At 31.0% G+C, this 72,089-nt stretch overlaps 3 protein-coding genes across 5 annotated transcripts; 1 reads left to right on the forward strand and 2 right to left on the reverse strand.

The window, feature by feature from the left end:
- Positions 1-16,028: 16,028 nt before the first annotated feature.
- Positions 16,029-20,871, forward strand: LOC8279563 (protein ALTERED PHOSPHATE STARVATION RESPONSE 1). Of its 3 annotated transcripts, none has more exons than XM_015724505.2 (5): positions 16,029-16,575; positions 17,309-18,522; positions 18,938-19,110; positions 19,341-19,567; positions 20,033-20,871. In XM_015724505.2, the coding sequence occupies exons 2-5, from the start codon at positions 17,391-17,393 to the stop codon at positions 20,760-20,762; spliced, it is 2,262 nt and encodes a 753-aa protein (XP_015579991.1). In that variant the 5' UTR covers positions 16,029-16,575; positions 17,309-17,390; the 3' UTR covers positions 20,763-20,871. The 3 variants fall into 3 exon arrangements, with proteins under 3 accessions (XP_015579991.1, XP_015579990.1, XP_002527719.1); XM_015724504.2 differs by having other exon boundaries at positions 16,034-16,575; positions 18,899-19,110; XM_002527673.3 differs by having other exon boundaries at positions 16,038-16,575; positions 18,899-19,110; positions 19,344-19,567.
- Positions 20,872-21,219: 348 nt separating this feature from the next.
- On the reverse strand, positions 21,220-30,901 carry LOC8279561 (mitochondrial outer membrane import complex protein METAXIN). The gene is made up of 6 exons (XM_015724503.3): positions 30,539-30,901; positions 27,415-27,749; positions 27,137-27,213; positions 26,963-27,023; positions 21,901-22,060; positions 21,220-21,662 (listed from the first exon to the last, which is right to left on the reverse strand). Exons 1-6 carry the CDS (start codon positions 30,696-30,698, stop codon positions 21,478-21,480), a joined length of 978 nt encoding a protein of 325 aa, XP_015579989.1. The 5' UTR covers positions 30,699-30,901; the 3' UTR covers positions 21,220-21,477.
- Positions 30,902-49,272: 18,371 nt separating this feature from the next.
- Positions 49,273-53,438, reverse strand: LOC8279560 (18S rRNA (guanine-N(7))-methyltransferase RID2). Its single transcript, XM_002527670.4, has 9 exons — positions 53,073-53,438; positions 52,711-52,786; positions 52,098-52,181; positions 51,951-52,006; positions 51,372-51,428; positions 50,902-50,951; positions 50,620-50,772; positions 49,857-49,992; positions 49,273-49,755 (listed from the first exon to the last, which is right to left on the reverse strand). Exons 1-9 carry the CDS (start codon positions 53,169-53,171, stop codon positions 49,591-49,593), a joined length of 876 nt encoding a protein of 291 aa, XP_002527716.1. The 5' UTR covers positions 53,172-53,438; the 3' UTR covers positions 49,273-49,590.
- Positions 53,439-72,089: the final 18,651 nt, after the last annotated feature.

The raw sequence follows: 72,089 nt of genomic DNA on the forward strand, positions 1-72,089 counted from the left end.
TGGTATGGAAGGCTTATTTCCCTTTTACTTGAAAATGGATTTTTAAAAAGAAAGGCTAATACTACACTATTCGTAAAGAAACACATACATAATACTTTAATTGTTCAAATTTATGTTGATGACATTGTATTTAGTGATACTATTAATTTCTTTGTGAGGATTTTGCTAAGTGTATGACTAGAGAATTTGAAATGAGCATGATGCGAGAGCTCAAATTCTTTCTTGGTCTTCACATCAAGCGAAGCAAGGATGGAATATTTATCTACCAATCCAAGTACGCAAGAGAACTCTTAAAGAAACTTGAGATGGATGGTTGTAAAGTAGCCAAGATTTCCATGAGTGTCACAATAAATGATATGAATCAAGCTGCCATGAGATTACATTGCAAAGGCATGAACCAAAAGGTCCAAAATGGAAATGCAACTCATGCATGAAAATAAGAATCCAACCTTATAATGAAGCATTCAGTCCATTTTGAAGAATAAAAGCTATTCGGCTATGATAAGGCCTTTGGGCTTAATTCATATTTATATGGATTCTTATCTTTTAGGTTTTAGCTTAAGTAATTATTTTAGTTTATTTTTATTTAATTAAGGATTATTTTATTAGGTGTGAGTTATATGTGTATTGTGTGGAGTTATAAATGAGTGCACATGTTTAGTTGTCATTTGGGAGTTACAAAATAAGGGCCATCAATGTAAAAATAGTCATTTTTAATGAGTTTTAAGGGGAATTAAAGGGAAAACATAGGAAAGCTCAAAAGACATCTATTTAAGTTTCTTTGTCTTGTTTTGGCTATAAATATCAAAGACAAATTTATTTGTAAAGAATAGAATTTTGAATGATAATCTTTGTTTGCTCTTTGTGAGTGTTTTTGCTTAAGTTATTACATGAACTTTGAACTTATCATGCTATTTTTAGTTTGTGGCATTCTCTAACCAAAATCTTGTGTTTGATTCATAACTTATCAAATCATACTTGGTTTCTGGCGTTTGGAGTTGAATTCAAGTGCTAGTTTCATTATTGGAACTAGTTTTTCCTAACTTCACTTGAGGAGATCCTTGGGTTTTGGAATCATCTTGATTGGAGGGTGTTTTCTTGCATTCCATATGTATCATAACTCATTAGTTATTGGGGTGTGTGGTTGCTAAGATGATTATTTCCTATCATTTGGTATCAGAGCTTGCTTCAAGTTGAGGTTTGCTTATCTTTGTGTTTTTTTGTGTTATTAAAAGTTTCTCATCTTCTCTACTTTTTTTTTAGTGTCGAAATCTTTGTTATCAATCTTATGATAAGATGTAGGGTCAAAGAAATGATTGTTATGAAGACTGTAGATAAAATTTTTATTCTTCTAAATCTAAACCTAAGAGGTTAGATAGACAACCAAGTCTAGTTTTTGTTGATGAATTGTCTAAGGAGAACAAAGCTTTAAGAATCAGTCTTGTCTTATTTAAGCATGAGCTTGAAGCATTCAAGATGTTGACTAATAGCTTTCTTAAGCATCTTAAAGATAAAGCCGATTCTAAGCCATCATTGAAGACTAACATCGATGATGTAAAGAAGGTAAATTGCTCTACTGAAGTCAATATAGATTTTGAAGACTTGATAACTGAAGATGGTAAGAAAGACAATGACTTGTTACCTTTGAATGAATTCAATAATGAAGAGTTTGTCGCTGATGGAGAGGCAATGGTTCAGTTAGTGAAGAATGAAAGAGTTTTGTTTGATAAAACCGAGACTTTTGAGCATGTTGAATTTATTGGTACTAAAAATATTATTTGTTCTAAAGTTCCTCTAATCACTATTGTGAAGGAATTGCAGGTTGATGATGGCATTCCAGTATCGTTTGAGATTATATGTTTATTTCTTTGGCAATATTTGGGCAAAATTCGAGGACGAATTTTATTTCAAGAAAGGGGGAATGATATGAATCAAGGCTGCCATAAGATTACATTGCAAAGGCATGAACCAAAAGGTCCAAAATGGAAATGCAACTCATGCATGAAAATAAGAGTCCAACCTTATAATGAAACATTCAGTCCATTTTGAAGAATAAAAGCCATTCGGCTATGATTAGGCCTTTGGGCTTAATTCATATTTATATGGGTTCTTATCTTTTGGGTTTTAGCTTAAGTAATTGTTTTAGTTTATTTTATTTTATTAAGGATTATTTTATTAGGTGTGAGTTATATGTGTGTTGTGTGGAGTTATAAATGAGTGCACATGTTTAGTTGTCATTTGGGAGTTACAAAATGAGGGCCATCAATGTAAAAAACAATCATTTTTAATGAGTTTTAAGGGGAATTAAAGGGAAAACATGGGAAAGCTCAAAAGACATCTATTTAGGTTTCTTTGTCTTGTTTTGGCTATAAATATCAAAGCCAAATTCATTTGTAAAGAATAGAATTTTGAATGATAATCTTTGTTTGCTCTTTGTGAGTGTTTTTGCTTATGTTCTTGCATGAACTTTGAACTTAGCAAACTATTTTTAGTTTGTGGCGTTCTCTAACCAAAATCTTGTGTTTGATTCATAACTTATCAAATCATACTTGGTTTGTGGCGTTTGGAGTTGAATTCAAGTGCTAGTTTCATTGTTGGAACTAGTTTTTCCTAACTTCACTTGAGGAGATCCTTGGGTTTTGGAATCATCTTGATTGGAGGGTGTTTTCTTGCATTCCATATGTATCATAACTCATTAGTTATTAGGGTGTGTGGTTGCTAAGATGATGATTTCCTATCAATAAAATTGGACAAAGATGAGAATAGTAAGAGTGTAAGTGGAAAGCTTTATAGAGGTAATGATCAGCTCCCTCTTATACTTAATCGCCTCTAGATCCAATATTATATATAGTATATGTCTATGTGCTAGATCTCAATCTTGTCCTAAAAAATCTCATTTGAATGCCATAAAAAGGATTTTGAAATATTTGCATAGTACATTGCATTTAGGTCTTTGATATTCTAGAGAAACATCTTTTGAAATAATAGGCTATTCGGATGTCGATTATGCGAGAAGTCTTTTAGATAGAAATACCACTTTTGGAACTTGTCACGTTCTAGGTGAGTGCTTAGTATCTTGGTTTAGCAAGAATAAATTTTGGTTGCTCTCTCCACCGCAGAAGCCGAATATGTGGCGGCGGGTTGTTATTGGACACAAGTCCTTTGGATGAAACAACAATTAAGAGATTTTGAAAAAGAGATTGATCACATTTTCATTAAATATGACAACACTAGTACTATAAATCTCACTAAGAACCCCATTCAACACTCTAGAAGTAAACATATAGATATTAGACATCATTTTTTGACAGATCATGTATAAAGTGGTGTTGTAGCATTAGAATTTGTTGATACTACTAACCAATTAGCTGATATCTTCACAAAACTCCTAAATGAGGAGAGTTTAAACTTAATCAAAAGAGAACTAGGAATGATTGATGAAAATACTCTAACATAATTTCTTCTTGGCAATATCTTGATGAATGGTTTTATCATGTTGTATCAATGCATTTTTATTGTAATATTTATATCGATGTAATCATTTTGCATCTCTATTTTGAGCATATAGAGTATTGAAATTCTATTTGGCACAAGAGATTAACTTTAAATCTTTGTACATTTTAATACTCTTAAATCAAATTAAGTGATCAAATTATGTCTTGCATATTTCTCTCCTCTCAAAAATTCTCCTTTTTTTAAAAACTTTTGCAAAAAACCCACTCGCAATTTAGAAGGGCATCTGTGCTTTATGGGTCTCTATGATAACTCGAAACTGACCCTAAAAGTGAGTTCATGTTTCTAAAACGTGACCTCGGTTCCTAAAAAATATAGTAGTTATGGCTGATTTTTCAATACCGTGATCGCACTTCTCCTCGTTTTCTAAAAAAAGCCATTACAACTTATTTCAAAATGACTTTTAAATGCAAAACTAGCCATTTTCCCTTAAGGCTATATAAGACTCATTCTATATAGTTCATCATTTTCTTTACATACATTACCATTCAAGCTTCAAAACTCTTCCTTTCTCTACTTCAAACCTACAAAACTCTTCTTCAAATTCTTCTTTTTCAATCACGAGGTCAAGAAAATCTGTTGGGAGAAGCTATTCTTCTTCTGAATCCATTCAAGAGAGGATGAAAGAGGTTGATGATGAAGCTAGAATAAAATTCATGAAAATAGAAAGAAAGGAGAATCAAGCAAATCAATTTTTTATGAGGAAGCACTTATCAAACTTGAAATTTCTAAAGAGGTACATTCATTCCTAGAAAATATAAGTCTAAAGGAGTTCTTCCTACTCCAATCCTTAGAGTTCAGGTATGAGAACCTCAAAGCATATAAACTTTAAATTTTTAAATGAATTTCTTAAATTTTATAGATTTTAATCAAACATAATATAATAAAAATTGCATATGAAGTAAATTATTTTGTAAAATATTATATTTATAAGAATTTTACTTTGTAAATTAACAAGCTAATCATATTCTTAAAAAATGAGAAGGAAAGTATTATGGAAAAAAATCCAGTAATACTATTGATGTGTCTAAGTTAGTATTCACAAGTGCATGAACCGTTCTTATAGTATAGCGGTAAATTCACCTCGAGGTCAATCTCTCAAGGAACAATGAGGCCACTTATTATATAGACTAATTATCAATACAAAACAATAAAAGTAAATCTAAACACTCTAAACCAGTATTTCGGAGAATAATATTCATAAAATAAAGTAACCAAACAATAAATAAATATGCAATGCAAATGAAAATATTTATGATCTAAAACTATATGCTAAAGATGGTATTTAGCATAGCCAATTACTTAGTTGTCTCTTTATTTTACTTTAAGCCTAGATTTAATGAATGAGATTGATGAGTATTTTTCTTTAGCCACTTAACTTAATGATGCAACTAAAGTTTCTTCTATCAACATAAATTAAAGCAAAAATGATGTCTCTAATACATTCAACCTAAATATTTTTATAACAATTACTCTTATTAAATTAATATGATGATTAACTAATAATAATAACTGAAATTAATAAAATTATGAAAGTAAAAAAATCACTCATTGAATAAATAAATAAGAAAGTTCATATAAAGTAAAAAGGCTAAACTAAACACTTATTAAAACTAACCTAACATATTTAATCAAATGATCATGGTATTAAATAGAAAGGCATAAAACAAAACCGAAAATAAAAGCTCTACTTATTGAAAAGCTTCTTAGATCTTAAAAGAACAATAAAAACTAAAATTAAGGTGTTTATGGAAGATAAACAATAGAGAAAATAATGGTTGATAAATTAGATGGAAAATATAGTAGAGAGCAGATAGAAGAAACCTCTCCTCCTTCGTCAGAACTAGGTTTGTAGAGATATATATAGAGTAGAGTTCTTTAAGTACAAGACTCCTAAGAACTATCTTCTATAACTCTTAACTATTCTAAATAAAATAAATAATTATTAATGGTCTATAATCACAAAAGACTAATTAATTCCTCTTGGGCCTTGTATAATTCGGCTAAGCCTATGCTTAGTCAGTCCAAGTGTCTTAATCTTGGGACTTCATACAAACATGTCCAATTAAGCTTATTTTTGAGTATTTTTCTTCATATTTTTCTTTCTTGGCTAATATTACCTGAAATTAGACAATGAAACTTAAGTGAAGTAAAAATATATATTTCCATTATGTTATATATATATATAAAATATACTATTAAAGCACTAAAATATCCAAAATATATATACATAATATGGACCTATCAAATACCCTCACAATTAAATCTTTAATAGCAACTTAGGAATTAACTTTTGCAAAAATCATGAAGAACATTCATACTCAGCTTCAAGATATTACTCAAAAGAATCTCGCTAATGCAAAGATTATGTCAATCCAAGAACAACTTGAGTCTTCATATTTTTCTTAAAAATATAAACTCAATCATTGTTAATCAAAAGACTCAAGCATCTAATCCTTCACACATGTTTCACAATAAATAGTTTAACTTATATTCAAGGGATATAAATATGGTGCATAGTCCAAATTATCATAATCCTATTAAAAAGCAAAACCTTCATTCATAAACAAGAGATCAATAGGCATTTATTTTTTATAAAACTTATTTTTCAAGCTCTTTTACTTTTATTTTCTTTTTTTCTTTGCACTCTTTGGATTTAAACTTAATACTTGGAAAATCTCTTTCTTTTTTGAGATGTTATATCTTTTTACGCAAATACAAACATATGGATAATGAATGTAGTTGGTTACTCAACAAAACATATATCAAGATGCTTTGCATAATCATAATCTTAATTGTCTTTTTACGCGAAATCAACATTGGTCATGAAGATTTTCGGTTACTAAACAACTAAAATAAGCGGAGTAGATCATTAAACTTAGAGCTTTTACTTGCCTACATCATATCTCACAAACTTAGGCAAGCTAATTTAATAATAAGAAAATAATAATCTAAATTATACACTTTTAATTATATCCAACTCAAACTTGCCAAACTACTTATCATGTCCATATGTAAGGATTAAACAATTGATCATTCAAGCGCAAATAAATTCACGAGTTCACATATACATATTAAAAACTAACTTAAGAGTTTAAGAAACTTGGCATAATAGCATTCTTTTATTGACTCTTATATAGAATAATAGCAAAAAATGGAGTAAAAAATTTAAAACTTTACAAAAATCAACCAAAGTTGCTAATTCACATGGTATATTAATTAAATAAAGAAGATATTCTATTTCCCTCTCCCATACTTAAATTTGACATTATCCTCAATGTCATTGCATATATAAAATAAAGAACAAGAAGGGAGAAAAAAGATAGAACACTCTCCTGGATATTAGGATGCATAGAAAGCCATGAATTTGAATTCCAATCTCCACTATCCATAACTTAAAAGCACACTTGTACACACATCATTGATAATTATAAAGAAACAATAAATTTCTAAAAAATAAATCTTAGAAATAAATTCTAAAATAAAGTCCTAGATAAATGGCATGGCTATGTATGTTAAAGAGATGTGTGTTTTTTAGAGGCAAAAAGGAAAATAAAAATTATATTTAGGTATATTTAGGGTCTAAAGATAATGGATTTTAACTTTAAAAAAAATAACTCTATTATTACTAAGATTAATCTCTCTAATTTTTATATATTTAATTAATTTAATTTTGCTCAAAAATCAACCTTTTTTACTTAAAAATCGCACTTTTCACGCATACCTCATGGCCTTCTCCGCATCTAGTGGATTATCATCTAGTTGTGCATCTCCTGTGCCTCGCGGCTCGTGGTGCTCCTCAATTGTTGTCACACACGTGGCATTCTCTGCGCCTCGCGGATGGCTGCCTATTGTTGGCCCATCTACTTGCATGTTGTTGTTGCTACGAACCCATGCAACTTTGGGTTGCGGCAACTTGGCTCGCGTGAAAGTTTTTTTAAAGATAAATACTTGTAACTAACTTTTATATACTTCTAAGGGCAAATAATCAAATAAAAACATAAATTTGAAGGAAAACAGAAAAAATTAACTAGGAAAATCACTAAGACTAAGAATAACTAATATCAACTACATAAAATTTAAGTAAGTCCCAACTAATGACAAGCATATAAACAACTAACTTCTAATCCTACAAGAAAATGACACATGCCTAAATTTAAATAATTTCCAATTACTATTTTCTCAATAATCAAAGAATGTTCAACACATTAAGCACAAAATATCCATATAATAACATAAGTTTAATTAAACATGAAAGCCTAAAAAAAATTGACATGTTGCCACATGGAGAGATATTATCTTTTATAAATCAAAGAAGGTAGGTATATTGACATTTTCTTTGTAGGCCTACAAAGTATACATAAAACACTAAATTAAAAATAAAAGAAAAATAACAAAATGAAAATAATATAAATGCATAAAAATAAAATATAATTACTAAGTTTATTGTCTATAGCTAAACATTCCCCATTATGCTTATGGCAGATGTTCATTCATACACTCCATCTCTTGGTCATAAGCTATTCCTTTCAAGTATATGGCTTCATACTTTTAATACGAACATCTAAAGTATCACGAAAGCTCTTATCAATTAAGAATGAAATATCATCATATAATTGTCCATAAACAAGAGAATCTAAATAATTATACAAACACTTATCAATAGTAAATTTAGGAGATAAAGTTAGAGAATTAAACACTTTAAATTCCATAGTTTTTCCTAAACTGTCATGGTGAGCCTTCCATTATGCACATCAATAACTATTCTACTAGTTGCTATGAAAGGTCTATCAAGGAGTATGGTTTACTCATTATCTCTTGTTGATGTATTTTCCATATCAAATGCTACAAAATCAATAGGAATTATTAACTTACCTACTTAAACTAGCAAGTCTTCCATTATACCTTTAGGATGTTTTATTGATTTATCTACAAGTTATAGAGACACGGTGGTGGGATTCAATTCTCTTAAGCCAAGTTGTTCATATATCAAATAAGGCATCAAGTTGATGCTTGCTCCCAAATCCAACATGGCTTTTGTAACATGCTTAATCACCCATTGTAATATCAATAGTAAAGCTACTAGGATCCTTCATCGTAAGAGGCAACTGATGTTGAAGCATTGCACTTATTTTTCTTGATGCTTATACTTTTTCATTGTTCGTATATCACCTTATGTTGGTTTCAATTCTTTAAAGAACTTTGAATACGTTGGCTTATTTTTTATAACATCCAACAAAAGTAAATTAGTATTAACTTTAGAAAGTATCTTAATAATTTCATAAAATTGTTTGCTCTCTTTAAGTCGGTTAAGAAAAGGACTATGTGGCCTATAAGGCTGAGCTGCCTTATGAAATTCAGGTGTAAAAAATGGTTTCTTCTCTTTCTTCTCAAGCTTAAGATTAGACTCTACTTTTTTTCCTTTTGCATGCTCTCTTCATTAATTTTTACTTCTACTAATCCATCATCTTTATGTGTACATACATAAGAAAAAAAATTCCTTTCAATTTTCATATCAATTTTATTATTAATAATCTCACCTTTTTTAATAATGGTAATAGAATTGGCTTGTTCATGTTGACTTAATAGTTTCTCTTTCTTGAGCTCTTGAACAACTTCAACAATTTGTCTCATTTGAGCTTCTAAATGTTTCATTGAAGCCTCAATAGAATTTATCTTTTTCTCATTCCTCTCCATTCTATCATGAGAATCCATCATAAATGATTAAAGTATTTCTTCTAAACTTGGCTTTCTTTGTTGATTGGATTGAAAGTTTGTTCTTGATTTTGAAAGGAAGGATTGGTGTTCCTTTAAAATTGAGAATATTGATTTTGGTAATAAGGTTGATTTGGATTTTTCAATAATTATGGTGGTTTTTGGTCGTTGTTTCTCCAAGAAAAATTTGAATGTTTTCTCCAACCTGAATTATATGTGTTGGAATAAGGGTCCGCCTAGGTTGATAAGAATCCATAAAATTTGCTTGGTTATACATATTTCCTCTATGATTATTAAAAAGATGAACAAACATTAGCACTATGACCACAAATACTATATATCTCATTGTTTGATGTGTTTTTGGTTGAAGCAAGCATCTTAATTTGCTTTATCAATTCAGTTATTTGCAAGACCATCTTATTACTAGTTACTATTTCATTCACTCCTGTCTGTTGATATGAGTAAAATATACTCATAAACTTTTGATAAACTTCATTCCAAGTTCTCAAAGAATTAGGAGGCAGTGTCATTAACCAAGCATTTTCTCTTTCTTTCAATGAATAAGAGAAACAACTCATTCTCAATTGATCTTCATTTAATCCAAATAATAGAAAAGTATGAACTATAACATAAAATTCTCTAATGAATGTTAATATTTCACTAGGCATACTATAAAATGAAGGAAGCATATTAAAATAAATGTTCTTAAGTTCATAAATTCTAGATGCATCGCCTAGAACTATGTATGAAGTAGTGTTACCAATTATAGGCTGTGCAAAATCTTTCATAGCCATTCGCCTTTTAGCTGCTACTTCACTTGGTGGGTTTTCCATGATCTCAACTTCTTCTTTTAATTCCTCTTCAATTTTTTGAGTTGATGAATCACATAATTTAGTTTTCTTTCTTCGCATACAAAACAAAAGAAAATTTCAGATCTAAAAATTTTAAAAAAAATAAATAAAATAAATCACAAAACAAACATAAGAAAATTATTCAATATAATAAAATTTGGACACGGTTACCGGGCAACGGTGTCAAAAACTTGATGTATCTAAGTTAGTACCTGCAAGTGCATGAACCGTTCTTATAGTAAAGCGGTAAATTCACTTCGAGATCGATCTATCAAGAAACTATAAGGCTATTTATTATATAGATTAATTATTAATACAAAATAGTAAAAGTAAATCTAAATACTATAAACCAGTATTTTAGGAGAATAATATTCATAAAATAAAGTAATCAAACAATAAATAAATATACACTGTAAATGCAAATGCCTATAATTTAAAACTATATACTAAAGACAGTATTTAGCACAACCAATTACTTAGTAATCCCTTTGTTTTACTTTAAGCCTGCATCTAATGAATGAGATGGTGATGTGTTTTTTTCTTTAGCCACTCAAACTAATGATGCAACTAAATTTTCTTCTACTAACATAGATTGAAGCAAAGATAATGTCTCTAATACATTCCACCTAAATATTTTTATAACAATTACTATTATTAAATTAATATGATAGTTAAATAATAATAATAACTAAAACTAATAAAGATATGAAGGTAAAGAAATCACTCATTAAATAAATAAATAATAAATTTTATATAAAGTAAAAAGACTAAACTAAATACTTATGAGAACTAGCCTAACATATTTAATCTAATGATCATGGTATTAAATAGAAATACATAAAACAAAACAAAAAATAAAAGCTCCTTTAAAATCTAGAATCCTTCAAATAGGAAGATAATTGGTCATCACTTTCAATTTCTTGAAAAGCTTATTAGATCTTAAAAGAACAATAAAAACTAAAACTAAGGTGCATATGGAAGATAAAGTGTAGAGAAAATAATGGTGGACAAATGCATATGGAAAATGTAGCAGAGAGCAGATAGGAGAAACCTCTCCTCCTCCTTCAAAACTAGGTTTATAGAGATAGATATAGAGCATAATCCTCCTTTAAGTATAAGACTTCTAAGAGCTATCTTCTACAACTCTTAACTATCCTAAATAAAACAAATAACTATTTAATGATCCATAATTACAAAAGACTAATCGATAAGAACTCATCTAACATAAGAAATCCTACTCTAACAAGGAATCCTAATGATGCAAATCTACTAGCTAAAAGAATCATATTCGGACAAGGAGTCCTACTTCAACAAGGAGTCCTACTCCAACTAGGAGCTCTACTCCAATAAGGAGTCATACTTCCACAATGAGTCACACTTTAACTAGGAGTCCTAATGATATTGTAATCTAAATGACATCAAGAGTTCAAGTGACATTGAGAATTCTAATCCAACTAGAATTTAAGATCCACTTTACATCCATGTGGCCTAATTATAAGATCCAAGGCTAAGAAGATAAAAGAAACTCTCAATGGGCTTATTCAAAATACTTAGGCTAAGGACACATCAAGGCTTGAAGAGTTGGATTCAAATTCAAAGCTCATTAATCTAATTCAGTTTATTGGGCTTGAATGAATCTAATATGAGATTAATGAACATAAAGGAGCGTATAAGAGAGTTTGGGCCCAATTAGCTCCACTAAAGATGGCTCATGCATGCGACTTAAAGAAACTAAGGTTTCTTACTCCTAATGGGTGGCTATGTAGTATTTTAGGAGTATTAGGACTTTATTTTTAGTTATCACTTTTAGTTAGAATATTTATTTCTATCTTATTTGAGTTGTAATTCTTTAATAGCTTAGAATTAGGATTTTCTAAAGGCTATAAAAGCCTAGTACGAATTTTCAATTTCAAAAATTAATGATTAATATATTTTGTAAGTTTATACTCTATGTTTAGCTCTTGTTTAAAGCTAATTTGAAGTTATAAAGTAATTTATTATTTGTAGCGTTTAAACCGACTTATTAATTTAAAATCCATACTAAATTATGGCGTCTTCTACCTTTAATACCTTAGGTTTGATAATTTAATATACTTATAGGGTCTAAGGTTTCCATTGATCTGGCTCTAGATAGACCTTGGACAAAGAATGCAAACTTGTATATGGGTTTAATCCTTCAATATAGGTTAGGTTCGTATCACTAATTAATCCTCATTAGCCTCGTATAATTCGGTTAGGCCTATGCCTAACGAGTCTACGCGTCTTACTCTTAGATCTTGACACAAACATGTCCAATTATGCTTATTTTTTAGTATTTTTCTCCATATTTTTCTCTATTTGCTAATCATATCTGAAATTAGATAATGAAGATTAAGTGAGATAAACTATATATTTTCACCATATTATATATATATAATATGCTATTAAAGCACCTATGATTACAAATTTTCTTGAGAAGAAAGAAAATAAGAAGAGAAATAAGTTTTATTTTCTTTATTTTATTTTTCTTTTGTTTGGATGAATGAAAAATAAAAAAGGAAATCATCCTTTTTTTTAACCTTTTATTTTAAAATAGAGAAAAAATAGAAAATAGAAGATAATTATTATTATTTCTCTTTAATTTTTATCTTTTTAAAGCAATTTTGCTCTCTTATTTTCTTTCTTCACTTTCTTTTTTCTCTTATTTTCCTTTAAATAAATTTTTGCATTTTGTAACATGAAACTTTTATTCGGAGTTAATGGATTTTATTATATTATACTTTAGTACGATAAATGAATAATATAATTTTTTTGACAAATATAAAACTAATAAATCATAGATTTTAAACAGTAAACTTTTTCAACTGACATATTATCAAACTTGTTATTAAAAGAGTTTTAAATATATCACAAATTCAGTTAACATATTTTTTCTAACCATAATAATTTTTTTTGAAGGTTGTAACTATAATAAGTTAAAAATGCATTAATTTAATTCTCGTTGATGCCAAAAGATGGCATTGAAAATTAGTATTTAATTTTAAATGCCAAATACAATAAATATTAAAAATATTTAATGCTAAACCTAATCTACAATTAGAACATTATTAAAACTTTTAGTTGGCTATTTTAACTTTGTAGTATTGATATTTTTTAAGCTTTAGCCATCAAAAAATATATCTGAAACCATTAATAAAAAACTAAAATTAATAATAATGTAATGTATATAATTTCTTTCATAAAATATATATAAACAAGAAAATAAAAGTCAATAATGAAAAATTTATTAAAAGCAAAAAGTTACTCAATTAAAAATACTAATTATTAACTCGTATATTGCATATAATAGTTGTTATTATCTTAATTATAAATAATAATGTAAAATAAATTTATAAAAATATTAATAGACATCTAATATTTTATAGTCATTATCATTAAAGTATATTTATCTGTCTTTCTTAATAACAATATTAATATTTTAGAATTTTAAAATTCAATAAATGTAAGTATCATAAGGATATTTAATAATTAATTTATTACTTACATATAAAATTAGTGATATAAATATAGTTAATATGTTATTTTTAATTAATAATATAATTAGAAAATTAATTTATTAGTTAATATAATATTACATATATAATTAAATTATTATTTTCTAAAATTACAATTTCTATTTAATTAAGAAAATAACTTACTAGTTAATATATTATTTATACAATAAACATAAAATTATACATTAGTATAATATTTATATATCAAAATTAAATATATATCAAAATAATTTATATATAATAAATAAATATACAATTTAAAAACTAACTTTTTGAAAAATGTCTGCCCTAATCTAATAAATAAAGTACATTATATAGTCCATTTTAGAGATTGGCGACTTACATATTCAATGGCTTTAGCATTTGATGTTCCCAAAATAAAATGGATACTCTTGGGTTGATGAATTCAATAATAGACGTCTATTTTTAATTTTTTTCTCCTTTTCGAGTCTATTCGAAAGAAAAGTCAATATTTAATCGTGAATATCTGAATAGGACGAATCGTCCTATGGATATTTTTGCTTTAGAACAAAACAATTAGAATTATATATAAATAATTTCAAAAAAAAATAAAATATATCTTTTAATATTTAAATTATTGTCAAATTAAAATACTAATTTATAAATTATTATAATATTATAAAACTATTGGTTAATTAGAAAATTAATTTATATATATGTATATATATACTAGTTTTACTTGTCACATGCAAGTTATAATAATAATAATTATTATAAAATTATAATATAAATTTTTTAGTAAATTAATATATAATAAAATATTTATTAAATATATTTAACTATTTATAAAATTTTTTATTTGCAGTATAGTAGATACTCATATGTTTATTATATATTTTATAAACTTAATAAATAATTAGATTTTAAATATATTTAATATAAAATTATAAAATATTGAAATTTTTAGTTTATTAAATTTTATAAATTTTATGTTGCTTAATAATTATTTTTAACAGAATTATTATTATAAAAAATTATTTTAACTGAATAATTATTTTATATTTTCTTAAAATAATTTGATTATTTTATTTTAATAATCATTTAATATAAAATATTGAAATAAAATCTCTATATTAATAAATAAAAATATACAGACAAGATTCAATATTCTAATTTTAATATTTTTTTAATTTTTAATTTTATAATATAATACTTTTAATAGTAATACTGTTATAATTAAATAAAGATAGAACTTTTATTTTTAAAAGAAAAGATAGTAAAATAATAAAGAAAAATTAATTTTAATTTTTCATGATAAAAAGACTAAAATATTAATACTAAATAGTATATAAACATTAGAAAATGTAAATAATATATTGCATTGGATTCACTAAAATAGAGTAAGAATGAAATTTTTAAATCTCAAGTATTTTTTATATTGTATGCAACTTAAAAAATTAATAATGAAATATAATTATCAAATTCGATATATCTTGATAGATAATTAGTTTAGTATATAAAATTATATTGATACATAAAATAATTCACTTACAATAATATTACTAATAAGATATTATAATAGAAACGAACCCATGAATTAATATCAATAAAATAAAATTAAAAGTATCATACTATTTGTTTTGACTTATTATTTCTAATTTTTATTAAAATTTATATTTAGTTATTTAAAATTTATCATAGGTAGTGCGATACAATAATTCACCTATTTCTTATAGGATTAGGAATGTATATAAAACTGTGATAGGATTATAATTCAATTTTTTTAAAATATAAAATATAAGATTTTTATTAATAGAAATTTATAATTATACCTTAAAATAAAATAAAACCAATAATGATATTAAGGAATTACATAAAGTAAAATTTTACGTAAAAATTTTAATTGTATTGATGGTAATTTATTAATAGTTGCTGAAAATTGTTATGCTTGATATACATTTTTTTTTCTTTTGAATGAGTTTGATGGTATAAACAACATCAACAATCTTTTTATTACTTTAAAAAAAAAATTGAAAAGACCCCACACATATTAAAGGACTAAATAAAACTTATGTAAAGGAAAACTTATAAATATCCTCAAAATAATATAAAACAATACAATATAATAATAACAAGAAATATAAAAAGATTTAAAATCACAAAAAAGAAATAAACTAAAATATAAAAATAGAAAAAGTAAATATATAATTTATAAAGGGAGAAATATGGGATAACTATCATCCTGATTATTAATAATGGTGGTAACTTATATAAAAACTAAAAGAAATAAAATTTTAAATTTATACAGAATTTAAAAATATATATATATATATTTCCTTTCAATCAAAATTAAATTAAATAAATTATTAAATAATTATAGTAAAATATAATTAAATTAATTATATATAAAATTAGTAATTATAGATTAATTTTAAAAATATTTTAATGATGCATATATTATAGAAAAAAGCTAATAACTTAAAAGCACCACCTGTAATGAGGAGAATTATATTCCTAAAATTAAAATAATAAAATAAAATCACAGGACATGCAAGAGTGTCAAATCTATTTTTTCAAAAATATAAAATTAAAAGAAGATAAGCATAAAGACACCTTTTTTTTTTATCCTCTTTTTTAATTTTCTGATAAAGAAACAAAGAAAAAAAGAAAAAAAAAAAGAAAGAAAAGGGGCAACAGAGAATGGCATTGACGAAATAAAAACAGAAAAAGAAGGGCATTTATATACAGCTGTCATATTCCCTGCTTCCTCATCACATTTCTTTGTGTTCCTTTCACCTCTCTCTCTCTTTCTCCCACTTTAATTTTTTGTTTTCGTTATGTTTTTTTTGACCGTTGCTTCTCTCTCCTCTCTCTATCTCTCTCAACGTCTCTCTTTAGTGTCTGCGTGTGTGTTACAAAGTGACACTGCTCTTCAACATCAACCAGTTTAGCTCTGCTCATTCTGTTCCCTGCCTGCATTATCACCACCGCCACCACCATCGGTATGTACTGTAATGTAATGATTCTTTACTCTTATAACTGTTTGTTCATCATCTAAAGCTACTTCTCTTAGATTTCTTTTTAAAAAAAAAAATTATTTCCTTTGTAATTATAGTTTTGAAGATTTTGGTTCATAGCATTTGCAGAGTTATAGTTTCCACTGTGAATTTGATGAGTCAAAAATTTTGTGCTCTTTTGTCTTTTCTTTAGAACATAATTAGAGACCTTTATCTTCTTTTCTTGTCTCTTTTCTTCTTTAACCGCCTCGTAACTGTAAATCATAATAATTCTTCAATTCAATGTAGACCATCCTTTAATCATTATCATTATAATTATTATTATTATTATTATTATTATTATTATTATTATTATTATTATCTTTATTCACTGTTCCTTTTTTCACTTTATCTGTTTTTTTAAAAGAATTATTAATTATATTTGATTTTATTTGTATTTAAATTTTTGGTTTGTTGCTGCTTAGTGGGCAAGTAGTAGATAAATCAAGAAAATGAAGAATCTCCGTTGTTTTTAATCTGCATTGATTAAGTTTTTATTTTTGTTTCTGTTAACTTATAAATAAAGAAAAGAATCGATTTCATGCATGTAAAAAGAATTTAGAAGAGAAAGCATTCTGCTTTCTGATTCACAAGGAAATTCTTTTTCCATTGCTTTCTGTTTCTTGCTGCCTAAGTGTTTGATTTGATCATAAGCTTCTTCTCTGTTATCTTGGAACAGATAAGAGAAAATCCATATGAATTTAGTGAGATATAAGAAAGGGTATTGTTGGGATTTAAGTTTTGATTCAAGAAAGTGAGAAATGGGATGTTCCACATCAAAGCTAGATGATGAAGAGGCAGTTCAGCTGTGCAAGGATCGAAAACGTTTCATTAAGCAGGCTGTGGAGCAAAGAACAAGGTTTGCTACTGGACACTTGGCTTATATTCAGTCCTTGAAAAGAGTTTCTGCAGCTCTTCGTGATTATGTTGAAGGAGATGAACCTAGAGAATTCTTGTTAGACTCATTTATAACTCCACCTTTTACGCCAGTAAAGAAAACAAGTCCAGGATTTATCTCAATTTCACCGGGTTCCTTCTCGCAACCAGCCATTCAGTTGGGAGCTAATTCAACTTTGAAAGTAAATTACTTAAGGTCTGTTGGAAACCAAGCTGTTTCAGTCGAGGAAAGACCCCAATCACCGGAAACGGTCCGACTTGAAGCTTACTCTCCTGCATACCAATATGGATATGATGGATACTATGCAATGCAGTCATCACCTATGTATTCATCATTCTTCTCTTATTCACCCAACAGGAGGCCCAATATTCCTCCTCCTTCACCTCAGACTTCACAATGGGATGGCTTTTGGAACCCATTTTCTTCGTTAGACTACTATAGCTATCCTACTCGCAGTAGCCTTGATCAGATGGTTATGGATGATGACATCAGAGGACTGAGGCAGGTTCGAGAAGAAGAAGGGATTCCTGACTTAGAAGATGAAACAGAACACGAAGAAACGGATAACAAGAAGGTAAATGCAGCAGAAGAGCAAGCTAAGGTTGATGCCAGTAATGTTAAAGAAGAAGTGCTTGTTGAAGATGTTGACGAGGATGAGGAAGATGAAACTGATTCTGAAAGTGAATGTGGATGTGAATGTGAAAATGGAAATAGTGAATTGCAATCACAAGGTAGTGCCAAGATAGATTTATCACGGGTTCAAAGTTCAGGACAAGTTGAAGTTCGTAGTCAAGAAATGTCAGTAGGTGATGGAGAAGCTAAGGCAGAAACACCAGCTTTTACTGTCTATGTAAACCGAAGGCCAACAAGCATGTCAGAAGTTATCAAGGATCTTGAAGATCAGTTCATAATGGCTTGCAATTCAGCCAAGGAAGTTTCATCATTATTAGAATCTAGCAAAGCTCAGTACTCATCAATGTCAAGTGAGCTGACAGGTTAGACAATTTTAAGTTAACTTTGCCAGAAACAATTTATGCATACATTAGCAGTATAACTGCACCAAATTCATGACTAATATATATCTGGGTGCAATATAATGCCTTTCTATCAATAACATATTATGATTTTGGGTTGAAGCAATGGTGTCTTCAGACTTTGAATATGTTCCAGTGTACCTCACCATTCTCCAGATCAGTTTTTCCTTCCTAATGATGTAGAAAGTAGATAAAAGTATATTATTTGCAGTTACAACTTTATAATATCAAAAAGCACACAGGGAATCTTTCATAATATTCTAGGCTCTGTGGTAATGGCCATCTATTTTATTTTTAAGGATACTGGATATCAATTGAAAAGGTTTTGCTTCTACAGCTATGAAAATGCTGAACCCTGTAGCTCTGTTCCGCTCAGCTTCTTCTCGCTCATCTTCGTCAAGATTTTTGGTCAATTCCTCAAGTTCTAGAGATGAAGGTTATGAAAGCAATAGTGACTTCTCAGAGGAATCCTGCATTCTCTCTGGTAGTCACCAATCAACATTGGACAGATTATATGCCTGGGAGAAGAAACTCTATGAGGAAGTCAGGGTATGCTTCTATTATTTCCACCAACTATTGGGAACTTAATCCTGATGTCTTAAATACAAACTTGAGCCAAAACTCCTCTTTAACCTTCCCCATTTGCTTTTGTTTTTTTTTTTTTCTTACAACGTACTTTTAGGTGGAATATGTTGAAGATGTAAACTGTTGACTATAAATCATGTGTTTAGGCAAAGAGACACTAATGCAAGAAATTTTCCAATTGCTACTTTCTTAAGCAGTCAGGAGAAAGAATTCGAATTGCATATGAGAAGAAATGTATGCAACTCAGGAACCAAGATGTAAAAGGAGAGGATCCCTCTGTGGTGGATAAAACAAGACTAGCCATTAGAGATCTGTACACCCAGTTGCAAGTTTCTATACACTCAGCTGAAGCTGTTTCAAAGAGAATAGAAGCTTTAAGAGATGAAGAATTGCAGCCTCAACTTCTGGACTTGGTAAAAGGGTATACCACTCATCTTCCTAAATAGTTTTTGTATACCATTCATTCTCGTATACAAATGGGCAGACATGATAGCATCTTTCTATGTTTAGTCAAATATTAAATTGCTCATTTCTCTTCACCAAAATGGTTTTTCTCTAGAACTAGAACCATTGGAGAAATTTCCTAAATTATTATAGTAGGTAACTTTCAAATAATTTCAGCAAAGTTCTTCCTACTAGAAAGTTTATTATTTTAGGTAATTTTCTTTTCCTTTTCTTAGAATTAAAAAAGAATCCAAGATTACAGTCCTATATTCATTTATAATGCCGTGGTTTTCTTATCTTTTTTTGCTTTGTATCATAAAACGCCAAGAAAGCAAAAGGGCTTTTCAGATTCTACAGGCATAGAACTTAAGTAATCCAGTACGAAGATAAGCTTCTCAAAATATCATGCTTGAAACTTATTCTTCTATTTCACATGACGCAGGTTAGCAAGAATGTGGAAAGTAATGGCTGAATGCCATCAATCACAACGCCAGACATTAGATGCAGCCAAACTTTTATTAGCAGGGACACCATCAAAATTGGATGCGAAGAGACACTCTTCCATGTCAATTGCTGACCCCCAACGACTAGCCAAGTCAGCTTCCAATCTTGAGACAGAATTGAGGAATTGGCGAGCCTGCTTCGAGGCATGGATCACTTCTCAGCGGTCCTACATGCATGCACTAACAGGCTGGCTCCTTAGGTGTTTAAGGTCAGATCCTGACACATCAAAACTGCCATTCTCCCCTCGTCGGTCCAGTGGGACTTTTCCAATCTTTGGACTTTGTATCCAATGGTCAAGGTTTCTCGATGTGATCCAGGAGATGCCAGTCCTTGATGGACTGGACTTCTTTGCTGCTGGGATGGGATCACTTTATGCACAGCAGCTAAGGGATGATCCTACCAAGGCTAGCTCTAGGAGATACGGAGCTGGGATTTTAAACGAATCCAGCTTGAATATGGAACTGGTGGAGGTGGGTGAAGTAGAAGAGGTAATGACTGCAGAGAAAATGGCTGAAGTTGCCATAAGAGTACTCTGTGCTGGAATGTCGGTTGCTGCAAGTTCACTGACAGAGTTTTCTGTTAGTTCTGCTGATGGATATGCAGAACTCGTTAAGCAATGGGAGAACCAACCCCGATTGCTGCATAGTTCTGGCGGGACTGGAAGGTAGTTCATGATATTCTGGTAGTTAGTTTTGTCATGGTTGTCAATGTAATCATTTGTCATAATATAATTGACAAAGGAAATATAGAGCAACTACTTTCCGCTGCTTCAGCTAACATAATACTCAACCCTGATTTAGTTAACAACTTTACTTAAAGATCACATCTTTAGAAAGGCTGAATACGTAGTTTTACTCGTAAACTTTATCAGTTTAGAAAGGCTTAATACATAGTTTTACTCCTAAATTTCATCAGTTTAACCTATGATATTATTCAATTATATTTTAATTTGTACCACCTCAATTTTTTTTTTTGTTTTGCTTTTTTCACTTACGTTTTTGACATTTTTCAACTCCGTTCTATGAGATTGAACCTGAATTAACATTGAAAATCATAATGTTTATGTATCCTTCAATGTCATTCATGCTGTTCCCAAGTTCAACTGTATTTTGAAAATCTGGACGGTAACAAAATCAGAGTGCAGCTATATCAGGTCAAACAATTAGATATTACAGTCTACAGAACAAAATTTCCCTTCTGGAACATTGATCTATTGCAAGTAATAATATCATCTGGCTTGTATAATTATTGGAAAAATGTCTAAATGAAGTAACAATAATGTAGGAAAAAAAATAACGTATCCTCTTGATGATGATGCTTCTGACCAGGTCATTGCGGAGAGGAGAATGAGAAAGCTTAACCCATCATATAATCTGATGCCTTTCAGTCATAACCATAGCCTTCGTAATCATCATCAACCTCCACATCAGAAAAATCATGTCCACCCATCACAGATAGAAAGAGTAGAATTGCAACCACCTGAGTTGCCAAAAAATATTTCGCCCTTCTTCTGAAAGTTTTCTCCTCTTCTGTCTTTTCCCTCTTCGGTTTTCTCTTTGGCTTTGAATCTATTCTCAAACAATATGTCACAGTACTTAAGAATTGCATCGAAAAGAGGAATTCGGACAAAAATATATTTAACTACTGAATCCAAATGAATTTTCTGAGCCTCTTAGGATCATTTTTTGGCACTATGAAATAAATCCTGGTCTGGCTTTGTTAATCTTTCCCACAACTCAAATACTATTTAATAAATATTAGGGAAAAATACAAAGGATGCAGGCCAAGAAGTTGAAAATGTCTTACTAGAATTTGAATGGCTTCTTCTTGGAGTTGACGAAGTATCTGACTGGGATCGTGGGGCAGAAGAAGATGAGCTGGCTTCCAAGAAATCGGTCTTGAGTTTTTCAGCATATCTTACAAGATTATTATGCTCTAGAAGTGAACGCCGAAGAACTGATGTTTCCTAATAGCACATATTGCATGGATCAGGCTAATAAGGTAAGAAGAGTTGCAAAAATATAACTAAAAATTAGACTCTTGCATTTCATAAGCATACAACTTTATCTAACTTGGCCTTAGATCAAAACTGGTTGGAGTCAGCTATAATAATCCTCTTTCTCCATTCCACCATTGTTTTCACAAAAGATGCAAAACCTCTTTCTCTTTTATACTACCCCCAATGCTAAGAAACATGAACACAGACATAGGATACGGACACGATATGACATGGTTATTTCTAAAAATTTAAGCCATGATATGGGGGCACACGCTGAATAATACACACACAAACACACATATAAAACATATTAATTATTCAAATTTAAACAATTTAATTATAATATACTTCATACAAATAGAGTTTAATTTATTTTTAGTAATACCCTTTATATATTTTTTTAAAAATAAACTTCTATATGTATTGTCTTATATTTTTACATGTGTGTTAATTTTTTAATTTTATAAAAATAAATTATATTTGTAAATATTATGGACTAATTAGATTAAAAAGTCTATTTTTTGTGCTAGCTGTAAATTTAAAGAAACATATTACTATTTAGTCTGATTTTTAAAATTTCAACATGCAGTGCTTAAAAATGTCCTAGTCTTGTCCTAAACAGTGTCCCAGTCTTCTCCTAAACATGTCCTAGTCGTGTTGGTAAAAATAAAAATTATAAATATTCTAACACGTATGGACAATGTCAGGAGCGTGTTGGACAAGTGTCTGAAATGAACACTTCTGCCTTTAGAACCGCACACTTCTGCCTTTTAAAAGTGTCAGTGCTTTCTAGCCCCCAATGTTAACCCAAGCCAGTCTCCACTCTCAAGCACACTTTTCCTTTCTACTGCATTTTGAATTTTAATTTCAAGCATGCAAGTACTACGACATCATTTTAAAATCAAGAGAGTAAAAGCTACATTTACATCAAACAGAAAAGGGTTTCAAATTGTGTACCCAGCTAAATATTAGTCATTGTCATTAGAGTTATTAAATTTGTTAGAACCGTCAATTAAACTTAATTTAACATTTTAAAATCACACAACTTTTATTGGTAGTTTAAAAAGTTTGCTACTAGTGTATTCATTAGAAAGATAATAAGTACAATAGTAACAGGAGAAATTAACCAATAAATTCCTTCAGAAAACGTTAGACATCATAAATCAATAACAAAGAAACGACAGCATATACTAACTAGACTTTTATATCCACAACAACTATAATCTTTTAGGGTGCTTGCTACTTGGCCACAGCTATTAGCATAATTAATATGTAGTAGTTCTTCCATACTTGATTAAAACAGAAATGTAGATGCGGATAAAACCATTATAAAGCATTTAAATCAGGAAAAGTAATTTGCTTGAGAAAGAGATCAAATTGAAACCTTATATGTTCTAAGCCTCGTTTTAATACAGAGATGTCACTTGAGGAAAACATTAGCTTTCACATGCAGAGCCCACTGGATAAGTGAAAGTAACAGTTCTCTTTGGATCCTTGCCTTTTCGTCCAATTACTGTTGATTGGGTAGACATCTAAAGAAGTGGAAATTTTGCCTTCCCTACCCATTACCCCTTCACAGAATGGGGCTTTGAAAATGCATACAATGTGATCATCATGCAACATAACAGCTGCTACTACTAGCTCTTGTATGCTTAGCAGCCATTGCTGTTAAACATAAATCCATTGAAAAAATCGATTTCTGTAGTTCTTGTAAAATTTGTATGCTTTTCTTCTATGTTCTACAGAACAAAACATTCAAATTCTCCACATATTCAAGCATTCAATTAAAATTTCTGTCTGAAGATAAAAACTTGCTCAGGATCCCACATTCTATCTTTTTGCATTTTTCATGCAAAATCTAAGAAAAAATATCTCTTATCTTTTTTCTTTGGATGAAAACTGTTCTTATGATTTATCACACTACTCAGATGATAGCACAATAAAGTTAGACTTTTGATATCATCTTATTTTGTTTTAAGCATGTGTGTCAGGTGTGGCTCTGACTACAATTGTAATGACTATTTTAAATCTGTAGTAGCAATTCTTCAATGTTTTGAGTATTATTTATTTCTTTAATTCTAATTGATAGCAACTGAATTCAACCATTCCTTCAATGAGGAGTTATCATTTGTTTTCTTTCCTCTAATGAAACTAAACTGAAACATCTTGCTTCAAGTTCCAAGTTCCCTTTTCCTACCCTCTTTCTTTCTCTCTGTAAGATAAGAAACAAATTCTTTCTCTCTCTAAGATAAGAAACAAAACAAGGACAAACTCCTCTAAATTACATTAAGAAACAAAAGGAATAAAATTTAACACAATCCTACATCACTGAAAATCAGTAGATACCACTTTGAAAGACTTGTTTGCAGAAGCTCATCAAGAAGCTAAGGCAGCAGCAATAATGCAGAGGAAAAACTTAATCCAAAAAACCACAGAAATGTTTTTACCTCCACTTAGTGCAATGACTCCAAGGTGGATTGTCGGGTTTCAGTTGATTTCCTCCTATAACTACTTTAAGATGTAGCCCAATATCATTTGGAGTGAAGAAAGAAAATCCATATAGTCCAACCCAATTAACTTGGGAGTAAGGCTTGGCTTAGCTGAGTTGAGTTGAATTGAGTTTTGTCATCTCTTATTCTTTTGTGCAACTAGGCCTCAAAAAATTCTATTAAATCCAATATCTGAACTTGGAAAATGACTCAAATAGATATGCACAAGTAATATGCTCCACATCATCTCATTTTTTCACAAAATGGTCAACATAGAAACTCGTTAATTAGGTCAAGTGAATTTTTGCACCAAAGATTTCACTCAATTATTTACGCATTTCTCAACCCAAATGCCACATCTAATGTTTACTATCACTTAATGATTACAACATAACTACTAATTATAAAAGCAAGCTAGTACAAAAAGTACCAAACTTCACATATTACTTCCATTGGGGCAGATTACCCTTCAAGCAAGCTTCTATATCCCAATCTATTCCCTAATATGGTTTCTCTAAATATCTGCTTAAGACAACATCTCAAACAATAAACTAGTTCAACTCAAACAATAAATTACTCTAGCATATATTCTAATAATATAATTGATTGGATAGATTATCATGCATCCAACTAGTTTGGATTAACACCTAGTTGAGTGGAGTTGAGCATATATCTGCCCTGATATCATTATCCATTTTCTCTCGGTATTACATCTTGCTATAGGCTATAGCACCTCTCTATATTGATATTGTACTACTTATGTCCAGGCTCTAAACAACTAAAATAGTGTCATTTATACATGGGATAAGCCATGTTACTTCTTCATACAGAGGTCTAGTTTGATTGTGATTACAAAAAAAAAAAAAAAAACAAATAATTGCTGATTTTTTTATGAAAAATGTCCAAGTACATCAGAACGATCACCAAAAGTTTCATTAAATCCAAAAAAAGATGTTTCAGCTGCTATCTTATGGTATGTCTTCAACTTTTCAACGAAACTAGTAGCAAATACTTTGGAAAATATATTGCTAAACATGGTACTCATAAGCATAAAGAGAGAATGTGAATGTGCCACTTATGGCCCTTGAAAAATAAGATTTCCAAGAGTTTAAATAAGCTCACTGACATAAAACCTTCAGTTCTTATTGAAATTATATAGAAGTTTGGTGGTGGCTAGTATTTAGTAAGTTTTGGTTTGTATTTACCATGCCTAATAATCAAAAAGTGTTCGGAGTTCCTAATTCTAATCCAGTTGTAATATTCTACATTCCAATCTCTAGTCCAACAGTAATTACGATTTCTTTTGACCATACAAATATAGGTTTCTTATGTCTTTTCTGTAAAGAGGAGAAAAGTGGAAAATCTGGATGAAATTCAGTTCCTCATTTATCTGCTCTCCGGAACTATTCTTCTTATAAACTTAAAGTTGTTCAAGTCTTTAGATGTGATCTAGCCTTGTTATCCCACTTCCACTTGTGTCTTTTATTTTAATTTATATATATATATATATTTTTTTTTTTTTGCTTATTTGCTTCCTTTTTTATTAACAGTCTAGAGAGTTAAAGAAGCTGATGTAGGCTAGAAAATAAAGAGGGGCAATAACTGAAGTCATACAAGATCGGGAAGTTTTTACTTAATCAAACTTCTGTTGTTAGTTTCTAAGTTGTTAGTTTATCTTAAGTTCAAAATCTGATCCTACACTAGGCTGCAACAGCTGCCAAAAGCATCATGCAATAAAACAGCCTGAACAAATATTAAAATTAATAAACAAAATAATACAGTAAAACCTCTCTATAATGATACTCTATATAAGAATAACCTCTACTTAGTGATAAAAATTACGACCCCAATTTGGGCTAGTTATAAATAGGAATAAACTCTCTATTGTAATAAGTTATAAATTTTTTAAGTCCCGCCTTAAGAAAATATTCCTCTATATAGTAATTTTGTATATATAACTTTAAAAAATATATAGTATTGTTTTATTTCATTAATCTTATTTGTATAATATGAAAAGATATTTACGTATCTTATCTATAGTTTCTATCATTTTCACCAACAAAATTAAGTATTAAGTCCAAAAAAAAAAAAATTTGTACTCAAACCTCCATTAAGTTATTACCTCTTTATAGTCATAGATTTTATTTGGTCCCAAGTGTATGACTTAAGAGAGGTTTTACTGTATTGTGAACATCAATTTAGCACACTCCAAGTTTTGCCAGCTCAGTCAACAATAGAAAAGAAAATTGTACAGATGATTTTTACTGCATTGATATCTTAAAAGGTTTGACTTTATATTGATCAGAATTAATCACATAATGATCCAGTATCCAGATTCAGCTTCTAAAAAATCACAATGGATACATGTTAAGGGACTCACAGGTAATGCTTGAACAGTGAAAAGCACATGCCCTAGGAGGAACGCGTCAAGACTTGATGCCCTACGTGAAAGTAACCATAGAACTGGGTGTGATTGACAGGTTAAATTCAAAATTATAGTCTAAATGAATATAAAAATTAAAATTATAAAAGAAAAAAGATTCGGAAGACTCACTTGTCATCAAAGAGAAACTCCTGTTCCCCTAATCTGGTTGACAAAGCTCCATATGCAATTTTCACTCTCTGGTAAATCTGTCCATAACCAACTTATATATGTATTTAATGAGAAAAATAAAACGAATGAGGCAAATCATAAAAGATATCATCTACCAAGCGCATGATTTTCACCACCAGAGTATAAAATACGCATGGGTATACGAGTGTGTATATGTGTGAACACTGTGTGCACAATTTGGAAGTTTGCTCAAAAGAAGATCAATGATAAAGAACAACCTCTTCTTCCCTTCGTTCAGCATTTTCTTTTGTTATCCCAAGTCGCCGCTTAACAGTATCTACTTGCTTATAAAATAAAGCCTTTCCTATTAACCAAGGAAGGTCAGAATAATAAATCTTGAAAGCAGAACTTCCATCAGACCCCAACCAAAGTTCATATGTGATTGCATCAACAAGCCAGGAGCTAATCATTGCTTCCATTGATATCCATTCTGGAACTGAGCATAATTCAGTATCCAAATTAATGATACCATCATCCTTTAAACGTTGAATAACTCCGCCGTTCTCGTTATTGTAGGCCACGTAAGTACCAGATTCAACATAAGGAATTTGATCTGGCATAGAAAGGCAGAAAATAGTATGATAATTGTGTCGATGCTATATATCTATAATATATACAAAAGTACAAAGAGGAGAAGAAATTTTGAACTGACTAAAATACTCTTAAAATTAATTAGTAAGTAATCTAACCTTATCCTAATTCTATATGTAATTAATTTAATTTAATACATTCATAATCCTAATAGAATTAATTAGTGATTAATTTAATTCAATCCTAATCCTATCATAATTCTTATACATTCCAAAATCTATACGAAATTGATGAATTACCATGTCAAACTATATATACCTATGATGGAGTCCAAATAGCTCAATACAAATTTTTTTGCAAAAATTGAAGAAAAGATGTCAAGAAAAGGAAAAGGTAAGATATTTTTAATTTTATTTTTTTAATATATTAACTCAGGTTTTCATTATTATTATAATGCTTCATTAGTAGGACTATTGCAAGTGAATTATTTCAAGTGGTTAATAGTTTTTTAATATACTAAACTAGTTATACATCAAAGTATCCGTCTATATATGAAATTAAGTTTTATTGTTATATCTTATGATAAATTTAAGTTGTATATGATGTAAATAAAAATTTTAAAATATTTTAAATATAAATGTATTTAGTGTTCATATATATAGATTTATTTGAAGTCTAATTATCTATTAAATATGTAAATTATATAATAACACATGAGTTTCTACTAAAATAGTTAAATGTGTTTAAAAATTATTATATTGTATATTAATTTATCAAATATTTTTATACTATTACTTTTATAACAATAATAATTTACATGCGTAGCGCGCGTGACGAGTAAAAGTAAGTATATATATACAGTAAAACCTCTCTATAGTCATACATTTGGAACCATGTAAAATTTATAATTATGAGGAGATTATAACTTAATGGAAGTTTAAGTACTAAAATTTTTGTTTAAAATTAATATTCAATCTTGTTGGTGAAATGGTAGAAACCAGAGATATGATATGTTAATATCTTGTCATATTATATAAATAATGTTAATGAGATAAAATAATACTACAATAAGATAAAACATAATATAACATATATTTTTAAAGTTATATATACAAATATTACTATATAGAGAAATATTTTCTTAAGATAGGACTTAAAAAATTTACAACTTATTACAATTGAAAATTTATTCCTATCTATAACTTGCCCAAATTGGAACCGTAAAGTTTTATCACTATGTAGAAGTTATTCCTATATAGAGTATCACTATAGAGAGATTTATATATATATAAAATCAAGCGAAGCATTTGCTAACAAACACACACATATAGACTAGACTCAAAATTAGAGTACACCTAGCAATTTCACAATCATAAAGGAGCATAGACATAATGTGTAGAAAAATGCCACAGATAGCAGACATATCCAAACAAAGGATAAGGTAATGAGCTTCTAGTTCAGAATAGAGAACTGCTGCCTGCATATAATCAAAATATTTTTGCTCAAGAAAACCCACAATGCACATCTAAACTACATGATAAAGATGCAAACGGAGATTTAAAGAAAAGAGAACATAACCAACATTTATAATATAGAACATATGCATCTAACAACAGGAAACAAGAGAGGGAGGATCAAACACAAGGGGTACTGATCTTATATGCAACAATAAATCTGTTTACAAAATTATCCTCAGACTACCTGATAGTATTTGACACAATCAATAGTTTTCTACTCTAATTAATCAAGTTGTTTTGATATTAAATGCAAGATAAGTACAAAATACAAATAAGAAAAGAAGAACTGCCCAAATAAGGAGCCCAATAGTTTTGTGCTCAATGTCATGGAAACAACAGAAAGTTGAAGCAGAACGCACCATGAGACACCAGAATACGTAGGACTTACAACTTGCTTCAAACAATATCATGGTATCACAATTCCTAAACTTGGATATTATTATTTATTAATTAACTTCTTCTGTATGTGCAGGTTTAATGATCAAACAAATCCTGAACTTTGCAGGTATTAGCAATTTTATCTAATTCTTTCATTTTGAACACTTCAGAACAAAGTAGTAAACATTGCTCATTCGCCAAGAGGCTGCTGCTTGTGTCAGACAGCACCATCAACTGTGTTGTGAGGTGGTTGCAGTCTAGGCAACCTTAAGGCCAGCATGCACGTTGAAGAAAGCTGATTGAAGAGTCTAGGCCAATTCTCTTTGGCCATCAATCCAGCCAAACCAGCACATGTCGCGAACTTTGTTGAGGTTGCCTAGACCTCAGCCACCTGTTCCCACGGTCCAGTAGAATCTCACACACACATGTAAATAGTGTTCCTCTTCATTATCTTGGATATAAGAAAAAAAAATTAAAAAAAAAATTAATGGCCTGCATCCACAAAGTTCCCACTTTATTTGACAATTAGGCTTATTGTTTATGATCCTCCTTCAGGATAACTTGAGTAATAGAAAAGGCAAGTTCCATTGCTTGAGTTCCTATCCCCTAATTCGCGTTACAGCAAGAAGAAGAAGAAGAAGAAAATGAAACACCACACTCCTAATGAACAGCAGTGATATCAATTTTAAGATAATAAATTTTCAACTCAGTCCAATAACAGTTCAAATAGGAATTCATTGCTTATATGACAAGTGCCAACTTATTGGACAACTAAATTTTTTCACATTGTGAACTATACGATCACTAAGGCCACAAAAAGATTAATTTCAAAGGAAGCCAAAAGAAAATACTAGCTTTGGCTAGTCCTTAAAATAAATAAGCTAATTAGGCAATCAGAAAGAAGAAAGAAGAATACCTGAATCAGGGTAAGTTGAATTGAAGTCCAAATGAAAAGGGAAGCGAGCTAACTTGAGATACATGTAAACAGGCAAACAAATTGGGCAACCTGTTGGCAGTCCAAAACATGGCTTTCTAACAACAAGACTGTACTCTTCTCTGTCCTGAGGATCTTCCATTTTGATTTGGATTTAGAGCTGCAGAATTACAGAGTATTTTTGTTAGGATCGTTAACGGTGTAGGGTTTTTGTTTTCAGGAAGTGAAAGGGTTGAGGTGGTTTTGTTTATTCGTTTTGTTCTGTTTCGTGTCGTTTGGGTCACACAAAATCATTTGGATTCATCCATTAAGCGCGGGTTAGCTTCGGGTCTATTTACCACTGCAGTTGGCCCTAGGATGGCAGTCGGTAGAGTATTTATGAATAGGGAAATTTATCTATCTCTAAAATCTTATAAAAATAAGTTGCATATCCAAAAAAATTTACTTTTATACTTTTCATATAAAAACACGCAAATTTTATTTAAAAACAACATATCTAAAAGCTAAAAAATTACAGCAATTGATTTAAACATAATCGGCACACTAAAATCTCAAGAAATTTGCAATAACCTATAATTTCGACAATAATATGTAATAAACAACAGGAAATAAGAGATCAGAAAGCTGAAAACAGGTAATCCAATCTCATCCATTTATCTTTTCAATTTCTTGTTGTTTTGAAAGAAAAAGGTTTTAAAATTCTCCAAAACAAGTATATTTTATATGATTTACTTCCTATTTATATGTAGAATAAGATGATTAAACAATTTAAGTTCTCATATCTGAAAATAAGTAATTAATCAAAACTTATCTGCAAAAAATTGTATATAATAAATATACAGAGGTATACTATAAGTATATCTTTTGAAATTTTATAAAAATATATTCAAATTTATGTGTTATTGATATATATCCTTATAAAGTACTTGTATTGACTATTATATTTATATAAATAAAAAAATAAAGAATAAATCAATAATATATTAAAGTAGTTTCAAAATATAAAATAAGTTTTAAAAGTTACAGTAAAGAATATATAATGAGTATACAATAAGTATATATTAGAAGAAAAAATTATACAGTAAAAAGTATACCATGAGTATATAGAAGCAGGTGATAAGTGAATAAGGTCAACAACAATCCATTAAAGCCACTCCTCATCACAGCTTGCACTTTTTATATACACACCAACAATTCCCTCAATAAAGGTCATATATCTCTCTAAACCAACGTCTCTTTCCATCTGTAATAAATCTTCTCAAATATAGTAAGGAATACAACCATATCTCTTGGGCTCTAGTATAGGCAATAATGTTAGTAAAAAATGTCTCTTTTATTTTATTTCTCTACATATTCAGCATGTACTTCTTGTATAAGATATTGGGATGAGAATTATTCTTTTCTTCTAACATTCTCATGGTATCAGAGCCAACAAGTAGCTCACTCACAACAATTCTCATGGCCAATACTGCTCTTATCAAAACAGATAATGAAATTGAACTCTCTCTCCAGACCCTTCACCAATGTTCAAGCCTAATATCTCTGAAAAACTAGATAGCACAAATTTTCTTCTTTCGCGTTCACAAATGGAACCACTCATTCAGAGTATTTACATGGGACACCATCTTATTGAAGGTAGTGAACCTTCACAACAGATTACAAAAGAAGACAAAACTGAAACTTATCCAAATTATCTCTTATGGAAGAGGAATGATGGCTTTCTCACTGTCTTCTTGCTGAAAAACATTCAAACAGAAGCACTCGTTACTCTTGTAGATGTTGGTTCAGTAGCCAAGGTGTGGAAGTCGATAGAACAGTAAATTCTCCCTACTACGGTGGAAAAGGAGATGATTTTAAATGAGACTCTCATGTCTTTACAGAAAGGGAATCTTTCCATCGATGACTATGTGAAAAAATTCAAAGAACTTTGTGACAGTTTGGCTGCTATCAAGAAGCCAATTGATGAAACAAGAAGAATGAAAAGTACTGCGACCATCCACCGACCGAACCCCGGGGCAAACTGTGACCCAGATCAAAAACTACTTCAACTTGCAAGGGACCTTGGTCATAAGTACCAAGATTTTCGCACTACTATGCTTACCAAACCACCTTATCCTTCATTTCACCAGTTTGTTATGGCACTTCGAGCTCATGAACAATTAGACTTTAACAACACCATTGAATAAGATCCTCGACATGATCAAGTATACGTTGCTCAAAGAGGAAGAAGTCGTGGTAGGAATCGAGGCAGATTCGATTCTCGTGGGCATGGATTTAATCCTGCAGTGAGATATGGCTCTCGCACTAACTATAATACTACTAACCATGGAGAACAACTCAATGGCAATCCCATTAATAATAAAAATAGCAAACAAGACAAGGCCACTATTGTATGTCAAATTTGTGAAAGATTCAACCACTCTGCTATCAAATGTTGGAGTCGCTTTGATCACTCCATTGAATCGGAGGACCAACTCCACAAGGCTCTGGCAGCTGTAAATATAACTCAAGGTGATGACCCAAATCTTTATGCTGACTCAGGAGCTACTACACACATCATTAACGATTCAGGTAAACTTTCAAGCCTCACTCCATATAATGGAGATGACTCTATTATTGTTGGTAATAGAAATAATTTGCACATAAGTCATACTGGAGAAGGAGCAATTGAATCTAAAAATGGTACTATTAACCTTAAAAATATTTTAGTAGTACCTAAAATTAAAAAGAATCTTATTTTTGTAGCTAAGTTAACTGCTGACAATGCTTATTCTGTTACATTTGATGCTAACCAATTTTTTGTCAAGTCTCAATAGGGAAAGGTCCTTACTAAAGGCTATAAGTATAATGGCATGTATGCTTTAGACAAAAATCATAAAGCCTTTGCTGCCTACAAAGGAGTCTCTCAAAATATTTGGCATTAATGCATGGGACATTTGCATTCTAATTCCTTGAAAGCTTTATACTCCAAGAATTTGATTAATATTTCAAGATAGGAACAACCAAAAACTATTTGTGCTAGTTGCCAAAGTGGAAAAAGTTGTAAACTTCCCTTTTCATTATCGAATACAATTGTCAATTTTCCTTTAGACAAATTCCATTGTGATTTATGGGGACCTGTCCCAATTTTTTCTTGCCAAGATTTTAAATATTATGTTGTCATTATCGATGATTGTACTCATTACACATGGATGTTTCCTTTAAAACGAAAATATGATTTGTTTGAAGTTTTTCTTGAGTTCTAGAAACAAGTAGAAAATCCTTTTCAGCGCAAAATTAAAATTTTTCAAAGTGATGGTGGAGGTGAATTCACTTCCAAAGCCTTTGAAAGTCATTTGTCTAATTGTGGCATTCATCACCAATTCTCTTGTCCTCACACTCCTCAACAAAATGGAGTTCCTGAAAGGAAGCATCGTTATATTAGAAGACTGGGATGACACTTCTGTTTCAAGCTCATATGCCAACTAAATGTTGGGTTGATGCGTTTCTTACCGTGGTTTTTCTAATTAATCGCATGCCTTCATCTACTCTTAAAATGCACTCTCCATATTTTAAGATATTTAATCATGAACCTGACTATAGTATTTTGAAAATTTTTGGATGCAAGTGCTTTCCTTATCTTCGTGATTAAGGAAAAAAATAAATTTGCCAAGAAGTCGCATCTTTATTGGTTATGGCCCTATTCACAAAGGTTATCGTTGCTTATGTCATTTAACAAATAAAGTATATATTTCTCGTCATGTAATATTTGATGAAAGTTGCTTTCCTTTCTCTCCTTCTTCAAATGACAACGCTCCAAAAGAATTGGAAGTTACTTTCTTTCCAGATAATATTGAACAATTTCAGGCTACTTACATTAAGAAAGAGCAGCCACCTAATGACCATCATGTTGAGAAAGGGCAGCAGAACACGCCTTTACTAAGTCCTTTAGCACGTGGTCATGACTTAGTGAATGACAACATTGCTATCTCTATCCCTTTACAAGTTGAAGAAATCAATTCCTTGGACCATTCATGATGCTCTGTTATACACATTTTCCATGCAAGCACGGTTGATAATACTCTATTGGACCCTACCACTAATCCCACCTCACCTCTTCTGCAATCTTCAAGCAATTCAGTCCCTACCAATATAAATGATTATGTACATGATAAAATAATGGGACCTCATCAACAACTTGGGCATACAATCGCCAGCCCCACTACCTCTTCAAGACTTAACGCCGATGCTCCTTCCAATCTCAGCCATCACATGCCTAATATTGATCCCTCAACTCAGGCTCAATCTCCATTTTTATATTATGACCTCCCTGATATAAATGAAAAGTTAATTGTTGATTTATTTGGTGCATGTGATACTTTACATCCTCAAGGTCACTCTATGATCACTCATACCAAGCTATGGCAAAATCCTTAATTAGATCTAGACTTGGCTTAAGCAACAGAACAAATTCGATCTAAATGACATAATCTTGCTCTTTTTGCCTGTAGTGATGTGAGTATTCCAAAATCATACAAAGTTGCTCACCAATTACCTCATCGGAAAGATGCCATGAACTAAGAAATTCAAGCACTCTATGACAATCACACTTGGTAATTAGTTCCCAAACCACATGATACTAATATAATTGGGTCTAAATGGATATTCATAATCAAATTCAAGGAAGATGGCACTATAGAATGTTACAAGGCTTGGCTTGTCGCTTAAGGTTACTCTTAAATTGAAGGACTTGTCTACGATGAAACTTACAGTCCTGTAGTCAAAGCTACTACAATTCGAGTTGTCTTAGCCATTGCTACAACTTGTAATTGGAAATTGAGACAACTAGACGTCAAAAATGCCTTTCTTCATGGATACATTAAAGAAACCATTTACATGGAGCAACCTCCTAGCTTCAAGGATTCACAAAAACCTAACTTTGTGTGCAAACTACATAAATCGCTTTATAGGCTTAAACAAGGTCCTAGAACATGGTTTAATAGATTGTCTCAATACTTGCTTCATCTGAGTTTTGTTTGTAGGACTGTTGATCCTTCTATATTTATCTTACGTAATGATTATATGACTATATTAATGCTTATTTATGTGGATGACATTATACTCACAGGAACTAATGAGACATTTATTCAGCTCCTCATCAATAGACTTGGCATGGAATTTTCTCTCAAAGACCTTGGGAAATTGCATTTCTTTCTAGGTATTGAGGTTTAAAGAAATCAACAAGGAATTACTCTTCTCAAAGCCAATATGCTAAAGAACTTCTCCAAAGAGCCAAATTACTTGACAACTCCCATTATAAAACACCTATGGCTCTCAAGTTGTAAGTGACACCTAGAGATTATGATCCTATCAATGCCATTGAGTATCACAATTTAGTCAGTGCCCTACAATACTTAACTTACACTAGACCTGACATTGTTCAAGTAGTTAATAAAGTGTGTCAAAATCTTCAAAATCCAACAACTAGAGACATGAAAGTAGTAAAACGTATCCTTAGATATCTTAAAGGAACTCTTCACTTTAGTTTATCTTTTGCCAAACATAGTACTCTCTCGCTTTATGGTTTTTGTGATGCAGATTGGGCCGGTTGTCTCACAATGAGACGAAGTACTACAGGCTATTGTATCTTCATTGGAGCTAACTGCATATCTTGGTGTTCAAAGAAGCAGCCCACAGTATTACAAATGGTTGTTTAGAAATAAACTTGATGAAGATGGCACCATTACTAGAAATAAGGCTAGACTAGTAACTAAATGCCATAATCAAGAAGAAGGGATAGATTATGATGAAACCTTTGCCTTCATTGCAAGGTTAGAGGCAATTATGCTATTGTTTGCATATGCATCTCACATGAAATTTAAATTATTTTAAAAAGATATTAAAAGTATTTTCTTATATGGTTATATTGAGGAGAAAGTATTTATTGAGTAACCTCCCGGATTTGAAAACTATGAATTTTCAAATTATATCTTCAAATTGCAAAAGGCTTTATATGGTTTAAAACAAGCTCCTAGAGCTTGGTATGAGAGATTAAGCTCTTTTCTTTTTATCAAATGGTTTCTCAAAAGGAAAGGTTGACAGGACTCTTTTTATTAAGAAACATAAGCTTGATATGTTGATTGTACAAATATATGTGGATGATATTATATTTGGTGCTACTAATGAATGCTTGTGTGATGAGTTTTCAAAGTGTATATAAAGTGAGTTTGAGATCAGCATGATGGGGGAGCTCAAGTACTTTCTTGGAGTTCAAATTAAACAATGTAATGAAGGGATCTTCATAAATCAAGCAAATTACACCAAGAAATTGCTCAAGAAGTTTGGCATGGACAGAGCAAAACTCCCATGAGCACAACGATCAAATTAGATAAGGATGAAAGCGGTAAATCAATTTGTGAGAAGATATATCAAGGTATGATTAGTAGTCTTCTCTGGTTTACTGGTAGTAGACCGGATATTATGTTTGTTGTTTGTTTATGTGCTCGCTTCCAATTTTATCCTAAAGAATCTCATTTGTATGTTGCAAAAAGGATTTTAAAATATCTTATTGGCACATTGCATTTAGGTCTTTGGTACCCTAAGAGTAATGCATTTTATCTCATTAGCTATTTAGATGCGGATTATGGCGATTGCATTCTAGACAGGAAAAGTACCTCAAGTACTTGGCAATTCCTATGAAATTGCCTTGTTTCTTGGTTTAGCAAAAAATAAAATTCAGTTGCCTTATCTACGGCCGAAGCTGAATATGTAGTCGCCGATTGTTGTTGCACTCAAGTATTATGGATTAAACAACAACTTGTAGAGTATGGAGTTACTTTTGATCATATTCCCATCAAAAGTGATAATATTGTGCCATTAACATCTCTGAAAATCCTATTCAGCATTCTAGAACCAAGCATATAGACGTTAACCATTATTTTGTGTGATCGTGTGCAAAATGGTGATGTTGTATTAGAGTTTGTTGACACAACACATCAACTTGCAGACATTTCTACCAAGTCCCATAATGAAAAACGCATGAATTACATTAAATGGAAATTGGCATATGATTGATGGAAATATGTTATGAATTGAATTTGATTTTACTCCTTTTTTGCTTTATTTGCTTGAGATGTGAATTTTGAATGTTTGTTTATTCTTATTGAGCACTTTCATGAAGAATATTTTTAACATACATAAATTCCTAGAACCCTAATTTATGCTTAAACATGTTTAGAATGTATTTTTTGAAATCTTCAAATATTTTCTGTCTTTTTATCTACTTCAGGCTTGGAAACTAATCTTTCCACCAGCGAATGACAGCTTCACAACCGTGAATATGGTTTTTGACTCTAAACATCATCTTTTTAGCATTAGAAGTCATGGGAAGGTGTCCCACCCGTGATTTCAGTTTTCATGACAGTAAAAATTTCTTCACGGGCATGAACGAGGCTTTCACAGCCATGAACAATTTTTCACGAGCGTGAATGTTGCATTTTCTGTAAAAATAAAAACTAGCCGTTCTCGTTCAAAATTGTTTTAAGCTCATTAAATCCTCTTCAAACTAGTCGCTCAAATCACTATCCAACTTCCATTAATGTTTTGTTTTAAAAACTCAATATCAACTTATTTTATTTCAAAATTTCAAAATCCTTTATTCTCTCTCTAGTTTTAAAACAAATCCTTCTTTCTCTCTCCTTTCTCATTTTCAAATTTCTAAATTCATCTCCTCCATGGCTAGTAGAATGAAGATGTGGTCCACCAAGAAGGGAAAGTCACCCGAAAGTAGTGAGTGTCTCTCATTCATCCTCAATAGAGAGCATAATAAAATATATGCCTACCTAAAACTTAGGAATGTAACCTCTACTAGGCGTTTTTGTTAGGCCACTTTAGCCAAGTTGGGTTTGAAATAGAAGATGGTGGAACTTCTCTCTAGGAATGGGTGGATGTGCTTTGTAAACATTCAAAAAGAGTCCTATAAAGGACTACCCTGGAGTTTCACTCCTCTCTAGACCTCAAAACAAATGGAGACATGACCTTCCAATTTGAAGGTAAAGAAAAATCTCTTGTTGCCTCTTAATTTGCCGTCATTTTTTGAATTACCTTATGAGGGTGCCCTACATGAGACAAATATAGTAGAGTTCACTCCGGGAAGGCTTGGAAATCACTCACAATGGGAGGCAATTAGGCGTCAAAATGCTAAAGCCTCTTCCTTTGTTCACCCTACACATAAGTACCTTCATCGTTCATACTTCAGCACCATAGCGTCTGGTACTCGAACATTGGTTTGAGAAATTTTCTCTATCCCTTCTTACCTTGAAAAAGTAGGAACACCGTGTGTCCTTGAATCGATAATCATCTTTCGGCTAACCTAGCCTCCTCCGTCCCTCAACACTAATAAGGAGTAGTACAAGAATATTCACTTGTTGTCCAAATCATGGATTTTTGAATTAAGAGAGATATTGAGAGAGATAAAGAATTTTTACTATTTCTTAGATTCATAGATCCAATTCAATTTTGTGGGATCTTTCATTCAAATTTTTATCCATCAAGAATTTTTTTCAAAAAAAAAACCACTTGGTTTCCGACTTGGTACAACCCAAAGTCATTATTCTCTTTGGTTTGCCCAACCAAAAAATTACTCTTATGGTCTATAAGAAGATTAAAAAATAAGAAACTATATCAAGAATTATGTAAAAATTACAAATATATCTTATGGTATTGAAGGAATTGCATGTATAGAGATTAAAACAAGAATTGATGTGATACAAGTAATAATATATATGGGATTCACAACCCAAGCTTCATCATGGTCATGGATAGATCACCCAGGTTCGGGTTTATAAGCAGTGATAATTGTCCTATAAAGACTCGTTTTTACTACAACTCTGGTGGGTTCCCTTAACCAAGCCATTGCCTATGAGTCACCGGCTCATTTTTCATTAGGCACGCGGTCAGAGCCCTTTTTTTTATTAATTCCTACAAATTGGATCAAAAACAATTCTTGAATGAGGTATTCAACTCTAGGGATGAATCAAAAAAGAAATCTTTATTGGTTTTACCTCCTATTTTTTATGAAAAGAATGAATCTTTTTATTGAAGGATCAGAAAAAAAAAGGTCCGGAACTCTTGCGGGGAATTGGTTAGGAAAATCGAGTTATTCTTCCTTTGGTGCATGGAGAATAATCATCAAGTGACTTATGGTCGTCAGTTGGCAAATCATCTCTTCTCCATTGCTCAAAAGAAGGTAGGTGATATTGTTATAGGGAGCTTGGTGACCAAAATAGCTCTCTTTCTAGAGTGCTTCTACTTGGAAGAAAATGCCTTCCCTCCCATCAAACTTGGGGACAACATCTACTTTAATCTTAAAAGCTTGATCAAGATGGAAGTTATTAAGGAGGTGGCCCCCAGCGAGTTTAGATTTCCAATGCTAATTGGGAGCCAATTTAGGAAGAGCAAGATTTAGAGAATTTTCGGCAAGGACTGGATGAGTCCTCTAGGAAGCATCCTTGAAGCCATGGAGTGGGTGATTCCTCTTCTTCTTCTTCCGACTCTTGGGTTAACCAAATTATTTCTCACTTTAATGCTAAGCTTGATGCCAAGTTTGGAGAATTTGATGCTCGGTTTGAACATTTGAAAGGAAAATATGACACCCTTCAAGGTGATGTCAAACTTATCAAAGATCAATTCCTAGATCTTCATTAGTTCTTTTTCCTCTTTTAAGCACTTTTCAAACTTCTCATATTTATAGTTTTGGTGCTTTTAGGAACATGCTTTTTTTTATACTTCCCTCCATTTGGCCTTATTGCTTTTTGTTGGTGCCAAAAGGGGAGAAAAGTATTATCCTTGTTCTATTTTCGCTTGTTCACTTTTAGTTAATTATCAATGATATATCCTTTTATATTCAAGTTGTGTTTATATTGATAACCATCAATTGTGAATGAATGATCCTTATTTATTGTGAATGAATGATCCTTCTTTATTGTGATGGATACTATGGCTTTTTATGATCTCAATGAGTTGATCACAATTCTTGAATAAGTTATTTAAACTCATGAAATATCATAAGCTTAAACTACTTTTGATAGGGAAAGAAATTATTTTTAATAATTATTTGTCACCATTTAAAAGGGGGAGAATATTGAACCTTAAGGGTTATTAATCCTATTTTGATGATTACAAATAATTAAGAATAACTAATTTTATATTTGAGTGTTTATGTGTTAGGAAAGAAAATTGGTTCTTCTGAGACATGGCAGATTCACGCCCATGAACTTTTATTCACGGCCGTGAAACATTAGTTTTCCAGGTATAAAGAATTCTCGCCTCAAATAGTAAAAAGGACAGTAGCGTTCACAGCATGCTTCCCATCCATGAGATTGAGAATTCACGCCTGTGAAGAAATATTCATGCCCGTAAAAAAAAATTATTCTTCAAGAATAAAAGATACTATAGAAGGGTTAACGGGAAGATTTCCCAACCTGCAAAGGAGATCTTCACAGCCGTGAAGAATAATCCACGCCCGTGAAAAAAATCTCCTTCTTAAAACTTGAAGAAACCACAAAAGGATTCATGGGAAAGGTTCCCAAGCCATGAAACATGAATTTCCAACCGTGAAAAAATCTTCCCAGCCATGAAGAAGAGGTTCATGCTCGTGAAGAAATGTTCACACCTATGAATTATGGAGATTTTCTGGATTTTTAAAAAATCACAAAAAAGCTCACCGCCAAAGTTTCCAAGCCGTGAAATTAGAGTTTCCAGCCATGAAAGCAACTTTCATGGCCGTGATGGGTTCTAGATTTTTAAATATGTTTTCTACGCTGATGATTCACAACAGTGAAGAATTTTTCACACCTGTCAAGCTGTATTTAAGACAGTTGTATAAACGACTATTTTTACATTTAATGAAGGTGCAACAAATCTATTTCATTTAGAAGTATTTAAACATCATTTCTAAGTGTTCTAAGTCAAGCAAGAGCATTTACTTTGAGCCTCCATTGTGCTTTACTCTCAATGACTTAAAATCTTCATCTTTTCATATTGTATTAAAAGTTCAAGCTTGGGATTGAATTTTTGGGCAGTTGGGTATTCAATTCTTGTATTCCAAGCTTAAAAGGTGAGACTAAGTGTTTGGGTAAGGGATTAAAACCTCTTGTAACTAAGACTGAAAATCTTAGATTAGGCTAGAGTATGAGCCTAAGAAAACACTTGGGTTAGATTATGAGCCTTTAGAAAAACACTTGGATATTGTTCTTAGCCTTGTAAAAGAACACAAATAGAGCTAGGTCTGTAATTCTATATGATAGTGGAAATCTCAAGAAGATTCTTGAGGAGTGGATGTAGGCAAGATTTTACCGAACTACTATAAATTCTTGGTGTTGTGAGTTGTGCTTAATTTTCCACTTTTGGTTTAAGTTTAATTTAATTTCTTTTTCAAACAATTCACCTTTCCCTCTTAGTTGTCCTTAGAATTACAAGTATCTAATACAGTTTCTGAATTCATTAAAACCTATATATTTGCTGCAAAGTACTATAGATTCTAATATATACTTCTAATCACTCATAACTAATTATAAAAATAATTTAGTTACATAAGTTTTAATTTATAAAATAAAGTCATGAAATTGAATCGAAAAGCTATTGCCTTTAAATATCCTTCGCATCAAAATTTATGTATTTCATGTTTTCTTTTCAGTATACATTGTGGAGAAGAAAAATAGATATTATGTCCACATAAACATACACACACATATATCAGAGCCTAAGAGAGGGATAAGGTTATAAAATACTATTTTATAATTTAAACAGTAACCGTTAAAAGATTAGGAAGTAGACGATATGAGTTGGTGTGATCTTTATTGTAAGTCCTGAGATGGACTGTAAATCGAATAATATTACCTTAATAACCCGCACCTTTTAATCTTAAAACAACCACTGTTTAAAACATGGATCAATTATTTTGTAGATCTACTTCTTTTTCATAAATAAGATTATAAATAAGATTATAAACTCTTATGAGCATACAATTAAAAACCGTATTCTAGAGGCAATCAAGAAGGCGGTGAATTGGTTGAAAACAAAAATAAAAAACAAACTTAAACTAAAAGTGAAAAAAGAAGCACAACTCACAACACCAAGAACTTATAGTTGTTCAACCAACTCTTGCCTACATCTCATGCAAGTGCTTTACTTGTAACAGCTAAAACAGTGGAAGAGTACCTTCCAATAATATCCTAAATATTGCAAAAAAAATCAAGATCTAGTGGTTTGAAGCATCATCATCATCCAAACTGATAATAAGTTGGAGATGACAATGAGAATGATTGTTTTGGGATTTTTCACCCTTTGATAAAACTTTGTAAAATATGATTTAGCCTAATGGGCTTGTAAAACTTTGTAAAACCTTATATGACCCAACTGTGTTGGGAATTGAAATTAAAACATAACGAAAGGTGCAATGGAAGTAATTTAAAATATTCTTAATTTTTACCAAGAATCTCATTGATTTAGATAGTCATCACATATAAAAACAAGTTAAAAATAGAGAAGGCTTATAAAAGGTGTGTGATGCTTATTCCAAAGAGTGCTTCTTGCTTTGTTGATTTTTGATCTTCAAAGATGATTGGTGCATTTTAAAGCTACTCAAAATACCAGCCTTTAATGGTAATCCACACAAGCTTCAAATTTGGAATCTCCTATGGACAATCCTTCATAAGATAGAAAGTGGAAATAATGAGGAGGGAATGCTAGTTCCAAGCTAGGTTGAATCTTAATTAATCTTATTAATTAAGTGTTTATGACATCCTCAATTCACACATCCACACCCTAGCCATCCATCATACTCTATTTATATATATATATATACACATGTGATTTAACCTAGTCTTATAACAAACAAGGCCTTACTTACTCTTAAATTGGGCTTTAGTTGGATTTGTTTAGACTAAGTTAACTTAATTAATAGATAAGCATAGTTATAGGGCCTTTATAGTTGAATATCATAGCCCAATATGTATTAAACTAATTAACTTTTAATTAGGCCCAGTGTATAAAAGTTTAAGCCCAATCTTAAGTCTCATTTTTATCTCAACTTTAAGTCCTTTTCTATATGGCCTAAAAGGTTCCTAACATGTTGGTAATGAATTATGAATTATGAATTAAATCCTTTTAATTCAATATTAATTATCTAATTAACTTAATTCATATTTCATAGATCAAGATTGGCATCTAGCAATGTGTCATGACCACCCAAATATGAGAAAGGATTAAAGTGCTTTAATCAACCTTTACAGTGAACAATCTCATAATGTAATTCAATCATTTTATTGTACTTTTTATCCTAATTGATTCATAGAGCATGGATGCAAGTGTCAACTCTATAATTGAATCAATCATATTTGTTCTTGATAATTGCATATAACATCTTAAATAAGATCTATGAAACACTTTTTATAATCTTTATTCAAACAACCTTGGCTAAGGATTTCTATGTTAAAGTATATCAAGAATCATTAGGATAAGGTCTCATGATATATTACCTTGGGCAATGAATTCTTTATTGATAACTTATTATCTTCATATGACTTTTACTATACCCAATGACTATCGTTTAAGCGCTCCATGGATAGGAAGAGTATAAGATAGTATCAAAATGTAGTAATCCTCATATAAGATAATATAGGATCACGGCTTACATGATTGTCACAAGAGTATTGTTTATAGACACTTGGAGTAAATTCCATATGGACTACTTAGTAGGATCGTGTTCAATGTACTTGTTCTTGTAACAAGCACCCATATGCTTATCTCAAAATCTCTTTTCCTCAACCTTATGAGACGGATTGCATACTCCACAAGTAAGTGATAATACATTATGGTAGTTTCGAGCGTTTGATTAATATCTAATGCTTGATCAAACATCGATTATGAATAAAATTTAAGAACATATATAATGAGAACCTCATCATTATAAACTCGCTTTATAATTTCTCTTACATTTGCGTTTACATTCCATGATTTTCATCTCTAATTATTTGGATTATTCTTTAATAATACCCAACTACTCGTACCATTAGAGTCAAACAATGCCTTTGGTATAATTAAATGCCATCAATTATAATGTATAAATTAACATTGATTAATTGAAAAATCCTTGTATTTAGGGCATACTCTAGCGAACCAGCTTATTGTAAAACTCGTAAGGCCAAATAGGCCTATACAGGCTGAAAACATAGCAGGAAGGTAAAAAAAAAAAAAAAGTAAAACCATTGTACATAATCTCTGCAGAATTACTACAGGCTTTGCAGGCTTTCTTAAAACATGTATCCTACCGACACTAGAAGAAAAGCACCACTCCACTCTATGGACTGACATCCACTATCCACAGCACTAAAGGATGTGATCCTCTCCATGTGACTGTGAGCTAGCATCCACTTCTTTCTTAGGGATAAACACCTCATAATGTCTATATAAGGAGAAAAACCAAGCAAGAAGAGGCAAAAGTTACTTCCGAAAATCTTAAAGAGTAGAGTTTTGCATTCTGTAAGCTTATTCTTTGTAATTCTTAGAAAGAATTTCATTTCCATTCTTCTTCTTCTAAAGATAAAACATTGTACTTTATTCTGGTATCTTTTCTTTTCTTGTTACTAAAAGAACTAGAATCTAAAACCTATGTAAGTTTATTTTTATCAATAGGACCTTCAGTTTTATAAATTTTCTTGTTTTTGTTTCACTTTAAGTATTGCTCTGCACTTACCTCTGAAATAGAGGATCCTGTGCATCATAAAATATTTTCATTATGCATTCATGAGCATATGGTTTAAGTTTTAGGTTTTTATACTTATTCCTCTACAGTGGTAGACGATATATTTCCTCTCTTGTGTGTGTGTGTGTATATATATATATATATATATATTAAAGATTTTGTTCATCTAAGGTCCAATTGATCTCTATTTTGATTCTAACAACCAAATTAATTATCAATAACATCATGACTAAGTGTTGATGTGACAGAGCATCAAAGGAACCAAGTCTATCCCAAATATTCTTTAGCCTTGAAGCAAATCTTATGAATCTACCCCAAAAGTGCGAGGGCGCTCCAAAGGCACGGGGGCGCTTTTCATAAGGTCAGAAATTTACAAAACGTTGAAAATTCCACCTAATAGAAGCCCAATCATCTCAGGACACTTAGCAGTTAAAGTGTCAAAGCTCCAAGAAGTGTGAGGGTGCTTCAGAAGCTCGAGGGCGCCTCACTTTAGGTGTTAAGACAATTTCTGGCAGACAATAGCGCGATACAAAGCGCGAGGGCGCTTCTGGGCATGGTCAAGGCAGGCACGAGGTCACTATTGCAGCGCGGGGGTGGTTTTTCCAATTAATGCCATGTCAGTAACCGTTGAGATAACAACTACCCTATTAGTGCCACATGACTAGAGACGTTGGAGTTCTAATGTCGCTTTTCAGAAAGCGCGGGGGCGTTTTCCATGACTTTTGGCAATTTTTGCCAAGTCATCAAATATTGCATTGAAGGAGTATTGGCCTCATTATAACGTTTATAAGGATTGGTATAAGTATAAATATCCCTCTTAAGGACATAACAACCAAATATGTGTGTTAAATATACCAAAACTCTTGCAAATTCATTTCTCAACTTCTTACACTCATTTTTCTTTATTTGTAAATTGTATTAAGTTGAAATCTTTGTTCAACTAAAACTTAAAAATGGTTGTTTTGTGAGCCTCAGTATTAAAAACACAAGGAATTGGTTACTGAGTAACCATTAATACTCGAGGGTTAAGGGACTTAGTGAGAGTTTAATACACTAAGGGAAGAGGTTTAGTATGAACCTTGAAAACACCAAGTTGTGGGTAAACTTGCAAAATCTAAGGTTATAATCAAAGTGATTATAGTGAAATACTGAAGTGTGATTTTGAAGAGTGACGTAGGGAGGTTTGTCTCCGAACCACTATAAATCCCTTTGTGTAGACTTCTCTAACTCTTAATCTCTTCATCTTTTCCTTAATACTTTATGTGTTTACCTAGAGCTTCTTACTTCCGCAATTTTGGCATGAATTGATAAAAGATCCAATAAGTCCAACATTGGTTCCTTCAGATGTGTCAATTGGGCAAATCCGCCCATAGTGACTAGGGTGGATATCTCATATTCGAAAACTAGTAGTTCGCCCTGTCAATCCTCCAGGACCCAAATAACTCGATTTTCTCCCATGAACTATTTGTGTCAATGGATTAGTTCAATCCAAAACTTGAGATAATGGGTGTAACTCGAAAAAAGATTCATAAGGTCACCAATTCAATCCCCCTTCTTAATTCCAAGGGACAACATATCTAAATGGAAAAAAGTCAATAACATTCATTGTATTATATATCTAAAATAAATCTATTATATACTTAATATATACTTTTCACTGTATACTTTAAAAATTATTTATAGTTTTTAAAATTTTTTTTTAACTATATGATGTATAATTGATGTATTACTTTTATATCTCCATATCATATAATAGTCAATATACAAAAATCTATAAGTTATATATTAAGCACACACAATATAAACAAAAATTTACTAAATTTTAAAATATATACTTATGATATATCTATATATACTCGATATATGCTATTTTCTGAATTTTCTACAAAATATAGATCTAAGTATTTAATTTTCTATAGAATTGAGTTTTGAAATCCAATATTCATCTCTTATAACTTTTGGATACTTAAAGAATCACATAATATGGTCATTTTTTATGTGAATGATAGGAAATCATCATCTTAGCAACCACATACCCCAATAACTAATGAGTTATGATACATATGGAATGCAAGAAAAACACCCTCCAATCAAGATGATTCCAAAACCCAAGGATCTCCTCAAGTGAAGATAGGAAAAACTAGTTCCAACAATGAAACTAGCACTTGAATTCAACTCCAAACGCCACAAACCAAGTATAATTTGATAAGTTATGAATCAAACACAAGATTTTGGTTAGAGAACGCCACAAACTAAAAATAGTTTGATAAGTTCAAAGTTCATGCAAGAACTTAAGCAAAAACACTCACAAAAAGCAAACAAAGATTATCATTTAAAAATTCTATCTCTAACAATCATGGTCCTCTTATTAGGACAATCACGTGCATAATGACCATGTCCAAGACACTTGAAACACTTCAAGCTTCTAGATTGATTAGCTTGATTCTCAACTTTGTTTTTGCTGCCTATTTCAAAGCACTTTAATACATTAAAATTTAAATTAATAGAAAATTAACTAAATAAAAGTTTGAGATTAGATTTAGCTCTTATAAAATTAAAGAACTAATGAATTCATTTTTAAAATGTCTCTGATATTTAATTTTTCTATTTGATGATATGAATTTGTAAATTATTAATAAGATAGTTGTTAGATTTGTTGAAATCTTTTTAGAGTTCGGATTAAGATTTATCATGGAAAGAAATATGTAACTTTTTATTGTTAACGATCAACTAAAGTAAGTTGAATGATCATATTTACAACTAGCAATGCAAACAAGAGAAATAAGAAAATAATAGTTAAGAGTTGTTTTGAAAATAAATTTAAAAGAAAAAAAAAAGCAAGTAGCACAAAAACGCAATGAAAAGTTCAAAATCAACTACAAAGTCCAAAATCACATTCAAGAGTAGAAATGAAAAATAAAGGTTCACAAAAAAAAAATTCAAAATATGTAGTATAAAAATAAACATTATAAAAAAAAAACATATATAAGATAAATTCCTCTTACTTAAATAATATATGGACTAAATAAATAATCCCCTTGGGCCGAAATGCCATGCCCCAAATATTCATTTAGAATCTTGGGTTAGTCAAATCACAAGTATATTAATTAACTATATACACAATGAACAAATAAATTATGTATTAATTCATACATATATTATGAAATGTGAATATTCATTACAAATAATATTTTGAAAAAAATTTCATTAATATATAACTCAAAAAAGAAATTTTTATTTATTATTTATTAATAAGGTATTGAACTAATATCTAAATTAATTTTAATATGTTAAGTGAAAAAGGATTTTAAAAGTAAAAGACTTAACTGATAAAAAATTAAAATATAAGAAATTGATAGATAAAATTAGAAATATAGGATCAAATAGCATATTTTGCACATTATGTTAATATTTCCCAAAAATAAGTACAATAAAACTTATTTATTTATAGTCACACTTAGAACCAAATAAAATTTCTGACTGAAACAATTATTAACTTAATAAAGATTTAAATGTTAAATTTTTTTTTAGACTTAATACTTAATCTCGTTAATGAATGATATAAAACCAAAAATAAAATAAATAAATATCTTATCATATTATACAAATAAATATTGATAGAAAAAAATAATACTATAATAAAACAAAATATAGCAATAACATATATTTTTTAAAATTATATATACAATTATTACTCTTAGAGAAAAAAATTTGTTAAGACAAAATTTAATAAATTTATAACTTATTAAATAGAAAGTTTATTTCTATTTATAATAAATCCAAATTGAAACCATAATTTTTTATTACTATGGCATTACTACAAAGATATTTTTCCTCTAAAATATAAATTTCAGAATTACAAAGAACTCCATCCAAAAAAAAAGGAAGGACAAGGGACCATATATGTTCTATTCCTAAAACAATCAATATATGAACAAATAACTGCCCCATTTAGAGATCTCCGACAAAATTGTGAAGTTAGCAATGCAGAGAGGGGAAGCTTCTTGCTATAGAGATTAACAAAATCACATACAAACAAAACATTAAGAGCAACAAAACTTGCAGGCCATTCCACCTTCCTGATATCCTCCAAAAGCATACAGCATCTAAAATAAACAATGGCAACCACAAAACCTTCATGCTTATGCAACTAAGTAAAATGCTCCATGAGACTACTATCCACCTTAATTCAGTCACCTCTACTATGGATTCGACCAAGCAACAGCTTAAAAAGCAATACATATTTATGTATACACTTTGGAACATCATGCAAAGTCTAGATAATAAGATATCAAAACCGAGCCTTCCGCTTTCGGGCAGTGTATTTTGTGTCGGGAGGCACAATATTTCCTTTACTTCTCATTTGCTCCTTTTTCCTCAGTACCCAGTCTCTGCCCTTCCCTTTCTTGGAAAACTTTTGTTTTTTCCTAGGCCTGTGCCTGTCTGAAAAGCGAACCTGAAATAGGCATACACATGTATAATAATTAACAGTCCAGATAACTCATTGAATATTAAAGTGCAACTAGAGAATATAGTAGAAGCAATTAGGCAACATACTGTCTGATTTTCTCCATCTTCACTATTTTCTTCATCAGAGCAACTTTCTCCATCTTCTCCTTTCCCCTCAGGAATGGCTGTGTTTATGGATGGTGGTCCACAAGTGAGGACCAGGTATTCTTTCCTGCTCTTGGTACTGTGGTGGAAAGATAATCATCCATGAATTAGTAATGATCTAACTAAACGCAGCAAATTACAGACTGTCTTCAAGATTATTGCTAACGTTGTGTGAGATGTTTGGAAAGAATGAACAATAAATTCATTGAAAGTTATGGTAGATTTCACTTGCAAATGAACTGTAAAATTTGATATGCTATATATTAATTCTTAAAATTTAATTAGGTTGTGTTTAGTTGAAATGAATTCCATATAATGTAAGTTTTTAATGTTACATTGACTAGTTCAATATTATCAAATCCTCAAGTTCATGGCATCGCAATGTTGAAGGGATCTGTGGGTAAAACAACTTTGTTTGTAGTAATTTCTGGTGGTGCTCAGAAATTGACAAATTGAAAATTTTTTTTGACCCCACTAAAGAAAGCTCTAGACATTTTAACCATATTTCGCAATTGTTCCATTAATGTCAAGATTGAATCAGCAGGAGGATGTAAGAATCACAACTTGGACACTAATATGTGCAAAACAAGATGCAAGGAAATAAAGGACCTTTAGCATTTGAAAAATTATTTTTAAACTAATCATCACTTTTCCTTCTGATAAGATGAGAAGTGCATTTGAAGATTCTCATAAATGACTAGTATACCTGTGTGGATAGTCAACAACAACACCGCCAGAAAATCCAGAATGCATTGCAGATCTCAAAATCAACTCGCGCTGGGCTAGGTTTTCAGGATACACTTGAAACACTGCTCTTGCTCCCCTACCAAGACATCTATATAATGATCCAAAGAAAGCCCTAAAATAAAAATGATAGACAAGTTAACAGCAAAATAGAACAGGCATCAATTTTCAAAGATACTCAACCTGTATAAAATATGTTGATGGTATATAATAGATTACATAAATAAAAGAAAGCTAGACATACTTCAATCTTAGTTTCGGTTCATGAGAGGACTTGTCCGCATTGCATAACCACTGCCATGAGAAATTAAATAAATAAATAACCAAGATATTCAATAACAGCATCATATAATTTGACAATCAAGCACCAGTAAACCATGTGAATGTTCAGAAAGTCACATATACACTTCAAATTAACGAAGTTACCCAAAAAAATTGTGAATACCAATAGAGTTGCACATAAAATAACATGTGAATGCTATTAAAGTTACACATAGACACTTAACATACAAATTCTGTAACTATATTCAAGGTAAAAAATAGTATGAGCCCTCTGTACACGAACTTCTTCACTTGAGTCGAAACTTCAACAAAAATTAGTAGATGATCACCAACAACACGCAACTATGAAAATTTAAGAAAACATATACATTACTTCAACAAATCCTAACATGATACAAGCATACATGCTATAAGTGCATATGCAAGTCCAACCTGAACAGCAGAGATACTGATGGCGCCATCAATAACTCCAGGACGAAGAGCCAACCCCTGAACATGATTTCATACATTAGCAACCCAAGAAAATTAGCAATTAAAGCCAAAAACAAAACAAGATTGTGCATTCAATCAGGGTAAAGACAATGTTTAAGGCCATGCAGCACTAAATTAAATTATCTGACATAAGGCACTGAATGAGACTGTCATATTTAGTTCCAAATTTTATCTCTTTAAGGGAACAAATGTTCTGCTAGATCATACGTAACTAGGTACAGCTAGTATCATATATTTCTTGTTTGGAAGACTACATTGTGATTCTCACAATTCATATGGGTCCATGAGAAGTGGAATAAGCAAATGACATAATCCAATACTTTTCGGTTATCTTTTGTTCCTATAATTTATACATGTTAAAATTAAAAGCATCCTAAGTTAATAACGTGCAGGCAACCATGGATAAGCTCTTTGAAGGTACACATGCATTTTAACCCTAACCTTTACATTATAAATATCAATTGTCCAATGTCTTCATGATGTCAAAATTTAAGGAAAAAACAGAGTTTAGGAAGATACCTGGCCCATATCACCAAGTAAAAGATCCCCTTCAACCTCTCGCTCCAGTGCAATGTCTAGTTTTGAAAAATATTAAAGTCAAAGATCTTACATGGAAAAGGAAACATTACAACATAATAATAAGCCAATCAAACTAAAATCACATACCAAGCATTGATCGTGAAATGTCTAAGCCAATCCATTGGTGCCCATTTTCTGTCAGTGTCTCTCCACTAAGTCCTGATCCACAACCTGCAAAAGCCAAAAACAGCCAATGTTAAAAACAAACAAACAACAAAAGAATCATCTAATATATCCCGGAATTGAAATTAATTTAGGTTAGGCCTAACAATAAATTTTTTTTTTTTAAAAAGTATCAGAAGTTCAAGGATTGAAACCTCAAACACTAGAACTGTACATTACTGAACCGTATTCAGACAAATTAAATGATGACCCACTACTCAAAAACAAATGCATTATGCAAATGATTATCTATTAAAGAGATTATTAGCTGTAAGGGAAATGAAAAGGAGCTACAGGATTATATTTTTGGTTAAGAAAATCAGCATTGCCACCATTTATACTTGTCAGTAATAAAAATAAATTGATAATACCTATCTGGAACTCCTTCATGTCATCTAATGAAGAAAAATATAGATCTATCACATCAAATAAGTGTCCACCAGTATTCATAACATCTCATTTTTCCCATATGTGTAAATCTAAGCATATTAAAACCTCAAATTACATCTAAACATGCAGAAGATGCATCTAATCATACCAATGTCGAGGAGTAATCTAGGGACTCCATCTTCTGGTAAAGCAAGAAGCTCTACTGCTCTCTCTGATAGCTTTGCCTGCCAACAAATACACAGAAACAAACAAATCAAACAGAGAAAAGTAGAAAAAGAATTAAAACATAGTGAATATGCTAGACTTTGTTTGGAATAAACATTTGCAAGAATCCAATTCAGTTGAATTCATGCAAAATCATGTCGCCTTTGGCTTCTTTGATGATGCCCTTAAAATGCCATTAATTTTTGTTCTTCTGAAAGTTGAAATAATTGAATTCTTATAATTCTTAGACTTGCCAAGAACTATGATATGGCCAAAAGCAAAAGAGGAAGTGATAAAAAAAGCTACCTGAATTTCAATAATACGAGAAGAAGAAGTGTATTTACGAGCTTCAGAATCATCATAGAATATCTCAGGTGGTGCTAGCAATTCAGGCCGATTTGACATCTCACTCAAATTACCGGGACACTAGCAATTAAATAAATTCCTCGAATATCAAAATAATAATACTAACAATTGTCAAACACTACGAAAAGAAGGGTACGGTGTGACGACTGGGTTATTGAGGTTTCGGGTTTGCGCCGGTGACAAGTGGAGTCTCTAGCTGTGGTGTCGAATGGTGGAGGTTTATAGCCGGAAAACCAAGAGAAAGGGGCGACGGCAGATTGAATAATTTCTCAATTTTAGGGTTTTAGGTTTTGTTTTCTTTCATTCTTTTTCTAAAACTTAAATAACTTTTTAGCAAATTACTGGTGTCCTCCGAAATTTGCATCCCTTCTATTTCAAAGCTGAACGAAATGGTCCTTAACTTTTAAAATAGTATACAATCTAGTTCTAATATTATTATTGTTTTACCATTTTTAAATTAAACTCGCGTCTTATTTTTTATATCATTAATAAATATAAATCTTAGTTCTAATATTTTTCAATTTCACGGACTAAAAGGTTATCATTTTATAAATTTAAGGATGAAAATATTAGTACAAAAATATATTATTTTTATATATAAATTAAAGTATGTGCAAAGCTAAAAAGTTAAAAAGAATAATTTTGTCCAATCTTTAAATAAGGGAGACGAATGTATATTTAACAACAAAATTAAATGAAAGAATTATACATTGCTCTTAATTTTTTATTATTTTTTATTCTATCAGTAATTTCATCAATTATTCATTCATGAAAAAATTAATTCATTTAATTTTTTAATACCTTCAATTTTCATAAGAAATACTTATATAGTTTCATACGATATCTATTAATTTATTCCAAAAGGTTAACTTTTTATGTTATACGAATTAAAGAAATTTAAATTTATAATAATAAAAATCAAGTTTATATGAAAAGAGTCCAAAAGAAGCTATACTTAATTCAGTTATGTTTAAGGTATGGTCTAAAATTTTAATTTTTAAAAATATAAAAGTATAATAGTACACAATTTTATTTGAAAGGTTAATAAGGGTGAGACTAAAGCCATATTCATTTTTGTTAAGACCTAATTACAGAATAACAAATAAATAAATATGCATATTCATTAAAAAAAACGTATGATAATTTTTTTTACAACTACTAAGTCTCCTTTTTTCTTTTAAGAGACTATTTGTATGATCATTGTCTTTTACTATACTCAATGTTAGTGTGATTAGGTCTCTTAAAACAGTTGGATAATTTTAATAAAATTAAAAAGATTATCTCATATTTTTTAATTAATAAACAAATTTATCTATTTTTTATTTCATAATCTGACTTAAAAAAAATAGGTGTGACCTTAATCTCTATCAGTTAATAGCCAAATTTCAAGGCCATTTTTTATTTAAAAGATGAATTATTATAAAACCTCAAAGCATTACATGTCAGTATTAATACGTTAAGAGTGTTATTCTAAATGAATAGCGCATCTGAAATGAGTGCTGCTATACACAGCTGCAAGTGTACATGTCCATAGGACTACCAAAATAAATTCTTTCTCCGTCCTTTTCTTTTCTGAAATTCTTTTGTCTTTGTGTTAGTCCTTAACAAAATTCTTCTTTCCAATTTAGTCCTTTAAATATTTTATTTCTTCCAAGAGTCTAGAAAATCAATATTTTTCTATTTAACCTTTACTACTGGCTCCGATACTGTTTAGGAGAGTTTGCTCTTACTTACTTAAGGCGAATATGTAGAGCCATGACTGGTAGAATAATGTATGGATTGTCTAGACTCTTTCAACTTCTCATACTCATTGAAGTATCAAGAGCTAGTAACAAAGCTCAAAGGTTCTTTGTTCTTAAGAAAACAATTCTCAGATTCACTTTGTTTTAGAGTCAATTCTTCTAAATGCTTAGCAAAATGGGGACTGTAATTCTAAATTCTTCCACGGACAAGCGTCTCAATGCAAGAAAGCAAATTATATCTCTCGCCTTTTTGATATTTCTAGTGTTTGGAAGTCTAATGAGGAGGGTCGGCAGAACCTCTAAGAAAATATGGATATTTACCCCGTAAAAATGGTTCAAAACCTGCTAAAAATACTTCAATAATCAATACATATTTATCAGGAGTCGGATCACCTGTAACTGCATTATTTTCCCGATTACGCAACACACTACAGATCGTAATTAATAACAGACGATCCGTCATTAATATTTATTCCACAATCGAACCACGAAATTTTTTTCGGTATCTAATTAATTATCCACAACCGCAATTATCACAAATCGAATAATAATTAATCATACTAATTAATTCATAATATTTATAATTAAACTATCAATTAATAAAATTAAATTAATTAGTTATTTACAACTAACAATTAATGGGTTATTAATTTTTAAAAGTTTTTAAATAATTTTTAAAGTTCAAATGAATTTTACCGAACCAAGAATCTAAAATTTTGCGCATTCGAAAAACACCAGGGTCCGAAAGCTAGTACCATCAATGGTGTCAGATTTCGAATTCGGAAGTACTTACGCGAAGCTTGAGTTGCGGGGAGTCTGAAATTGCATATTTTTTTCTCGAAAACTCACAGGAAGCCACCAAATTGAGGCCGAAAAGTTTCAGCTCCTGCGAGACTATACATTGCTGTCGGTGGGGAGCTCGTTTTCGGTGTCAGATTTGCAAAATAAGGGTGCAGACGGCTGTTGTATGGTGGCAGCTCCTTTTCTTCAAGTTCGACTTCAACAGCAAGAGAGAGGAAGAAGGAGGTGACGCCGGCAAGGGAGGAGAAGAGAAAGGAGAAGCTTCTGGTAGCTGGAAGGAGATGCAGACGGCAGAGAAAAAAGAGAAAGGGAGGTAAGGGAGGGGAGGGAGGTGATGGAGGGGGGGAGGAAGAGGGAGAAAAAAGAAGAAAAAGATAAAAGAAAAAGTTTTCTTTTTATTTTTATTTATTGATTTATTTATTATTTTTATTTTATTTAAGGGCATTACATTCTACCCCCCTTAAGAAAAAAATTCGTCCTCGAAAAGAAGCAAGTTTTACCTCAAGATTGAAACAAATGAGGGTAAAGATTTCTCATCTTCTGCTCGATTTTCCAGGTACACTCCTCTCACAAATGGTTCCACAATAACACCTTAACCATTGGTATAACCTTAGAGCGCAGTTGGCAAACTTGAGTATCTGCGATCATAACTGGCTACTTCTCGTAAGTCAAGTCTTCACTTATTTCCACATATTGAGACTGCAATACGTGCAAAGAATCTGAAATATACTTTTTCAATATGGATATATGAAATACTGGATGTACATGCAAGAAATTCGGTGGCAAATCCAACTTGTATGCTACCTCTCCGATCTTGTTAATAATCTCAAAGGGTCCCACATAACAAGGGGCCAACTTGCCTTTCTTGCCAAACCGCATCATTGCCACATATAGGGGACACTCTCAAGAACACACAACACCCTTAAGAACACATACTCCCCAATATTGAACTCCACGTACTTCCGATTCGGGTCCGCATAACTCTTTTGCCTATTGAAAACTATCTTCAGCCGCTCACGAATAATAGAAATCTTCTCTAAAGTGATCTGAACTAACTTTGGTCCTGCTAACTTTCGTTCGCCAACTTCTTCCCAACACATAGGAGATACGCACTTTCGCCTGTACAATGCCTCAAAAGAGGCCATCTTGATGCTTGCATGGTAGCTGTTGTTATTAGCAAATTCAATCAATGGTAGGTACCAATCCTACTGACCATCAAAGTCTGTCACGCACATCCGAAGCATATCTTCCAAGGTCTGAATTGTCCTCTCCGACTGTCCATCAGTTTGGGGGTGAAAGGTTGTGCTAAAGTCCAATCTAGTACCAAGCTCTTCTTGTAGCTTTCTCCAAAACCTTGAAGTGGACTGCGGTCCTCTATCAGACACTATATAAATAGGAACGCCATGAAGATTGACAATTCTCTCTAGATACACTCGTACATACTTAGTAACAAAATAAGTAGTCTTTACAAAAAGAAAGTGCGCTGACTTAGTCAATTTGTCCACAATTACCCAGATAGAGTTATAACCAGCCGAAGTCTTGGGTAAACCTGAATAAAATCCACAATAATCCTTTTTCATTTCCACTCTGGTATGGGAAGCAGTTGCAACAACCCTGATGGCTTCTGATGCTCTAGTTTAACTCTGCCACATTCCTTTTCATTCCATTCCACCAATAATTGCTTTTCAAATCATGATACATCTACGGTCGATGTTGAAGAATCATCATCAGAAAATCTAGAAGAGGTTGATTTCCTGTTGAATGTAAGCTTTACTTTTCCATCTGGGAATTGGGTTATATTTTTGAGATTTGTATTTGGTTTTGTTTGCTTTGGTGATTCAGGTTGGGTTGCACCTTCAAGGATCCATTCTTCTGGAAGAGTGATGTCTTTTCATTGAATGGTTTTTGGAATAGTTGCGTTAGATTTGGAGAGATCTGTTTGTAGGAATAAGGTTTCTCCTTTTGGTGAATGGAGCTTGTGTTTTAAACTAAAAGCAGAAATCATAGCTTTATAATGTATTTTGAAAATCAATACTATCGGAATAGATCCTTCAAGCATTTTGTAATTATGTGTCTTTATTTGAAGAACAATGCTTTTTAAAACATTTTTATCATTTAATGAAATTGTAATGTTTGGAAAACAATTGAAAGAAATTGGTCCTAAATTGAGGCTCGACTCGACAGTACCAAATAAAGAATCATAAAAATTTGTAAACCTAGCATGTCTAAGGACTGCTAAGATGGAAGTATCTAAACCTTCTCTGGTAAGGGGCTTTATTCCTATCTGGGCAAGGCCTATATGGATATACTTATAATTTTTTTCTTTATGCTTCTGGAGGGTCTTTGGATTTAAAAGATAAATTTCTTCAAAAGGCTTTGAAATCTGAATATCTCTTTCTTCAATTTTGATAGTAAAATCAGTTTTGAAGAGAGGAAACTATGAATACTCATAAATTTGTTTCTTTTGAACTTTGGGTATTTTCCAATCATCAATATGCTTTGTAAAATCTTCAATAGTGATTTCTTCACTATTTACTAAACCTTTATACCTTGAGGACTCAGAAGTAGAAGAGTTTGAGAAAGAAGAAGATCTACAGAAAAATGGTTCTAAATTCATTTTAAAATAAACCAAAATAACTTTCTAAACAAACATGAACCAAGCCACCAGTTTTACTGCACTTACACCTGACGGGACTTACTACTGTGCATAAATGAACAGTGCTTATTTATCAGTGATATGATGCAGATTAAAATGAGTTTAAAATCTTCTTTATGAGCTAGGTGTAAACATGGTATTTCTGAAACTTACTTTTTTATGCTTTGAAAAATCTTTGTATGCTCATCGGTCCATGCAGGGGGGTTTTTCTTTAACCTATCATGAAGGGGTTTTGCAAGACAGTTCAAATTTGGATAAAAATCCATTACATAATTTAAACTACTAAGGAATCTTTGTAATTGTGTCTTTTCCAAAATTTTATCTGGAAACTTTGAAGTAAATGCTAGAGACCTTTCAATTGGGGTGATAGTAGACTGAAAAATACAGAGAACCTCTTGTATTCTTCAAGTCGCACAAAGAAGAAATATAGTGAGAAAAGAGAGAGTATAGTGTGAGAGTGATAGTGAGAAGAAACACCTTCCTCTTATATTCTTATCCTCATCTTGTAAGTTATATTTCTCTAGTTTAAAGCTTTCATTTTTAAAGCTTTTCTTTCAAAGCTTGTACATTTGTTTAAAGTTTGTGTTCAAAGTTTGTATCTATCAATAAAGTTTTATCTTCTTATCATCTATTTTTAAGATTTAACAAGCAAATGCTCTGTTCTTGCCTCAACTGAGGATCCTGCAAACTAGAAAATTGTTGATCTGTTTCTTTTGTCTATCTTGAAGCTGCAATTCTAAATAATAATATTGCTTTAAAAAATATTTTTATCCTTATAAAAGATCTTCACCAAACAGTTATTTCGGGAACTCCTTTTATCAATTTAATTACTCCTTTCAAAATAACTACTGCTGGTATTATTTTTAAAGCCAAAGATTAAAAGATTGTTTTTCCTTTATGATAGGTTAAAGAAAAACCCCTCTGCATGGACCGATAAACATACAAAGATTGTTCAAAGCATAAAAAAGCAAGTTTCAGAAATACCATGTTTACACCTAGCTGATCCATCTGCATTCAAAATTGTTGAAACTGATACATCAAATCTAGGATATGGTGGCATTCTTAAGCAAGTCCAAAACAACAAAGAATGTATTGTCCAGTTTACTTCTGCACACTGGAATGATACACAAAAAAATTATTCAACTATCAAAAAAGAAATTCTTTCGATAGTTTTGTGCATTTCAAAATTTCAAAGCGATCTTTTAAACCAAAAATTTCTTTTAAGGATTGATTGTAAATCTGCTAAAGAAGTTTTACAAAAAGATGTTCAAAACATAGCTTCAAAACAAATTTTTGCAAGATGGCAAGCCATTCTTTCTGTTTTTTACTTTGAAATCGAATACATAAGAGGAGATTCGAATTCAATTCCAGACTTTCTAACCAAAGAGTTTCTCCAAAAACAGGAGTGAAAATGCCGAGAAAAATAAAAGCAAAAGAAGAGAAATCCACAGCAAGTTCAAAGACTGTCCAAAGTCTAAAGAATGAAATTTTGCCTTCTTCTTCAAAACCCATCAAAACCTGGACCGAAATCATCCAGGAAGAAGTTGACCAAAGCAAGCCGATCCGGCCCAACAACAATTGCAAATTCAGGAATGGTTTGCACAACAAGATCCTGAATTCCTGAAAAGGATTGAAGAATATTCAAAGCAAATGATACAACTTCAACCTGAAGCCTCTCCAAAGTCATCCTCCTCCTCCAACAAGGGTAAAGGTATATTTTCTATCCCTTTTTTAAAACTTGAGATAGAAATTTTTCCTCAAAACCTATCTTAGAGCTCTAAAAGTATTTCAAAGCCCAACTCTCAAGAAATAGTTTTGTCACAAACAAAACTCTTTAAATCCAACGAATATATAGAAAAGCAAAATTTTTAAAACATTTTGACTATTGAGGAAGGATTTTATACAGAAAGCTCCTCAAAACTAATTTTAAAGATTTTCCCTCCAGGATGGTATTTCAAGCCCTAGAATATTTCAAAACCTCAATCCTACTACCAGTCTATCCTTGAGGTAACTGGTTCTGCAAAGTTCAAACACTTCAAAAAATACAAAGACCATAAAGACCTCGCATATTCCACATGCACCATACAAAGAATCCTCTACCCTACAGATTGGGGAATGGATTTACACTCTTCAAGATCTTTCCCAACTTCCCTCCAAAGAACCTATCCATCAAGCCTAAACACTTCCTCCAACTATTGGGATTACCAACAAGCTTGGTTTAATACCTTTCTTCTTCAAAACGAAGGATAAAGCCATTCTTGGCTTTTCTACTTCGATACAAGCTCAATCCAAACTTCAAAGATCTCCTATTGGTTTAAACAATGGTGGAATTTTTATGGCAATATTCCTGAGACCATAATTCCAGAAGTTTTACCTCTGTTTAACCTTTTTAAAGCCCACTACAAACCAAACAAAATAGAAAGACGTTTTCCCCCGTTACTTCTATTTTGTTCAAACTTTTTTCTCCCCTAGGTATGTGTTTGGTATTTCCATTTCAATCACGCAGCAGATGGAGAAATCATCCTTACGCGAAGGTTCAAAGTCAAATGGTGGGATAAATTTAACCACCAAGAAAAATTATCTCTAAAGTTGGTACAAAATTTCCTTTCAAAAAATAGCTTCTTGCCACCTCCGAAAGAACAAACCACTTTTTTGGCACAGAAGTCCTTCATAATTCCAAAGCTAGCGGCGGCTCAGACAGAAGAAGATTTTTTACAGTTGATCAAACAATTGTCGGAAACCGCCTATTCCAAAGGAAATTTAAAAGCTTCATCTTCCTCTTCCAGCACCAGCTCGGCAGCAATAGACCTAAATGGTGACTCAAACGAAGATGACTGTTTCGGAATTTTCAAGCCCATTAAATGACACCTCTGTAAAGCCCTTGGGTTGAAAACCAGAAATGGCAGCCCAAAATATTTTTGTAATGGGCCAAAAGCCCAATGAAAAAAAAAGTCTTATAAAAAGAAAAAGAAAGAAGACAAAAGACTCTTTAAAAAAAAGTAAAAGATTCTTTTCAAAGCATGGCCGACAACTTTCACAAAAGGAGTGAAGCATCTTACTCCATTATCAGAAGACTACAAAAACAAGTGGAGCCCCCTTTATTCCACTAAGAAGAGCATCCAAAGCCTCAAGAAGAGTATCCAAAGCTTCAAGACCTCTATAAATAGAGGTGTTTCTTTTAGAAGATGGCAGACTGAAAAATACGAAGAACCTCTTGTATTCTTCAAGTCACACAAAGAAGAAGAAATATAGTGAGAAAAGAGAGAGTATAGTGTGAGAGAGATAGTGAGAAGAAACACTTTCCTCTTATATTCTTATCCTCCTCTTGTAAGTTATATTTCTCTAGTTTAAAGCTTTCATTTTTAAAGCTTTTATTTCAAAGCTTGTACATTTGTTCAAAGTTTGTGTTTAAAGTTTAAAGTTTGTATCTATCAATAAAGTTTTATCTTCTTATCATCTATTTTTAAGATTTAACAAGCATATACTCTGTGCTTGCCTCATCTGAGGATCCTGCACATTAGAAACTTGTTGATCTGTTTCTGATCTTTTGTTTATCTTGGTATCAGAGCCTTCTAGGTTCCGGAAAAGAAACATCATCTGCATAAAGAAGATTTTAAACTCATTTTAATCTGCATCATATCACTGATAAACAAGCATTATTCATTTATGCACAGTAGTAAGTCCCGTCAGGTGTAAGGGCAGTAAAACTGGTGGCTTGGTTCATGTTTGTTTAGAAAGTTATTTTAGTTTATTTTAAAATGAATTTAGAACCATTTTTCTGTAGATCTTCTTCTTTCTCAAACTCTTCTACTTCTGAGTCCTCAAGGTATAAAGGTTTAGTAAATAGTGAAGAAATCACTATTGAAGATTTTACAAAGCATATTGATAATTGGGAAATACCCAAAGTTCAAAAGAAACAAATTTATGAGTATTCAAAGTTTCCTCTCTTCAAAACTGATTTTACTATCAAAACTGAAGAAAGAGATATTCAGATTTCAAAGCCTTTTGAAGAAATTTATCTTTTAAATCCAAAGACCCTCCAGAAGCATAAAGAAAAAGATTATAAGTATATCCATATAGGCCTTGCCCAGATAGGAATAAAGCCCCTTACGAGAGAAAGTTTAGATACTTCCATTTTAGCAGTCCTTAGACATGCTAGGTTTACAAATTTTTATGATTCTTTATTAGGTACTGTCGAGTCGAGCCTCAATAAAGGACCAATTTCTTTCAATTGTTTTCCAAACATTACAATTTCATTAAATGATAAAAATATTTTAAAAAGCATTGTTCTTCAAATAAAGACACATAATTACAAAATGTTTGAAGGATCTATTCCGATAGTATTGATTTTCAAAATACATTATAAAGCTATGATTTCTGCTTTTAGTTTAAAACACAAGCTCCATTCACCAAAAGGAGAAACCTTATTCCTACAAACAGATCTCTCCAAATCTAACGCAACTATTCCAAAAACCATTCAATGAAAAGACATCACTCTTCCAGAAGAATAGATCCTTGAAGGTGCAACCCAACCTGAATCACCAAAGCAAACAGAACCAAATACAAATCTCAAAAATATAACCCAATTCCCAAATGGAAAAGTAAAACTTACATTCAACAGGAAATCAATCTCTTATAGATTTTCTGATGATGATTCTTCAACATCGACCGTAGATATTGGAAGGGTATCAAAAATACCTTATATTATTTATGCTCCTTACAAAGAACCAACTCTATCTCAATCACAATCCAAATTTTCAACATCTGATATACCAAGCTTAAACAATATACTACAGAATGTTGATTACCAAAGCAATATCCCCAGACCAGTCTATAATGAACCAAAGAAAGAAGATGAGGACATAGAGATCGTCTCTACCCCCTCTTCACTATTACCATATGCAATAACACAAAATCTAAAAGTAGAAATCAACATGATTTCAAAAGATTTTCAAATCGATAAAAAGCTTTTACATGAAGATTTCTATTCAAAGAAAAACCATTCTAAAAAACTTTAGTTTTTTAAGAATTTTTTACAAGAAAAAGACAGTATTCAAGAAAGATACTATCAATTTTGCATTCAAAACAAAGTCCAAATTAAATTTTTTGATTGGTTTCAAATTTATTGCAAAGAAAATAGTATTCTTTACCCTTTCAAAGAAAAGCTTATTAGTCCTGTCACTGTAAGAAACAAGGCTCTAGAGTGGAAGGTCGGAGAAAACCAAACCATCAAGTATGAACATCCTCCCCTTAGGAAGATAACTATTCCTTATGGAGAGAATAAAATAGAGGCTACACCTTACAAATTGGTAGGAGAAGATCTTGAAAAGAATGTCAAGAACATTGTTCAGCAGAACAATTTCTCAAATACATGTCTTAACACAATAGGGAAGCAACTTGTTAGGATAGAAAGACAGATCCAAAAACCTTCTATAGCCTTCACCTCTCCAATCCCCAACACTGAACAACCAAAAGAGACAAGCCAGTCAGAAAAGCTCAAAAATCCAGTCTTCAAACCCTACCAAATCTCAAAGCCTAGCCAAGATCAATTTTAAAAGCAAACTGAGTTTGCTAGAGCGACAGCAAATTAGCAACTTCCGAGTCTTCCAAAAATCTAGTGCCAAATACTCCTCAAAGCAGTAGGAATATCAGTGCTATAGATCAAGCCCATTGCGATGAATCCAATGATTCAGAGCTCAAAGATTTGAAAGAAAAATAACAAAATGATTCTATTTTGCTCCAAAGTCTGATCCTCAAACAGAATAGTGATTCTGATTCTGAAGAGGAAAATAATTTTCAAAATCTTGAAGTTTCTGAAAGTGTTCCAGAAAACTTCATTAACGTTTTAAAGGAAATTACCTCAAGAAAATATTTGATTCAAATAAAGCTCATTTTTCCTGGTGATTTCCAAATAGAAACCATCGCTTTATTTGATACAGGAGCATACCTCAACTGTATCAATTACGAGCTGGTTCCTAAAAGGTATCATTAAGAAACTAAAGAGAGGCTTACTTCAGCCAATAGTTCAAAGATTAAGATTGCAGGAAAAACTGAAGCTGCAATTCTAAATAATAATATTGCTTTAAAAAATATTTTTATCCTTATAAAAGATCTTTTTTGTTTGGAATTGGGTAACGGATCCACTTTAGGGCTTTATTCAAAGGTTTGTAATTAATCACCAACCTAGGTGTTCCTCTTTCTATCTCACTATTTTTGTTGACATAGAAAGCTGCACATGACCAAGGGGATCTAGATTTGGTAATCAAACCTTTTTGCTCTAAATCTTTTATTTCTATTCTACAATGGCTTTCTAAGTTTTCATTCATTTGGATGGGTCTTGCTTTGGTAGGGATTTGTTTATCAGAAAAATCCTTTTCATATGGTAAATCTACCATATGTTATTTTCGTCTCCAAAAAGCATTAGAAAGATCAGAACAAACTTCATTTTCTATCTTCTTTTGCAAATCAGAGATTTTTCTTTGGACAAAATCATTTTGCATTTGATTTTGGATTCTTTTCAAATCCATATCTTGTTTCAAGTGGAAAAGCTGGGATTGTTTTTCCTTTTATAGAAAAACCCAAAAAGAGAAATCTCAATCTTATATATATACATTATATATCTATATATGTATATATATTTCATTCACAAATTTGTACATAATTAGATTAATCCTCCAGCTGGATTACTAGCAAACATCTTATAACTTGTTATAGACCAAATTCAAACGTAATATATCAGGTACACTACTGCAGGGAGTCTAGAATTTTAAATAATTCGAAATGTAAAAAGCAGAAATTAATTACAATAGGCCCGAAGGAGAAGGATGTCAGGCTTCAAAAGAGAGACGGCGAGGAACCTAGCTGTCACCTAAAAAATTAAAATTGAAACTGTCAGCCTCAAGAGTGAGTTAAAAACACATAATCCTAAAAAAATATAGCCATCTCATTAAAATATTTATTTAGTCAGAATAAAATATCATATTATATCAAAACACGTGTCATGCCATGATTTAGAAAAATACTATTTAAATGTTTATGAAACGAGTACCCCAACAGAATCCTAAACTCCAATTCTATTAGCCATTCGGCCATCTTATTCTAATAAGACTGCCGCCTAGAGAGCAAAGCTCGACCAGGGTCCTTACATCCAGTCTAATCACTTAATTCCTAATAAAGCCGATGCCTAGAGAGCAACGCTTGACCAGTGACCTTTCCTCCGGTGATCAAATTCTCATAGCCTAGAAAGTTGTACTCGACCAGGTCAAATCTCAAAAAAATATTATTTTACTACCTATCTCTATTTAATACCGGTACGCACGCGGTCTTGATGCAACCCATCAGGTGGAATGTTTTATTGTCGCCTCATTCTGAGGTTACAATCATAGTATCAACAATAATTATAAATAGTATAAATCACAAGTAAACATAATTATTCAATAACATATTAAGAATTAAAGTTGAATAGTCTCGAGTATAGCAAACATGAAAATTATGTGTAATAATAATAATAATAATATAAAAATAAAAATAAATATGATAGCAAAAATAATGATAATAATATTAATAATGATAATGATAAAAATGAAAATAAATTAATAATAATAATACTAATAATAATAATCATAATAATTTTTAATCAAATAAAATTACTAATAATAATGCTAATAATGATCACAATAATTATTAATCAATTAACAATGCATTTAATTTAGACATGACATAAAAGCAGTTGATTATATGACTTTAACTCATAGTTCTATCGCGCTCTGTAGTCTGCTCCTACGCCTTAGGAGCTGGCTGGACGGATTGATTATCTATTCACAAATATAACTCGATTAATGAGATATTCTTAATTTTTTCTAAGCCTATACTCCTAGATTAAACTGCCTAAGAAATTTCGACTCAAAAACTCTATCGAAAATTCGGCAGAACCTCCAAAAAATATGGATGTTTACCCTCCCTCCTCCCCTTCCGGTAAAATAGGTCCAAAACCTGCTAAAAACACTTCAATATTCAATACATATTTATCAGAAATTGGGTCACCTATAACTGCATTACTTTTCCGACTCTGCAACACATCACAGATCACAATTAATAACAGACGATCCATCATTAATATTTATTCCATAACCAACCTATAAAAAATTTCTGGTATTTAATTAATTATTCACAAACGTAATTATTACAAATCGAATAATAATTAATCAGACTAATTAATTTATAATATTTATAATTAAACTATCAATTAATCAAATTAAACTAATTAGTTATTTACAACTAACAATTAATGGGTTATTAATTTCTAAAAGTTTTTAGATAATATTTAAGGTTCAAATGAATTTTATCAAGTCAAAGATTTAAAATTCTATGCGTTCGGAAAACACTGGAGTCCAAAGACAGGTACCGCCAACGATATCAGATTTCGAATCCGGAAGCAGCTACGCAAGCTTGAGTTGCGGGGAGTCCGAAATTCATATGCTTTTGCCGAAAACTTGCGAGAAGCTACCAGATCGAGGCCAGAAAGTTTCAGCTCCGGCGAGGCTATACACTACTGCTGGAGGGAGAAAACCGCCAGAGAGCTCGGCTTGGGGGTTTTCAACAGCGGGGACCTTGTTTTCTGCGTCGAATTTGCAGAATAAAGATGGAAGACGGCTGTTGCACAGCAGCAGCTCCTTTTCTTCAAGTTCGACGTTGGCAACAAAGGAGAGGAAGGAGGAGGCGACACAAGTGAGGGAGGGGAAAAAAAAGGAGAAGCTTCCGGCGGCTGGAAGGAGGTGCAGGCGGTGAAAAAAAAGAAGAAAGGGAGTTGAAGGAGGAGAGGAAGAGAGAGGAAAAAGAAGAAAAAAAAATTCTTATATATATATATATTTATTTATTATTGTTATTATTATTTTATTTAAGGGTATTACAAGTCTCTTACAAATATAAGGGCTCATGATTTGTATTTATATTGATAGAAAACAGTACAAGTACAAATGATACTTTCTATTAATCATATTCGAACAATTATATCTAATCATTAGATAGGTCAGCTGACAAGACAAGGCTGATGCTGTATAAAAAGCGGAGGAAGAGATTCACATATGCATTGAAGATTTGAAATTTCTAAGCTCTATGTTATAATTTAGTTTGGCACTTTAATTGTAAAAATTGTAGATTCTTTGGTCCTTAACCAGTCTGTCAAAAGCTATTGGTTTTGTGTATGTATTATTTGTTATTATATTATGGTTCTTGCATAGTTTCTCACTCCTACGGTATACTCTTATTTATAACTGTTCATATTTTTCTTCAAGTCGTTCAACAATATTCAGTCATCATTTCACATCTTTAATTACTACTACTCGAGGCCTTCAGAAAAGTTTGGATAATGATGCTAGGGACACCATTCACCATTAGCGGTAGTTAATATATTCAAACAGCATGCACTTGCAGGCATTGAAAAGTTCTAACAACGCACAAATAGCTAGATAAGCACATAACTTTGAATAAATTGGAAGGAAATAATGCCTCGGATAATCAACACATAAAGCTATTTAACAATGTTAAAGTAATTTCAAATATTATGTTTGGTTATTAAGAAATTAAATTCATTTAAAAAAAATATAAAAGAGACGAAACAAAATAGAAATAATAAAGTTAAAGAAGATATTTTGATGTTATAAAATACATTTACGACCTCATATAGAATTTATTTGAAAATTATATTTACTTTGGTAGATTCAATCCCATACAAATTTGGATATATAGATTTCTAAATTAATTTTCACTCTATTTAAAGCATATAAATTTTAGAATTACATATAAATTTTATGAATTTCAACTAAATATAATGTAAAATTTTATATAAAGCATAAGATAAACATGGAAATTCCACTATTAGATGCCTGTCTATCTGTATTACTCAAGCCTGTGTATAGTTTTTCGGTTGGAATAATGTGTCTAAATTAGTACTCACAAGTGTACGAATCGAATGATAGTTTGGACAAGCTCATCACAAGATAGATCTCACAAGGAATTGTAGAACATATATTATAAAGACCAACTATCACACAAAATACTGAAAATAAATATAAACACTCTTAAGACAATATTTTAAGAGTGATCTTTAGTTTAATAAAAGAAATTAAATAATCAGAAAATAAATATGCAACTAGAATGTTTAATATGAACTATATGATAAAATAGTATTTAGTCTAACTTTTACTTAGTAATATCCTTAATTCTCTTAAGCTCTAATCTAACAAATGAGATGGTGATGTGCCTTTTTTCCTAAGTCACTCAAACTAATGATGCAACTTAGGTTTTTTATACCAACATAGATTAAAGTAAAGATGATGTTTCTAATACTTTTAACCTAAAAATTTTCATAATACATATTACTACTAAATTGATATGATGGTCAACCAATAATAATATATGAAACTAATGAACATATGAAGGTAAAGAAATCTTTCATTAAACTCAAAATATATAAGATTCATACATAAGTAAAAAGCCAAACTAAACACTTATGGAACTTAACCTAACATACTTAATCCAACGATCATTGTAATTAAATAGAAAGACTTAAGATTCATAAACCAGAAAACTAAAACTCCCTTAAAGTTCAAAGGCTCTTCAAGGAATGAAGAAGATTAGTCATCTTTCTCAATGTCTTCAAAAAGCTTTTCTGATTCTTCAAAGAATGATGCAACTCTAGCTAGCCAAATGTGGAAGATGATAGAGAATAATAGAAACCTTATCTAGAGAGAATCTCAGTAGTCGAAGAACTCCCTATTTTATTTAACCTCTACTCCTTGTAGAGATTTTCTTCGTAGAGTCATTTTTTCAATACATAATTACTATAGTTATCTCTTACTGTCTTAAACAAATTAAACAATTCAAAAGATAATTATCCACTAATTACATAATAATTACTTTAACCCCCTTCTTGGCCTTTAATGAATTAAGCTAGACCTAAGTTATTGATAGTCCACGTGTTTGAGTCTCAAGTCTTTAATAGCCGCAGTCCAATTAAAGCCTATTAGTGCGTTTTAGCTTAAATTCTCATCTTTGAAGATTATTTCCTTAGGCAAGAAAACTAAAGTGAAGTAAAACACATCTTTTCACCGTATTATATATAGAGATATATTATTAAAGCTCTAAAATACACTTAAATATCTATATACAATTTGGATCGATCAATAGCTCTCCAGTCCCTGTTAACGCATGGGCCATAATAATTATCCAAAATTTGTGTTAACTAAAATTTTTTCTAATTTCTTATAGACTTGGTTTGGCAATAAGATAAGTGTATATGTTTAACTTAGGGGTCATTGAGGAACTTTCGATTATGAATTCTGTAAAATCTATAGATTTAGTTTAAATTTATCGTTTGACAAATAAGTAATACTCTAAATCCATATATTTTAAAAAATTCCTTTAAAATTTATCATTTTTTAGGATTTAATTTTCCATCTAGGAGGTAAGAAAGTCCAAAGTCCACTGTTTTAAAAGAATGATGAATTGTTATATTATCTTTTTATTTTAATATTACTCTTAATAAATTTATTTTATTTCAAAATTATTCTTAATTTTAAACAAAAATTCATTATTTTTAATTTTAATCCAAATAATATACTTTTAAAAATTATATAATTTTAAATTCATAAATTTTGATTAAATTCATGAATTTTAAAATCCCAAAACCCAAATGATACCTAAAATGAAATATTAAATTTATGTCTTCTTTTCATTTATAATAAAAAATAAAAATAAAAATTCTAACTAATCTTTTAGTTTAACTAATAAAAAATGAACGTTCTAATTCAAACTTTAGTAATCTTAATTGTCTTTTATGTATGAGAAAAAGACTCATTTTTGGGTTACGTGAATCTTTTAGCAAAATGATACTACTAGGTTGGAATTAGAACCTCACAATTCAAAATAAATCGATCATTTTTTTTATTTTTAACTTAAAAAGAATTCATTAAAACTATTAAAGGTTTGTATTATACTTGATACAATCACCTTCCAAAGATTTTTATCTCATTTTTTACACAAATACGTTTCAGATTTTAAAAAAAGAAAAAAATATATTATTGGCATGATTAAAGGAATTTTTTTTTTTTTTTTTTTTTTTATCGAAGGTAAAAAAAATTAAATTTGTATATATGTTAGTAAGCATATATTGGGAGTTGGTTGTATCCTTACTACAGTCAATAAATCATGGAATTTCAAGTGCATTCAGCTACCAGGCATTTCTTTACACTTCCACAGCTGACAGCATAGAAGAGAATTGTTGTATTATAGGAAAAGAAAAATGAATCAGTAGAATGAGATTAGGATGAGTAGAGCTACTGATATATACAATTTACAAAGAAAAGAATCTTCTCTAACTCATTAGTTAACTAACTGCACCAACCGTCAACATGGTATTGGTTACAGTGTTCGACTCTTAACATAAAACACCTATTTGCTTGACATTCCATTTACCTAATTAACTTGCACCTGCTGCATCATCCAAGTAATCATCACCATTGATTTGATCAATCAATCAGTACAAGAATATTGATTGTATTTTATGGGAATGACATAATTTTCAAGAGGATTAAGTACTTCACTGGGATGACAGATTTTACCTTACAATGAGCCTAGAAGACAAGCGACAGCTCCAATTCTGGCCTGAAAATCCTGCGAGTTTTAGGTGAGTAAACCTTGTTACTTAGAGATAATGTAACGAATGAACAGATAAATAATGATTTGGTTGACATTGTTTCGTATATATACAGGGAGATGTTATTTGAATATACCACAAAGATTACAGCAAGGCTCACCTGCATAGAAAATGAATGAATAAAAAAAAAATAAAGAAAAAACATATGGCAAGACCAAACTTAGCTAATGAACTGACGGACTCTGTGCAAATGGCTAGATTTGAATATTCCTTGAACTTTCTCAGGTTCTTCAACGGAGCATTCAGCTACTATCTCATCATTTCAGATCACTAATCAATACTAGTTCATGAATTTACTGCCGTATATTGTACGTATCAAACAAATTAGCGAAGCTTTCACCCTTCCACAAATTATGGATAGCATGTGGATGAGACCAGTCCGAAATTATACAATAAACTATTTTGGTGTTTTCATTCAAAAAACTGGTAGAAGCACTCAAAATAACTCATATCTATTCTTTGAAATTCAAATAAAAAAATATATATCTAACTAAATTGAAAACTAGAACAAATCCTCAGAAAAATCTCAATCGTAGTAAGTTGAAACAAAATATTTCTATAACTTTACTTCCCAAACCCTACAAATGTTACTGGGGATTATTTACTGTTTCACTTGCACATATTGCATGGCTCATTAAGATTGAACTGCAGTTGTCCATACTCACTTGAACGTAGTAAAATCAGACCCTTCTCCAGTAAGGGTTTATATATAGAACTACAGCTATCCCCAACAACACCATCATGTAAGCCACCTCAAAGCTCACATAAAAAACTTCCATGTCTATGAGGTCCATGCTCTCTGAATTATCAGTTGAAGCTGTTGATACTGATGGAGGTGATTCTCTTGCACTGCAATTTTTTAGCAGTGGACATCCATAAAGGAAAGGATTTCCTAAGTAATTGCTTTGATCAAATGTTTCAAATTGAACCCCTTCAAGTATCCTACCAGATAAATTGTTGTACGACACGTTGAATACTGCCAAAAAATATAACTTGGTGAGCTCAAAAGAGATGCTTCCCTGCAACTTGTTGTTTGAAAGATC

This window comes from Ricinus communis, chromosome 3 (genome assembly GCF_019578655.1).
Source record: "Ricinus communis isolate WT05 ecotype wild-type chromosome 3, ASM1957865v1, whole genome shotgun sequence".
NCBI classification, from domain to species: domain Eukaryota; kingdom Viridiplantae; phylum Streptophyta; class Magnoliopsida; order Malpighiales; family Euphorbiaceae; genus Ricinus; species Ricinus communis.

Coding starts and splice junctions, on each gene's coding strand:
- LOC8279563 (XM_015724504.2), top strand. CDS start 17,391: ATGGGATGTTCCACATCAAAGCTAGATGATGAAGAGGCAGTTCAGCTG. Junction 18,523..18,898: donor AATGTCAAGTGAGCTGACAG/GTTAGACAATTT, acceptor TTGCTTCTACAG/CTATGAAAATGCTGAACCCT. Junction 19,568..20,032: donor CTTCTGGACTTGGTAAAAGG/GTATACCACTCA, acceptor CACATGACGCAG/GTTAGCAAGAATGTGGAAAG.
- LOC8279561 (XM_015724503.3), bottom strand. CDS start 30,698: ATGGAAGATCCTCAGGACAGAGAAGAGTACAGTCTTGTTGTTAGAAAG. Junction 27,750..30,538: donor TTCAACTTACCCTGATTCAG/GTATTCTTCTTT, acceptor TTTCTATGCCAG/ATCAAATTCCTTATGTTGAA. Junction 21,663..21,900: donor AAGAAGCCATTCAAATTCTA/GTAAGACATTTT, acceptor GTTTGAGAATAG/ATTCAAAGCCAAAGAGAAAA.
- LOC8279560 (XM_002527670.4), bottom strand. CDS start 53,171: ATGTCAAATCGGCCTGAATTGCTAGCACCACCTGAGATATTCTATGAT. Junction 52,182..52,710: donor TAGATTACTCCTCGACATTG/GTATGATTAGAT, acceptor TGGCTTTTGCAG/GTTGTGGATCAGGACTTAGT. Junction 50,773..50,901: donor GAACCGAAACTAAGATTGAA/GTATGTCTAGCT, acceptor TTTTTATTTTAG/GGCTTTCTTTGGATCATTAT.